At 32.9% G+C, this 70,077-nt stretch overlaps 1 protein-coding gene across 1 annotated transcript; it reads right to left on the bottom strand.

The window, feature by feature from the left end:
* Positions 1-15,518: 15,518 nt before the first annotated feature.
* On the bottom strand, positions 15,519-47,328 carry LOC143083253 (uncharacterized). Its single transcript, XM_076259511.1, has 5 exons — positions 47,210-47,328; positions 46,855-46,966; positions 31,519-32,186; positions 26,921-26,974; positions 15,519-22,609 (listed from the first exon to the last, which is right to left on the bottom strand). The coding sequence occupies exons 3-5, from the start codon at positions 32,170-32,172 to the stop codon at positions 15,659-15,661; spliced, it is 7,659 nt and encodes a 2,552-aa protein (XP_076115626.1). The 5' UTR covers positions 32,173-32,186; positions 46,855-46,966; positions 47,210-47,328; the 3' UTR covers positions 15,519-15,658.
* Between the last annotated feature and the right edge of the window lie 22,749 nt (positions 47,329-70,077).

Here is a 70,077-nt window from a genome sequence, read left to right as displayed (position 1 = left end):
TGGACATGTGACTGACGGAAAGTTCGTAACATGAGGCATTCATATACAAAGAATGAAGCATCCAGGTCTTCTACCTTCTAAAATATAAAGCTTTTAAGAAGTTAGCTAACGCCGCCGCCGTAGCCGCCGCCGTTGCCGCCGCCGGATCACTATCCCTATGTCGAGCTTTCTGCGACAAAAGTCGCAGGCTCGACAAAAATTACAGACGGGAAAATGGACGGACGAAGGGACGCACAGACCCCAAAGAATGCCCATAAATGGAGCATATAAAGGAAAAACAAGCGTCTAAAGAAAATATAGGCGATTGTCTTACAAATAAAATTTAAAAACAAGAATTTGTCGGGCCATAATGCACAGATGCCTCACACTCACTATTAATTGTTATGTTCAGTGGACCATAAAATTGGGGTCAAAACTTCACTAAAATTAGAAAGAACACATGTAAATAGCTTCAGCTTCAAGTTGATTAAACTTCTACTTTAACCAAATCTTTAACCCAAACTTTAACCTGAAGCAGGACAGACGGATGGATGAACAGGCAGACGGACGAACGGACAAACAAATGACCACAATAACCGACTCACAGACCGAAAAACATAATGCACAAATTATAAATTTAAACGAAAGTTTTATAGTAAAACAGAACTTCAAATGTAAAAATTTTGACTTTCATTTACCGTATAACGGAGACTACTATAACAACGTATAAGAAAAGGATCATACATCCTAAAAATTTGGTTTAAATTAGCCATTTCAGTATGATTACACAAACATTTCACAAAATTCATCTTTATATTATTATCCAACTTTTCCTAAATATACCTTTGTTATATGTAAAACTTTCAACTTACCTGAAAATACATCAAAGCAATTATGCGATCTCAGTTTTTATATGTACAACAATCCGTGTTTAATGAGGCATAGTTGATATATATTTAGATATAGATTATACCAGTTAGTCTGTCAGTCCCTTTATGTCTGGACCACTGATCACAATGATTATCTACCCTTAAATAGTTTATCGATCTCTACTAGTACTAGTGTAGTTGTCCAGTTTCCATCTAAGTCATTAACTGACCAGATTTATCTATCGAGGACCCATCAATTTAGGATGTTAAACATTCGTCCTCCCAATAATATTTCTATTTCTCAACGGAGTGTGGGAAATTTTTATAAGTCTGATTTTGTCCTATATATTTAAGGTTATTGTTGGTTAATTTTTCCTAACTAGCTTGTGAGCTTGCTATTCTTATAATTCAATAAACTCAAAACTTTTAACTTTAAATACACGACAAGACTTCACAAACCCTTTAAATATGGAGTAGTTTCGGGGACGGATCCAGCCATTTACAAAAGGGGGTTTCCCAACCCAGGACAAAGGGGGGTCCAACTATATGTCCCCATTCAAATGCATTGATCGGCCAAGAAAAAAGGGGGTCCAACCCTTTCCCCACGACAAACAGTACAATAGCTGTATAGCCGGTCAAGGTCGTTAACACTTTCATCATCATAATTTCCATTGAGACAACTTCCCACAAGAAACAAATGACACACGTCGAACAGTAGTAAGTAATAAGTTAACTATACATGTATAGTTCACGACATGGCATTCAACAATGAGTAAAACCCCTACGGCTTAGTCACCAATAATCAATCAATCAACTCCACTGAATATTGTGACAAATTCTAACACTTATATTAATCTGACAAAATAATAATGAAATGTATGCAATAATTTCTGAATTTACAGTGAGTAACAGAATATTGAATCTATATGGCATACATTCATAACAATGTCCAGTGGTCAATCTATATGGCATATGATTCATAACAATGTCAAGTGGTCAATCTATATGGCATACATTCATAACAATGTCCAGTGGTCAATTTATATGGCATACATTCATAACAATGTCCAGTGGTCAATATATATGGCATACATTCATAACAATGTCCAGTGGTCAAGCAGACTATCAGTATATAATGGCTTTATCCACATTTGTTTACTGTATAACATTTCAACTGTCACCTGTACCCATTTGACGATGAAAGCTTTTGTTTGTTTTCTCTCCTCTCAAAGTTTTCTTTAACATTATCTTTGAGTGTGAAGTCATCAAAATTCAATTTTTTAATTCAAAAGTGACACAATCATCTTGATATTAAAGCACTAACAGAAAGAGCAATGAGATAGGATGGGTTGCCAGTTTAGGGGCAAGGTTGAGGGAGGCTGTCTCAAACTTTTTATTTTCTATAATTGGGTTTATCTTCAATTATCTTGAATATCAATTAAACAGTAACAAAATTGCTTTCGGTCAATAAGGACATTTTTAGTTTACCTAGCAGTCCCTAGATGTGAACTAGCATACATTTTTGTTTAAGGGCCAGCTGAAGCACTCCTCCGCGTGTGTGAGTTTCTCGCTGCATTGAAGATCCATTGGTGGCCTTCAGTTGTTGTCTGCTGTTTGGTCGTGTTGTTGTCTCTTTGACACATTCACCATTTTCATTCTCAATTGTAAGGTCAAGAAATAAAGAGATAATTGCAATTTCAAATGGTGTCTTAATTATGACAGAAAAACTTATAGATGAATTTTTCGTGGTTTTTGGCTGTTAAGAGAAAACTGCATTTAAAAAAATCAAATCCTATTTCTGTAAATGCACAATGACAAGACATTTTCACCTTATATTAACTATAAATCAATATTATCTAATGTTACATACGAAAACATAGAAATTTGAACTAAATCTTACCTTGAAAGACTTACAACGAAAATGATTCCTTTTTTAACCATCTGATGTTATACACCTGTTACATATATGTATATCTTAATTAATATATACTGTGATTTAATATAATATCTAAGACTTCTATAAAGATAATAATATATACCTCCAGGAAATAGTATCACAAACAAAGAGACATCAGGTGTTTGCATTGTTATTTATTACAAAAATGATGTTGCATTTTTGTTTATCAATATATCATGAGTAAGGGGAAATAACTGTAGATAAACTTTATTATCTTCAAATAAAAAAAGTATACAATGTTATTGATTAATTTAGCTAGGATTGTATGTTTATTTGTTCCTGTTGAAAAAGTGCTGTTTTAAAACAAAAATCATTTTTAAGGGGAAATAACTCCAATTTGTTTAACCATTTCTATTTTTTTTTTTTTTGTCTTATCTAAATTTATTAAAACTATCTAACTTACTTTGTTTAAATTATGCAGTTTTCACTTAGGCACAATTTTCTCCTATTTCTGATTATTGCTACTTTTCTTTTTGTGTTTGGTTATATTCTTCTTTATTTAAATTTACTTTTTAAACATATTCTTATATTAGTGGAGTGCTTTAAAATATACTGAAATGTTGTTTGCTGAACATTGAGTGTTGGTTCATGCATATTCAAGAAATGTGTCTCATTAGGCTATCCCTTAAAATAATTCTTTGTTTGATTTTCCCTACCAAGGCCTTTAAAGAGTTGATATGTAGGTAGGGAAGTAGCAAGTTTTAGAAGAGAAAATAACGCAAGAGCATAAGAAAAAAACGATCTGTCGTAAAATTTACAGGAAGGCTGCTTTTTAGTCGGGAATGAAGCCAACATCAAACAATTTCAAATCCTTTAGGGATCATGGCCCCAGCTTGATTTATTATAATAATCTTACAGATGTCAATAACAGCATCGTGATAAAACCTTTACAAGAGCCCTATGGAACAAGAGTGCACACGCTGAAATATCTCGCCTGTTTTACAAACCATTGATATAATGTTGATCGTCCTAAATATACAGCTCTACTACAACTATCATACCGATTTAACATGGTCCAAGAAAACGCGGTCAAAGTCAGATAAACCAAGTAATACATGTACACAGTACTATAGGGTTATTGCATGAATATTGGGGAATATTGTCCCGATGATATATACCGAGGTCAGATGACACCTGCCAGTTGGACATGTACACCTAAGAATCCTTGCATGCACTAACTATACTAGACCTTTTCACGCGGCATATCGTATCTTATATATGGACTTGACCACCTAAACCTTGTTCACTGATCCGTGAAATGAGGTAGAGGTCAAGTGAAAACAATCTGATGGGCATGAGGACCTTGCAATGTACACACATACCAAATATATTAATCCCGTTACTCATTGTAAGAGAGAAATTAACATTACAAAAAACCTTACCTTTTTTTAAGTAGTCACTGAACCATGGAAATAAGGTCAAGGACATTGGACATATGACTGACGGAAACTTAATAACATAAAGCCTCAATATACAAATTATGAATCATCCCAGGTATCGTTTATTGGTGTGAATCATTCGTGCTTCTCGTTTCTCGGTATTTTATTTATAGATTAGACCGTTGGTTTTCTCGTTTGAATGGTTTTACACTAGTCATTTTGGGGTCCCTTCATAGCATGCTGTTTGGTGTGAGGCAAGGCTCCGTGTTGAAGACAGTTCTTTGATCTATAATGGTTTTCTTTTACAAATTGTGACTTGGATGGAGAGTTATCTCATTAGCTGGTATACCACATCTTCTTATATCTAAGTTTACTATTTCAGAGGTTATCTAAGTAACAAAGGTTAGTTGACAAGCAATATTTATATAGAGGTTGCTTATGGTCTGGAATTTGGAGTCTGAAATTGACAGTAGATATGAACTTCATTTTAAAGGTTTAATTAACTGCTATTATAGTCAAAGTTGAATTTTCTCAATAACTATGAGGTCGTTTATATTAAGTTAATAATGCCACATGTAAAACAGGATCTGCACCTGAGATCACTCCTAGTTTTTTGTGGGATTCGTGTTAATTGCTTATTCTTTAGTTTTCTATGTTGCGTCATGTGTTATATTGTTTGTTTGTACGTACATGTCTTTTTCATTTTAGCCAGGCGTCAGTTTATTTTCGATTTATGATTTTGACTGTCCCTCTGGTATCTTTCGTCCCTCTTTAATAAAATAATATTACCGGTACATCTAGATCTTGGAGGACACACCTGATATTAATCTATTGTCATTTGTTTAATTCGTGAGGTCAAGGTCAGATAATCCCTGCCAGACAGACATGTACACATGTAAGCCATAGGTCTGCTTGACCTCATTTTAGTGGTTATAGTTTACTTTCTGTGTATGTTTTTCTAATACTGTATATGCAATAGGTATGTAGTCACCCGAGCCTTGCAGATTAAATGATATATACCGACTTTCTTGGACAATAACTATAACATATTTGGTGTTTCATGGATTGATAGTAAGGTGTTCTGTTGAAGACCGTACTTTGACCTATAATAGTTTACTTTTATAAATTGTGACTTGGATGGAAAGTTGTCTCATTGGCACTCATACCACATCTTCTTATATCTATGTCCACCTGGCAGGTGTTATCTGACTTTGACCTTATTTTCATGGTTCATTGATCAATGTTAAGTTTTCCTGGTTTAGTTTGTTTCGTCGATGTCACATACGTCAACTATATTTAAGAAATGATTGTACTGTGTACATGTATTACTTGGTTTATCTGACTTTGACCAAGAAATGATTTTATTGTATAGCAATATAATATTTCCCACAGAAAGTAACCAAAAGTTAGCGTGCAATAAATTCTATTATTGTATAGCAATATAATATTTCCCACAGAACGTAACCAAAAGTTAGCGTGCAATAAATTCTAATATTGCACTAGTGCAATAAATCTTCAAAATTCATGACGTCATCAACGTTTAAATCTTAGTTTAAACCAAGTTTTACTTTAAAATATTATATTGCTATACAATAAAAGGGTTATTGCATGAATATTGGGGAATATTGTCCCTCGTAGAACATATATTGCACTCGCAAGCTCGTGCAATATAAAATTCTACTCGGGACAATATTCCCCAATATTCATGCAATAACCCTATAATATTGCACTAGTGCAATAAATCTTCAAAATTCATGACGTCACCAACAATCAAATCTTAGTTTAAACCAGTTTTCACTTTTAAATATTATATTGCTATACAATAAAAGGGTTATTGCATGAATATTGGGGAATATTGTCCCTCGTAGAACATATATTGCACTCGCAAGCTCGTGCAATATAAAAGTCATATGTCCAATGTCCTTGACCTTATTTCCATGGTTCAGTGACTACTTAAAAAAAGGTAAGGTTTTTTGTAATGTTAATTTCTCTCTTACAATGAGTAACGGGATTAATATATTTGGTATGTGTGTACATTGCAAGGTCCTCATGCCCATCAGATTGTTTTCACTTGACCTCTACCTCATTTCACGGATCAGTGAACAAGGTTTAGGTGGTCAAGTCCATATATAAGATACGATATGCCGCGTGAAAAGGTCTAGTATAGTTAGTGCATGCAAGGATTCTTAGGTGTACATGTCCAACTGGCAGGTGTCATCTGACCTCGGCCTCATTTTCATTGTTCAGTGGTAATAGTTGAGTTTTGGTCTGTTTCTTATACAGTATGCAAAAGGTCTACTATATTTGGTCACGGTATGGAATGATTGTAAGGTGAACATCTCCAACTTGAAGGTGTCATCTGACCGAGACCGCATTTTCATGGTTCATTGATGGAAGTTAGGTTTTTAAGTTTTGGTCTTTTTTCTGATACTACATGCAATAGGTCAATTATATTTAGTGTATGGAAATATTTTAAGATGTACACGCCAGTCTCACACGTTCAGTTTGACCGTGACCTCATTTTCAAGGTTCATTGCTCAGTGTTTTGGTCTGTTTTCCTCAAATTATAAGCAATAAGTCAACTATATTTGTTGTATGGAAGGATTGTAGCTGTATATATGTCCGTCTGGCAGGTCTCATTTTGGTGGCTCATCGGTCAATGAAAAGTTTTCATGTTTCTAAGATTCTATAAGCAAAAGGTCAACTATATAAAATGCATAGATTGATTGTAAGGTGTACATGTCTGCCTGATATGGTTAATCTGACCATGACCTCATTTTCATGGTTTATTGGTCAATGTTTAGTTTTCTTGGTTAAGTGTGTTTCTTAAAAACTATAGGCAATATGTCAACTACATTTAGTGCGTTGAATGATTGCAAGGTGTGAATGCATTTCTCGTTTGGTCAATTGCCCTTGACCTCATTTTCTTAGATCATGTTATGTTTATGTGATAGTTGTATTAAAGCTTTATAATTAGTACTATCAACATAATATTAACAGTTAGTAAAGAAGGCAAGACATTTCAACGTGTTCACTTTTGTTTTTCTTTATACATATATATGTGATAGTTGTATCAAAGCTTTATAATTTGTACTATCAACATAATATTAACAGTTAGTAAAGAAGGCAAGACATTTCAACGTGTGCACTCTTGTTTTTCTTTATACATATATATGTGATAGTTGTATTGAAGCTTTATAATTAGTACTATCAACATAATATTAACAGTTAGTAAAGAAGGCAAGACATTTCAACGTGTGCACTCTTGTTTTTCTTTATACATATATATGTGATAGTTGTATTGAAGCTTTATAATTAGTACTATCAACATAATATTAACAGTTAGTTAAGAATGCAAGACATTTCAACGTGTGCACTCTTGTTTTTCTTTATACAAAATCTGTAGAACAGAGAACACTTTTATAAACTTTGAGATTGAGTATTTTTTTTCCTTTGTAGAAAAGTGTTTTGTTTTACATTTCATTGGAAGAACAAGAGTTGATTTCTTTTGTTTTCTAGATCTTGTTCTTATTTTTGGCTCGGTATTTGCATCTAGAATAGCTTTTGGTTATACAAGGATAGTAATACCTTAATCAATCAAGTTTTCAGCAGTACAATCTCACACTTAACCAGATGCTCTGCAGGGCGCAGCTTTATACGACCGCAGAGGTTAAACCCTGAACGGTTGGGGCAAGTATGGACACAACATTCAAGCTGGATTCAGCTCTAAATTTGGATTGTGATTAAATAGTTGACACAGCATAGGTTTCTGACACAGAATGAATGTTGTCTAATGAACTTAATTTTTTTTTTACCTTTGAGCAATTCACTATGCTCTCAAAAAAATGTTTGAAGAAATTTTCTTTTTATTCATGAAATCTGAAATGAGAAAAAATGAACACCGCCTCCCCACCCATTTTTTTTCACATCCCCCTTTCCCTTATTCCAAAACGGATCTCAATTCAAATTTCTAATGGAGTTTGCAACAATAACTACTCAATTAAATACATCATAAAATATTAAAATGTAAAAAAAAAGTGCTTGTTATCACTGAATGGTAAAGATTGTTTTAATTTATCAGTTGGTAGTAAAAGTGAATATACATTGTATATTGTGAAAAACAATGATTTAAGTTGATTCAACTACTATTCTGGACAAAGAAAGATAACTCCAATTGAAAATTTCTTGCTATTGTGCAATACTGTTTAATTGAAAATAATCGCTATTGCACAATACTGTGCAATTGAAGATTTCTTGCTATTGCGCAATACTGTGCAATTGAAAATTTCTTGCTATTGCACAATACTGTGCAATTGAAGATTTCTTGCTATTGCTGAATACTGTGCAATTGAAAATTTCTTGCTATTGCACAATACTTAATATAATAGATCCTGATTTGGACCAACTTGAAAACTGGGCCAATAATCAAAATCTCTAAGTACATTTTTAGATTCAGCATATCAAAGAACCCCAAGGATTCAATTTTTGTTAAAATCAAACTAAGTTTAATTTTGGACCGTTTGGACCTTAATGTAGACCAATTTGAAAACCAGACCAAAAATTAAGAATCTACAAACACAGTTAGATTTGGCATAGATCAAAGAACGCCAATTATTCAATTTTTGATGAAATAAAACAAAGTTTAATTTTGGACCCTTTGGGCCCCTTATTCCTAAACTGTTGGGACCAAAACTCCCAAAATCAATCCCAACCTTCCTTTTATGGTCATAAACCTTGTGTTTAAATTTCATAGATTTCTATTTACTTATACTAAAGTTATGGTGCGAAAACCAAGAATAATGCTTATTTGGGCCGTTTTTGGCCTCTAATTCCTAAACTGTTGGGACTAAAACTTCCAAAATTAATCCCAACCTTCCTTTTATGGTCATAAACCTTGTGTCAAAATATCATTGATTTCTATTTACTTATACTAAAGTTATGGTGCGAAAACCAAGAATAATGCTTATTTGGGCCGTTTTTGGCCTCTAATTCCTAAACTGTTGGGACCAAAACTTCCAAAATTAATCCCAACCTTCCTTTTATGGTCATAAACCTTGTGTCAAAATATCATTGATTTCTATTTACTTATACTAAAGTTATGGTGCGAAAACCAAGAATAATGCTTATTTGGGCCGTTTTTGGCCTCTAATTCCTAAACTGTTGGGACCAAAACTTCCAAAATTAATCCCAACCTTCCTTTTATGGTCATAAACCTTGTGTCAAAATATCATTGATTTCTATTTACTTATACTAAAGTTATGGTGCGAAAACCAAGAATAATGCTTATTTGGGCCCTTTTTGGCCTCTAATTCCTAAACTGTTTGGACCAAAACTTCCAAAATCAATCCCAACCTTCCTTTTATGGTCATAAACCTTGTGTCAAAATATCATTCATTTCTATTTACTTAAACTAAAGTTATAGTGCGAAAACCAAAAGTATTCAGACGACGATGACGCTGACGCCAACGTGATACCAATATACGACCGAAAAATTTTCAATTTTAGCGGTCGTATAAAAACTGAGTGGGATAATGTGTGCTCTGGAAGGATATGAATATCCAGCTATACATGTAACATCTATTTGTAAATCAAAGGACTTGTTAATAGTAATGAACAGGTAAAGATTGGCCACTGCATTGGCATTGTGTAGTAAAAATTCTACATTGCATTAGATTCAGCATAGAAACACATTTTGCTACTTTTGATTGATAATTATTTCCATTTTTCAATAATCAGATAGGTTCATAATGCACTATTTTCTGCAACTTGTGCAATCTTTAATAAAATGTCTTTCCTTACAAAAATAGAATTCAAACAAATCCTTTTAAAAGGTGAAGTTCTGTGAATATATTATCAATAAATATATATTACAATAGAAGCCATGGAATCTAAATAATATACACTTTGAGGTCTGGAGCTGGTATTTCAGTAACTGCTAGTAGTCCTTTGTTTATTTATGTATCAATGCCATTTTGCTTATTTTTATCTGTTACCTATTCTGCTGTTACTATACTATATGTTTTGCTGTGTGTTTGTTTATTCTACATTGGCTAAAAGTAGAGAGTATGGTTGACACTTCACAAAACATGTTCAATACTGCCACATTTTTGCACCTATCCCTAGTCAATTTCTCTGAACTAGTACACATTTTTTAGGGACTAAATGCCCCCTCCAGGTGCAGAATTTTCTTGTTGTGTTAAAGATGCATTGGTTGCTTTTGACTGTGTTTTGTTCGGTTTGTTGCCTCTTTTGACACATACTTTGGTTTCATTCTCTATTTTATTTTTGCACTACATTGTGTGTACTAACGAAATAAAAAGAGTTTGAAACAATGCCTATCAGTCAGTGCTCATAGGGATTTATGCAATTACTTTGTGTGTAATCTTTACCCTAAACAAAACCTGACTAATCATTACTGTAATAATTGCCAAAAAATTTGTATTATTCATTTATTATTTCTCTTCAAAGAATGCAAATAGCCAGATTTTTTTCCATGAAAATATGAATTTATAAGATTTGGAAATGCTACATCATTCATTTACAATATTATTATATGTACATCAACAACAGAAGCTGATATTATGTGTTAACAATCTCAAAATGGACAACATAACAAACAATAAATATCTGTATCAGATCACATGATAACAATTACAAAGTCACATGGTAATAATTACATAGTCACATGGTGTTATAAGAATAAGAATAAGAATACTTATAGATGAACAAATCATATTGTGTTTCATACATGATCAACAATTTTATTTACATTGCGGTAGATAATTTGGAGAATTTACAGCACAAGATTTATCTCCCTTGACATGATCAACCTTTTTCCCCTAAATAAATATGAATGATAGGTACTGTGATAATTTTATAAATGTATGTGAAATATTGAAAAAAAAAAAAAATCATAATTGAAAAATGACCCTTAAAATAATATTATTGTAAATTCATCAAGATTTCAAAAAATTTATGATTAAAACAGTTAATGAAAAGGATGTGAATTTTGTTAGCTTCACAAATTTTTGTACAAGATATTTTTTGTGTGTGGACAAATAAATCATAATAAATAGGATGTTTGCAGCATACAACAAAACATTCAACAAAATTAAAATATTTATATCTTTTTTATGAACCACAATTAGAAACTTTACCATTATTCATGTATTAGAAAACTGATAGTTTGACTTTTAATCCTGTTATTTAAGCTTTATCAGCTATATAACAATTCCATTCAATAAATAACTTTTTAACATAATTGATAAAAAATTCAAATGTTTTGTACAAAGTATACAACTAGATCTATAACATCAATTTTACACATAACAAACTGAATTTTTTCACAGTATTTTCAACAGTATCATTGTAATGGCTTTTATTAAAATAATTGTGCACCAACAGAGCCGACTCAGACCTTCAACTATAACCTAAGACAAAAAACATGATAAAAACATTCAGGTTTTTGAAAATGGTTTACAGCTAGATAGATTCAAAGTAGAACACATCATCTTGGTTTTATAACTTTAAATCTATTTGCATAAATCTGTTTATAACAAGGATTTATTTGAATCTGGATTAATTTTAAATCTTGAAAATTGATAAAATGTATGATGAAAACTAACCAAACTAAATAGATTTTTGGTTATTTCCAATTTTATTTCATTATGAACTGACCACTTTGCCATGCATGCCCCTTTTTTAATTGGGTTAGTTATCATCATAAATTTCTTTTCGAGAATTTGTAACTGTTCAAGTTTCAAATAATTCTTAGTTGTATTTAATAACAAATTGTTTTGCACAAATATGTTAAATATGCTAATTCAATTTACGCATTATTTACACCTTATCACATTTAGTTTTGTTGTAGTTATGTCCCTTTGGAAAGGAGATTACTCTTCAGTATTTTTAAAATATATCAAACATTCTAAACAATTGGGAATAGAGGTTTTCGCAAATAGGTTGTGATCCAATGGGGAGTAAGGGATGCCTGAACTATTTAAACTGTTATAAATATACCCATATCACTTTTGACATTTCTTGTCATTTTATAAAATATATGATGGATGTTAAGCAGCACAGACATTTCTATTTATAGCAAGGGTGTTTTTTTTCAAATATTTGTTTAGGGATTTAGTAATTGTTGTTTCTTTCATCCTTAAGGGAGAAAAAAATTGCATCATCTTTTCCAAAAAAAAAGGGGTGAAAAAAAATGGATTTATAAATGTTCATATCTATATATATGTATATATAGATATGAATTCCGGTTTATATGATCCGTTCATCCTACATTGACTCTTAAAATTCAAGAGTCTATCTAAAAATGAGGGTACTTTTTATATGGCCTTCCAAATACCGTTTCGATCCCTAACATCACTGAAGAGACATTTATTGTCGAAATCCGGATCTGGTGTACTAAATAAATATTGACACCGTACGTTTGTGGCATAACATCGTGGCCAGAAGTTAAAAAAAAATTCTGTTTAGTATTAAATTTATATTAAGATCCATTTTGTTACATCTTGTGATCAATTTTATTTGGCAATCGCCAATGGCAGTCAGCAGGGTTAAAGAACATCAGTTGTTCGACCTGTTAGTCACATGCGTTTTGTTTCAATATACTTTTTCACTTTTTTGGTCTTTTGGAAAATGTTGTTTGTGCTGTTTTTAGACCCTTCTACAACGAAATTTGTTTTACATGCACATGTATAAAAATTGCGGTTTTTATCCAACGCAATCATAGGTTTGAACGTAGTTTTCAATTTAGACTCGTTTATATATATAGGAAAATTAGGGTTTCACACATTTTTGTCCTATTCATGAGGATACTGTACTTCCCCTCAAACCCTTAAATATATAATCCAAAGTTTGACAATTTTGTCGCTAAGCAAAATGGTGTTTACCAATCTTTGCTCTACATTTGATTTATAACAAGAATATAAAAATATTTCCAATAACAAATTCATCAGCCTTTACATCTGTCCACCATCACTAGTTATATAATATATATCTAATATACTTTTTCTCTCTTAAGTTTTCTAGCCATTGATGTTTTATCACATTACCGGTAAATTAACAGTTCATTCATACTACAGACAGTCAACTCGTGTCAATAATAAAAATTCTTGAAAAATGAAGATTTTTAATTAGACAAACATTCTCACTATTTTATTAATTTTGTATGGCAAAAGGTCTTTATGCAGATGTTGTGAATGCATGTTAATAATAAAAATTCTTCAAAAAATAAAGATTTTTAATATGACATACATTCTGACTATCTTATAAATTATATATAGTAAAACCAAGGTCTTTAAGTACATTTTACAACTTACAAAAACATTTAGCAATAACAGGTATCTAACTAATCAATGTATTAACATCTGCCACTCAAGACACTTCACATATATATTATAACATAGATTCACCATCTTAAAATATTATAGATTGTATAACGAGCAAATATGTACTAAAAACTCATTTGTGCATATCAGCTGTACCAGTGAATAATTATTTAGATTTCAATATGAAACAAAAAATAAAATCATAAGTCTATCACTGGCATGACTGGATTTGTGAAATGGTGGTTCCCAACCCAGAGTAAAGAGGGGAAGGGGCATCTGTTCCAGCTTACATTCCCTTCAAATACATTGATCGTCCAAAAAAAGGGGGGCTCCAACCCCCCAGAACCCTCCCTCTGGATCTGCCACTGATGTATTCTGCTAATATTGGAGACAGTGGGCATGGACATGATGGAGTTAACTTGATTTAAGAACTCAGACATGTAAGATATCATTTACTCAGATAATAGTAGTGGTTTTTGCCATTTACCTTTTATTCAATATGTAATTGTCCCTAAAATATACACCCTTTCAAACCATGACAACCAGACCAAACTAAAAAGAGTGATAGGGTTTGCTGCCACTGCTTATAAGTATTTTTAATGTTTCTGCACAACAGAGGAAACTAAAATTGGACAGACAAAGATATAGCTTGTAAACGCAAAAATATAATGCCCATATTGAGATGTATGTATATCACACAGAAAATATACCATACCATTTTCAAAATGACGACCTTGGATGTTTACAATGTGTAAAATAGTCATGTGTAGTCAGGGTGAAGTTGAAAACATTTCATCATCTCACCTTGAAGTTGACAACTTATCTGCTCATAAAGGGTGTTAGCTCTTTGATTAAAAAATCCCCATTATTTTATATAAAATGGTCAATAAAATTTCCCTTTTCTATCATTTTAACCATTATGGGCATTTAAAGCCTCCATTACTTATACCCTAGACCTGCCCCTGTTTTCTGTCTTTATGTGATTTAAGGTTTTTGATTGGCCCACTGGTATCTCTAAATGAATTACTGTGAAATATTACACCCATTTTGACTTTAACTGTAGAAGGTTCTTGTAAAACATATTTCTATTTTCACACTATATATGTTAAACCATTTCAAATCATTCACTACATTTACACAAAAAATTAGGGTTGATGTTCTATGCATCAAATATATATACAAACTATGTCCACAAAAAAACTATCATTATGTTAAATAAACAATTCTGAAACACAACATTTCAACTTCTCTAAAAATGTGAGATTTAAATACAAGACATCAATTGATGGGATACTGGCACATATAAACTACTAAAAACTTAACGACAAAATTTTAAAATACTAAAAATTTTGTCCAAGCACTGTTAAAAAAACAATACACAAAAATATAGCATTATGTTAAAATACAACCAAAAAAATACCATGAAAATGTCATCTCTTACCAAAACAAATACAGTACACATAAGAAGAACCTTCCATTTATTATTATAGGTTTACTCTGGGAAATATTATTTGGTGTTACAGAAAAAAATAATGCCTGAAATCTAGATTGCCATTTGTCAATGTTTGTATAGATAAAAAAGTAGAAAATTATAGGTTGAACTTCAATTTTAACTTTAGCAATATCATTCCTGCCTGCAAAATAGAAAAGTTTTTATGTTCAGCATTGAATGTAATTTTAATAAATTGTTGAATAATTTAAAATCATTCTATCCCCAAAAATAAAATTTATGGAAGAAAAAAATCAGGACATAAAGTATGCATACTTCGGTTTCTGATTTTACTACATTAATTTCATAATAACAATGAAAAATCAATTGTTGCCCAATATTTTTTTGTTCAAATACATAAATTTGATAGTCATATTTCTGACAAATATGAAGGCAAAAGGAGAAAGTTTATTTAACAATACTGAGAACATTAAGTATAAAAAAAAAACAATCTTTATAAGTTTTTCTGCCAGTTAAAAAAATAGAACATATTTTGTTATACTTCAACGTCAAATTAGAAAATGTTTGTAGTTAACAAAAAGTGATTGTTTTGGCAATTTAATTAGGTCAACTGGCGTAAAATCACTGAACTTAAAGAGTGGTGTAATAATACATGACCTGTTTTTATCTAGGTAAAAATATCATCAAATATTGTCTAAAATGGAGTCTGATATATCCCCTGTACCAAATTCAAACTGCACAGAGGGGTCAAACATATCACTTGGTTTATGTACAAGCCGTGGAGGAAGATAAAAATTTGGTGGCATTCGTCTTTGTTCCTGAAACACCCTGTTCCCTGAATCAACAACATTTCTTTGTCCTACATATTGCACTCTAGGATTAAGACTAGATTTAAAGTCAAAATGTTCAGGAATGTTTACCCTTGAACTTTGACCTTTGTCACTAGAATGTATTGATATTGTTTCATTTTCTAGCTGATACGGAGGCAGTAACTTCTGAGGTATTTCTTTTTTCTGAGGCGTAGTCGGGTAAACTTCAACTTCTTCCGGAGATGACACATCCTCATAGTCTGTGTTAGGCACAACATTTGACGAGACTTTAGGTTTGTTCGTTAAATTACAGGGAGCACTCATTTGACGATGTACTTGTGAATTACTAAATCTATCCCTATTCATTAAACCTGTAAATTCTAGACCCTGATTCGAATTTGACAAAAGTCCTTGGTTACTAATCTGTCGAACAGAATGTATTGAATTTTGGAAGTCAAACACACTTCCTTTAGAAGAGGCAACATAGCTTGCCGATGAACTTGGTATTGGTGAACAAACAGCAGACTGTTCTGAACAAGGAGGAGCATGTTGAAAACTTAAATGACTTTTTACATGCGGCTGATCAAACGATTGACTTCTATGCATATTTGACAAGCTTGATTGATGATGTGCCTGTTCTGTACATAATCTAGTGCTTAAGGACAGAGCTTCTGATTGTTGTAATACTGGTTGAAATTTATCAATCCTCCCCTTGCTGACTGTTTGTTCCTTTTGATGCAAAGACTGTGTTGACATTTCTTGATGAGGTATTCTTGATGTGTTTTGAAATTTCGATTTTCCATGAGAATGGTCATGATATTTTCTTTGACTATGAGATAAGGCCTCATGCTGTGGAACATGATGTACTCTTGAATAAGGATCTACTTTTGAACTAGATTTAGGACTCTCTCCTGATGAGCTGTCAGAATTTTTCATGTGCGTTTGCCTATGATGTGCAGCCATTTTTTGATGCTTTCGTTGATACTGAAAACCTGGACTTACATTTGATGATGGACTAGATGTTAAATGATCTTGAACTTGATCCTTATTTTGAGTCAAAAAGCGATCCTGAACTTTATCACTTTTACGAGACATCAAATGTTCCTGAATTTTATTCATTTTACTCGGAATAAAATGATCTTGTAATTTTTCCATCCTATTTTGAACACTAGAATCTTGAACATTTTTTCTACTTCCAGCAAACTGATCTTGAATTTTATCCATCGCATTTGAATTCGGTTGAATTTTATCATTCTTTTTAGGCACGAAATGATTCTGAAATTTATTTGATTTATCAATCATGTCTAAAATAGCATCCTGAGGCTCCGTGCAAGAATTAATATAATTGTCTGATTTTGTTGACATACTTGTATTACGAGATTTCTCAGACACAACATATTCTGGTGCCATTGACTGTTGTTGATTTGAATTCAAATAATTAGTTTTTGCCGGTAGACTTTGTCGTCTTTCGTGAGGTTTATTGTTATTTCTTAAAATATTAACATTATGGCGTTGCTTCTGCTTACTAAGGTCCTGTCCATTTTCAACATTTTTAGGTCTATTCTGATTGAAAGATGGAGAAACAATCACATTTTGTCTTTTGTCCCATCTTTCAACATCTGGTGACGGAGCAGTAGGTTGTTGTCTATTTTGAGAAAAGACTTTAGACGAGGGAATAGAATTGGGTTTGTATGTGTTTAAATGTACATCAATCAACTGCACAGGAGAGAAACTAGTATCAAAATGAGAATGGTGGTTATTAAGGATCGAATTATCTTGTGAATTGCCTCTCTGAATAATGGGAGGGTAATCCTGTATGCTCTTTTGCTGGTCAACATTTCCTAATGGACTGAAGTTTTTAGGAGAGCCATATATCTGTGGACTTTTCTGTTGTAATAATGCTATATTAGGTGAAGGCATTGATCTATTAGAAAGCTGTAATAAACCATGATGTCCAAATCCTTGACTTTTTAAAATCAGTTCATTGGTCATTTTTGCAGAAGCCACTTTGGCCAAATCAATGGGTGAAATGTGAGTTGGTCCTTCAAGAGGTGGAGAAATATCACAAATATAGCTTTCATCCTCTTTACTTTGATTGCAGTCAATAGCTAAAGGCTTCAAAAATGCTTCCGACTTCTGAACAGTTTTAGGGTTATTAGGCGATTGAATTAAATTAAGTGGGGCCACATTATGCGTAATCACTGCAGCATTTCCTTTCTTTGAATAATTAAATGGTCCAGGCGATTTCCTGAAAAGAATGTCAGATAAAGGTTGCTCACTTGAAGGTATTATAGAAACCGGTGGTATTGGAGATAATGAATCTGTTGTAAAAAATGTTTCTTCTTTCAGATGTTCTGCATAATCTTCAAAGTCAAAGTTTGTCACTAATGTAGGAGAATCTGTATCACTTATGTCATGTATGTCATCTTTATTTCCATTATTCAAAGTATTCAGTTGAACCTGATTATTTGTTATGATGTTTGGAGGTCGAGGTGACCTCCTTCTACTGGCTAAAGAATCAGACTTGACATTAAAATTGGAACCAATGTTGTGAATTGGTGGTGTCAATAAGAGATTTGTCCTGCTGTTTTCAGATACCAATGTAGGAACTTGCTTGGTAGTCATTTTGCTGTTTTGAGAAATTGGTGTCCAAGATTGGTTGCAAATACTTTTAGTGTCATTAAATCCAGTAAAAGGTTTATAAGTGTTGTTACTATCCATAAAATTTATCATTGACCTTGAACTTGTTTCTCTTTTGACATCATCTAATTTATTGGCCGAACTGCAGAATTGAAAAAACTGTTCAGAAGAATCATCAATGGGAATGCATGTTTCACTTTTATTATTCATTTCATCTACATGTATCCAAGAGTGTTCAACACTTTTATTTGAGAAATCATTATCCTGACTTCGTTTAAAATCTACTGAGTTTTGAGATGAAGAATCCCTTAATGATGTATTCTCCTCTTCCATTTGAAGCTTCGAAGCAGTACAGAAATTTGAAGTTTTATTTGAGAAATCATTCTCCTGACTTCGTTTCAAATCTATGAAGTTTCTAGATGAAAAATCCCTTGCTGATTTATTCTGCGATTTATTTTCAAACTTTGAAGCAGTACAGAAATTTGAAGGTCGAATGACACGATCATTACAAATCCTTTTTGCTATATGGTCGTTGTTCGTAGGTTCATCGTCTATAACAGTTATATCAGAAGAAAACAGGTCAGAATCAGTTGTATTATTCATAATAATAATTTGACCTTCCTTTGACCTTTTTGACTTGGTGGAGACACCACCAGCCATTGTGTCCATAGGTGAAGTAGCACTGGTGAGTAAAGACATCACTGACTTTTCAAATTTTTGTTTAGCTTCTTCAGGAATAGTACCCATTGTCTTTGCAATTAATTCTAACAAATTATTTGAGCTATTCTTGTTCAGTTCTTCGTCAACTTTAGAAGGCTGAGCTCTTCTGACCGACACTGAATCAATTTCCGTTGACATGATTGGTTTATTCGGATAAACATAAACCTCTTCTGGTTTTGACCTGTCTTTAATAGATTTCTGACTATCACTAAAAACAATACTAGGAGTCGAACTAACAAATATATCACATACATGCTTACTCTCACAAAAGTTAGGAATAGCCTTATTCATAAATGATAAATCTGTTTCAGAGCTACTTGTAGTAACTTTTTGTCCAATATCATAATTAAAATCTTTCCTTGAAAAGGTTGATGCTGATATACTACTTTCTATTTTGTTGACATTGACTTTTTGTTGAATGGGTGCCGATTTCACAGGTCGAAGATCGGCAGATTCCAGCCAATCAATGTCAGTACAGAGCTGAGCAATTTTTGAACCTTTAGGTAAAACAATTTCCACTTCAGTAATACTTTGCCTATCTGATATATCTTCAGCTTTTTCATAATTATGCTTTTTTAGGTGTGCATTTCCTATTTCTAATATATCGTCAAATGTAACCTTAGGTGATGGGAGAATAGAATCAAAAAGAGCTTCTTGTGGAGTTATACCTTTCTTTTCAACGGGTACAGATATAAGATCTGCAATAGAATGGAAAAGGTTTCTTTCCTCTTGTTTCTCCTTCACGTTTTCAGTACTTTTTATTCCTGATAAGTTGGAATTACTTTTGTTCCTAATCACTTTGTCATATGTCAGTGATTCTTTACTGTTTTCATTACTCTTCTCCAAAGAGGGTGATTCTTTACTTTTTGCATTACTCTTCTCCAAAAATGACAATTCTTTTTTTTTCCTGATTTCCTTTTCAGGAATTAAATTCTCTTTACACTTGGTATGCTTCTTGTTCTCATTTTCCAAGCATTGAGATTCTTTACACTTTAAGCTTTCTTTTTCTGTACTTTTCAGAGGTTTTGATTTCATTTTCAAAAAACTTCTTTCAGTCTGAATGCCAAGAGTTACCGTATATGTCAACTTCCTGTTTGTACCAAATTTCGTTTCGGCAACACAATGAGATGACCTCGTTTGTGAACTTATCTCAGCATCTTTACTTATTTTTTCCAAAAGTGCTTTTCCCCTCGGTTTTATTAACTTCAAACCAACACTAAATCCATCAAAATATTTACAATTCTCCATCTCTTTTAAAATGTCATCCCCGTCACATGATACACCAACATCCCTTTTAATAATCTCAGGCATCACAATATTATCTCCCCTATTTTCCTTATCATTTTCAATTTCCGTAACTTTCTTATAGCATTTTTCTTCCTGACTAGAATTAACAGCAATACTAGAATTAGCACCATTTGTGATTGTCGGTGATTTGACTATTTCTACTAAAAGGCCTGCAGCACCATCTGATGGTGGTGTTTGACAAGGCTGTCCATTGTAAGGTGAGGTAACTGATACAACATTTGATACAGGTGACATAAAACTTGGAGAATTAGTCAATTCCAACTGATCCTGACATGACAAAGATGTCTTCACAGTGTCACGAGCACGTCTTTTAACATCTGCAGCACTAAGAATATTCACTATATCAGGAGGATCTAGACTTTCCTGACTGATAATTACTTTCGCTGAATCATTTTCCACATCACTATTTTTAGAAATTTCTGAAACTTTTTCAAGAATTGGTGGAGATATTTCTGACCCATTAGAAGTAAACGATGGGAGAGACTGAATGTCTGTATGAGAATCAATTGTTATCTCACATGGTTTAAGTTCTTCACTCACTTCAGCTTTGTCAACTTCAGAGTTTTCAACTTTTTCTTCAGTTGTTTTTCTTAGCGAAATAGAAAACATTCCTAACTTATAGAAATATCTATCCTTTTCTGACAATGTTTCACAGTCTAAGGGTTCAAAAATTTGACTTTTGTCTTTTGGAGTAATACAAAATGTGAAGTAAGGTGATATAAGGCGTTTCCGACTTTTAGCCGATTTTTTTGGTTTCTCCTGTTTTTCAGATTGCCTTTCTGACTGTACAGTACCCCTTGTTGAATTGTCCAAAATACTTAATTTCCCAGCTATCTGTTTCCGTCTCTTAGCCGCATTTATCTGTCTTTGTGTTAGCGGCAAGGTGTGTACTACACTTTTCTTCGGTCGTAATATAATCTGTGTCATTGTTCTTGTGTTTCGCATTCTACATGGAATCTGATTATGTTTGATCAACATATCCCTTGTTTTGAACGTCCTTTCACAAGCTTTACATTTAACAGGCTTTTCATTTTTCAATTTTTGAGCCATATTCTTTTTACTGTCAGATGCTTTTAGTTTTGTGGCTGGTTTTTGTTTACTTTGTGGTTTTGTTTTAGAACTATTCAACACGGCTGTTTTTGACTTTTCGGTTTTCCTGTCAATAGTCTTATTACTTTCTTTAATGTAACTTTTCTTATCCTTTGCCTTATTTGAATTCACTACAGCCCTTTCTTTAGTACCCACTTTTCCATTTTTCTGTTTTTGAGGAACTTTTGTTTTTAATAGCGGTTTCTGTTTTCCATTCACAGCTTTTTTAACACTTCTTGCAGCCCTTGTTGGCTTTTTAGAATCCGTTGCTGTTTTCTCATTTGAAAGGCAGTCAGTCAAAACAACAACTAAATTTTTCTTTCCATCATTTCTAGTTTTTAAAGTTTTTGCATTTTTTGCTTCTTTTGTCTTTGTTTTTATATCATTTTTCTTTTTTGTTTTGTTATTATTTTTCTCTTTTTTATTTTCACTCACAATATCACTTTCCAGTGGACTTTCTTTTTCTATTTCTATGTCTTTCACATCTGTTATCAATTGTTCCTTTTTGTTTATTTTTAATTTTATTCTATTGTCAATTTTTTGTTTCACTTTGTTTTTTAACAATTTATCCTGCATTTCTTTGAGAGTCATTTCCTTTTTTTTAATTTTGGTCGGAAAATCGTCAAAAAAGTCTTTGCTTTTCCTTTTTCTAATTCGTTTGGGAAGAGCTGCCCCTATTCCCCACACTTCAGATTTCGGTTTTTCTCCAGTGACTAATTTCAAAGTTATTTTGGGTATTTTGTTACAATCAGATGTCTGTGGTTGATGACTAGAAACAATGTATGTTTTATTAAGAGATTCTGTCGATATTTCTTTGCCATCATTTTCAAGATCTGGATTGCAAGGGGATGCATCCGGTTTGCAAATGGTTGTTTCTAGATCACATGGTAGCACCTCCTGGCCATGTGGAGATTGACCCTGTTGGCATGGTGATTGCTCTAGATGCAGTGGAGACATTTCTGGTTTTGAGGCACAGGTTTCCAGAGGATGTGGTGAAGGTTCTGGTGTATCGGAAATAAAATCGTAGATTTTCAGGGCTTCATCCAGCTTATCTGCATTGCTCATCACCTGTAAGCAGATAAAATGTCATTGTTTTAATCAAATAACAAATTGATTTGAGGTTTATAACTTCGTAATTAGAGCACATGTTGTTTTAACTGACACAAGACACTATTATAATGACGTGTGTTCTGGCTTCACTTAATCAATAATTTTGCATGAATTTTATAACAAAATGAAATGAGGAATCTCACTTTGGTGAGTTGATGAGTCCTGAACTCATAAAAATATGTCTGTACTAATCATTTTCAGAACCTTAAAGTCCTGAGATACATCAAGATTGTAAAAAGCTGTATCAATTGAGCACACCATATAATGTCAAATGTTTTAAAAAATCTTAAGGAGGCTCGCGGGTACAAAAATTTCAGCAAAAAATCAAACATTTGTTTTTTCAATACAAATTTTATTTAATACACAATTAGTTATTACTTTATGATATGGTACAAAAATCACCCAAACAAATCGATTTGGTTTGGCCCCAGATGACTTTTAAAATGGTTTTATCATTGAAAAAGCTCCAAATTATCTCCCTTTAGTGCAAAAATCCTTTAGTGACCTAAATTTTGTGTTCTATGACATGTGTTCAAAGTTAATAAGATTTGGTCGTTAAAGAGTCAATTTAATTATCATATAGAAGGCAAACTTCAGATGGATGAACAGACAGACATATGCATTACCATAAACCCCTCTGTGCTACTTAAGGGTATATAAACTAGAGGCTCTCAAGAGCCTGTGTTGCTCACCTTGGTGCATATCAAACAATGGACACAGATAAATTCATGACAAAATTGTGTTTTGGTGATCGTGATGTGTTTGTAGATCTTACTTTACTGAACATTCTTGTTGCTACAATTATCTCTATCTATAATAACTTGGCCCAGTAATTACAGTGGAAAATATTTTCTAAAAATTTACAAAAATTCACAAAAATTTATGAAAAATTTTAAAAAATTACTATAAAGCGCAATTACTCCTTAAGGGGTCAACTGACAATTTTGGTCATGTTGACATACTTGTAGATCTCACTTTGCTGAACCTTATTGCTGTTTACAGTCTATCTCTATCCATAATAATATTCAAGATAATAACCAAAAACTGCAAAATTTCCTTAAAATTACTAATTTGGGGGCAGCAACCCAACAACCGGTTCTCTGATTTGTCTGAAAATTTCAGGGCAGATAGATCTTGACCTGATATACAATTTAACCCCATCATATTTGCTCTAAATTCTTTGGTTTCAGAGTTATACACCAAAATCTACATTTTACCCCTATGTTCTATAATTAGCCATGGTGGCCATCTTTGTTGGTTGGCAGGGTCACGCCACACATTTTTTAAACTAGATACCCCATGATGATTGTGGCCAAGTTTGGTTAAATTTGGCCCGGTAGTTTCAGAGAAGAAGATTTTTTAAAAGAATACTAAATTTTTAGAAAAATGGTTAAAAATTGACTAAAAAGGGCAATAACTCCTTAATGGGTCACTTGACAATTTTGGTCATGTTGACTTATTTGTAGATCTTACTTTGCTGAACATTATTGCTGTTTACAGTTTATCTCTATCTATAATAACATTCAAGATAATAACCAAAAACTGCAAAATTTCCTTAAAATTACTAATTTGGGGGCAGCAACCCAACAATGGATTGTCTGATTTGTCTGAAAATTTCAAGGCAGGTAGATCTTGACCTAATAGACAATTTTACCCATTCTCAGATTTGCTCAAAATGCTTTGGTTTCAGAGTTATAAGCCAAAATCTATATTTTACCCCTATGTTCTATTTTTAGCCATGGCGGCCATCTTGGTTGGTTGGCAGGGTCACGCCACACATTTTTTAAACTAAATACCCCAATGATGATTGTGGCCAAGTTTGTTTAAATTTGGCCAGTAGTTTCAGAGGAGAAGATTTTTGTAAAAGTTTACAGACGCCGGACGCCAAGTGATGAGAAAAGCTCACGTGACCTTTCAGGTCAGGTGACCTAAAAATGAAATATACACGAAAATAATTTTTTTCTCAAGCAACAAAAATTGATACCAACGAAAATAGATGAAGCCACTTTAAGATGCATATTAGACAACACATTTTGAGCCTTAATTATCAACCAGTTGATATATGGCTGAGAGAAAATAGCTTTTGTAACTTGTACAAAAGTGCATTGGAAGTGATTTTAGCCTTGAAGCATACATGAATTAAACATAATGTTAATGACTCAATGTTACTCTAAACATATTCTGAAGTCAATTAATATATGTATTCCTATTATATTTTAATATAAATTAATATTATGTCAGAGTTTTTAAATCTTTAAATCATTCACAAATTTGTCCTGAAACATTCTTTAACTGAAGTATTTCATAGTCGCATCAATTCAGTTTTATGTTGGTTAAAAGCTCATTAGAGCGTATGTTGTCTCTTTTTGTATACTTTAACCAACTCTAAATAAAGCTTATCTATTTATTATTTATATATTATAGTTTATAATTTGTATATGACACCAAAACTTTTAATAATAAGTTTATAACATTAGACATTCACCATGTTCACTGACATGCATACATTTTTTTTTTTTTTTATATAAATGATGTATGTACAATCATGACAATGTTCAATTCAAAAATGTTATAATACTACATGCAAATGTCAATTTTTACTTGTTTATATGTTTCAAAATATTTAAAGAATTGACATTGAATTGTTTTTGTAGGAAAGTTTAAGATACCTTCAATCATTACAATCTGGTAAACATACATGTACATGTATATCATAGGACATGCAAAAAATGACACACTTTTTGTAACATAAAAACCTAGACATATGCTGTTTTGATGCTTTATTTATCTTTAAAAAAATAACTCGCAAATCATTTGTTTAACACAAGGTTGTACAAGCTTATATAAGAAAATATTATGTTTGTTTTAACTAGAGGCTCTCAAGAGCCTGTGTCGCTCACCTTGGTCTATGTGCATATTAAACAATGAACACAGATAAATTCATGACATAATTATGTTTTGGTGATGGTGATGTGTTTGTAGATCTTACTTTACTGAACATTCTTGTTGCTACAATAATCTCTATCTATAATGAACAGGCCATTCATTAGGAGGCGGTACCCGGTACTTTTACCCTCCTATGCTATTGACAAGTACCGCCTAAATGTAGAAATTTTTATATAAGATATTCATGGAATAAATTGAAAAGTACCACCTAGAAACATGGAAAGTACCTGTCAACATGATAGATAATGAAACCCCTGAATGAACTTGGTCCAGTAATTACAGTGGAAAATATTTTCTAAAAATTTACAAAAATTTATGAAAAATGCTAAAAACTAACTATAAAGGGCAATAACTCCTTAAGGGGTCAACTGACTATTTCGGTCATGAAACTTATTTGTAGATCTTGTTTTGCTTAACATTATTGCTGTTTACAGTTTATCTCTATCTATAATAATATTCAAGATAATAACCAAAAACAGCAAAATTTCCTTAAAAATTCCAATTCAAGGGCAGCAACCCAACAACAGGTTGTCCGATTCATCTGAAAATTTCAGGACAGATAGATCTTGACCTGATAAACACTCTTAACCAATGTCAGATTTGCTCTAAATGCTTTGGTTTTTGAGTTATAAGCCAAAAACTGCATTTTACCACTATGTTCTATTTTTAGCCATGGCGGCTATCTTGGTTGGTTGGCTGGCTCACGCTACACATTTTTTAAACTAGATACCCCAAAGATGATTGTGGCCAAGTTTGGATTAATTTGGCCCAGTAGTTTCAGAGGAGAAGATTTTTGTAAAAGTTAACGACGACGGACGATGGACGACGGACGCCAAGTGATGGGAAAAGCTCACTTGGCCCTTCGGGCCAGGTGAGTTAAAAATGTACATCTTCAATCAATTCTTGAAAGTGTTTTATATATATGACTGACAATTAATGGTTCTTATGTTGTAATTTGGAATGGAATACAAAAATCAAAACCCATAAAATAAATATATTTCTAAACTCATTATGATATCTTATATAGACATAAAGTTAACCACATTAGGATAACTGTGTATATCAATGAGTGACACTTGTTGGGCAGTAGCTTATAATTAACTTATCTTTCCGGAGCTTTTGTAAGCGGTATGGGTTTTGCTTATTGTTAAAGGCCATACAGTGACCTATAGTTGTTAACTTTTCAGTCATTTTAGTCTTTGTTTGATACATTGTCAAAAATGATTGTAGTTGTCTCATTGGCAATCATTTGGTTATTACTGCATCTTAAGTTTCTTTTTTATATATATATATTGACAATTTGACTGTTACAATGTACATTACCTGACTACTGTTGACATCCTCAGAATTTCCATCTAGTTTCTTCTGAGAACCATTCTGAAAAAAAGAAGATTTTCATTGAACAATACTGTCAAGTATTAATATTTAACATGTTGAAAGGATAAAAATATAAATATTTATTTCCACAATTGATAAGTTCATATAATCAAACCAGAATTAGCACCTTTTCTCAAACTTTTTTTATTTCCAATTTCAATTTTTCTTTTCCCAAGGACAGATTTATATCTTTTTATTCTACATGTTGTTTGTTTGATCTCAGTCATGTCAATTGTTCATTGGTCTGAATTGAATTCATGCTATAAGAATTCAAATTTTCTTGACTTCCTTGAATTTTTCTATTGTAATGTCACAAAACAAAATGAAGAATATTACCTTTATATATAGTCTAAAGTCTTGCTCTCAGATATACTATAGATATATGTGTAATTCTCACAAAATAAACAAGGAAATTAAGATATGAATTAGCTGTCAAAATTTCATTATTTACCTCAACTAACTTCACAACTATTTTAAAATGAATAATTTGGGTTGCTGTCTCCTTGACATACATTTATATTAATCCTTCTATTTATAGAAATCCTAAAATCAATGAAATCTGGCAAACATTTCACACCTTGTCCTTCTAATTTGATCATATCTACCAAATGGAAATAAAAATAAACGTTTTTCTCATTTTCTCATGTGTTGTTATTGATCCATCAATAAATAGCTTAAGAAGTCAGTCATGAATTGTATTTCGTGCACGTCACCGAAAACTTTTAAAACATCAATGAAGATATTTACATTATTATTTTTTTAATACCAATCCATGTGTACAAGTCAATATTTCCTTTATTTTCGATGTCATAAAAAGCAGGGTATGGGAGAATATATATAGATTAAAATACTCCATTACAAGATCAATCATAGTTAAAGTTTATAAAAACTGGGTTATCTGTTATCCTCAAGACGTTAAGTATTCTACTTTCATTTTTCTCATGTACAATGCAGCCCTAAATATTAGACCTCTCACTATCACATTCAGAATTGAATATAAGGTAAATTACTATTTTTACGATCTTTTATTATTGAGCGTTTTCCTGTTGTGGTGGTCTAACCTTTCCACTCCAGACAGCCAAAGCTCAGACATAAACAAGTTTTTTGTTTTTATCAATACATGTATACAAAATAGGGAAATGAAGTATGATTGCCAATAAGACATCTATTCACCAGAGACCAAAGGATGTGGATGTTAACAACAATAAAACATTATATCACCTTCAACAATAAGCAAAATTCATACCCCACAGAAAGCTGTACAGGGGTTTGTTATGAAAAAGGTGAAATACTTTAAACAAGAAACCAACAGCTTCAATGTTCTTTGCTTAAAAAAGTAAACAAAAAACAAATATGACAGACAGCATACCAAAAAATAAACACCTCTGAGATACCAGCTCATAACTTTTGGAAAAGCACATAAATTAAAGATTAATGACAGAGATGCAACTAATCGTCGGACCTGTCGGACCTAAGGGGCTGAATTTATGCAGGTCCGGCAAAACTAGTTGATGTGCAGGACCTGATGGCCGGCAATAATTTAGTCTTCCTGGGTCAGCCAAAACTTAATTCCCTGTCGGTCCCAGCAGAGTATTTTGTTTATAAAATTGTGATTTTACAACCACGTTGCATGATTAGATAGAACAACATTCAAGGCTTCGATTACACAATAGAAATCGGGAGTTCAAACTGTTTTAATGATAAATATTATAGCCTGACACAATTTCCAAATATCCCTCCTTAAAAAATAAAAAGTAAACCTTTTGCAATTTAAATTTCAGTTTTGAAATCGTATGTTTGACATCGTCAATTTATTGAAATATTTATATCAAACGCAGTTGATTAGCTGTAACAGAGAATGCACACCAATGGTAATGGTTTGAAAAATGATGTAACTTTGACCTCCGTAGCAGAGTTCAAAAAATATATGGGTCACTGAATATTTATAATATATTTCAGATCGTCTGTTGTTTTGATGTCAAAAATTGTTTTATTTTTTAAACTTTTCTTTCAAATTAGTTTTAATCCATAAAAAAATTAAAAACATTGCCTGACTGTACCTTAAGTTGAATATCTACATCCAAATTCAATTAATTAAAGCTGTAATCGATGATCACAAATTGAATGCTTTGTTTACAATTGTTGAAAGCCATGTGCTTTTTGGCGGGAATATACGGGAAACTCCTTAACAGGAAACAGTTACATTTCATTGTTATTTATAAACAGTAAGAATTTCATTTTTATTAACTGCTAACATTTATTTATGAAAAACTAAATATTTCTTGAGGTGAAACTGATATACTCTACATCTAGGGGTGTGTAAAATTGAAGGGGGGGGGGGGGGGGGGGGGGGGCTGTTTTTTTTTCATAATATTACAAAAATAGATTATTTTGAGTGAAAATATAGGTCTGGCAGAAATGTGATGGGTCTGGCAAAACTTGGTACCCTGTAGGCCCCAATGTCTGACAGGAAAAAAAAACTGTTTGCATCTCTGTTAATGTGGTGTGTTAATAGATATAGGAAGATGTGGTGTGAGTGCCAATGAGACAACTCTCCATCCAAATAACAATTTAAAACAAGAGGCTGTCACAACGACAGCAAACCGGATTTATTAATATTTATTTGTGTCCTGGCAATATCACAAGAACCATTACTGATGAATGGTGAAAGTGAAAATCGTCAATATCAAATTTGACCTCCATTTTGTCATCAGTATCAACATATTAAAATTTGAAAAGCTTAGATTGAATGGTTCATGAGTAAATGCAACAACGTGAATGGAAACGCCATTTTACAATCTTTCAAGAACCATAACGCCTGAACGGTAAAACTTAAAAGTCAAAATCGTCAATATTGAACTTGACCTCTATTTTGTCATCAGTAACAACATATAAAAATTTCAAAAGCTTTGGTTGAATGGTTCATGAGAAAATGCACGGACACGACTGGAAACACCATTTTTCAATCTTTCAAGAACCATAACTCCTGAACGGTGAAAGTCAAAATCGTCATTATTTAACTTGACCTCTATTTTGTCATCAGTTACAACATATTAAAATTTGGGAAGCTTTGGTAGAACAGTTCATGCGTAAATGCACGGACATAACTGGAAACTCCATTTTTCAATCTTTCAAGAACCATAACTCCGGAACTGTAAAGGTCAAAATCGTCATTATTGAACTTGACCTCCATTTTGTCATCAGTAACAACATATTAAAATTTGGGAAGCTTTGGTAGAACAGTTCATGCGTAAATGCACAGACACGACTGAAAACTCCATTTTTCAATCTTTCAAGAACCATAACTCCTGAACAGTAAAAGTCAAAATCGCCATTATTGAACTTGACCTTCATTTAGTTGTCAGTAACAACATATTAAAATTTTAAAAGCTTTGGCTGAACGGTTCATGAATTAATGCACGGACAACATTTGATTGCCGCCCGCCCGACCGCCCGATTGCCCGGCCGCCTGACTGCCCTGCCGCCCGCCCGCCGTACATCCCCAAATCAATAACCGACATTTTTGTCACAAAAATCCGGTTAAAAAGTAAACCATTATAGGTTAATGTACGGCCTTCAACACGGGCCTTGGCTCACACCGAACAACAAGCTATAAAGGGCCCCAAAATTACTAGTGTAAAACCATTCAAACGGGAAAACCAACGGTCTAATGTTTGTCAAAGTTTATTAGCTAAGTATTATTATCTTGCTGGAAAACTAGTGACCAATACAGGTTTTTGTTTTATATCACAGGATGAAACAACTGTGGCTAAACAATTGATTAATAAAATTTGTGTATAATTAATCTATTGATTGATTAGTGTTTGCTTTACGCTGCATGAATGCAAAAAAGCTATATCGCAGATGGAGCTAATTTTAAATAAATTTGTGTATAAAGAACTAGGCCACAATTAAAAATATTTTGGTTTGCCCAAACCCTACCCAAGGTTGAGACAGTGGGTAGGTAGGTAGGCATTTTCTTTTTTTTTTTAAAGAAATTGAAGTATCGGATGTTTATTAGTCTTCATGCCTATCTGATTAAAAAAAAAACTTCTTCAAATCAGGACAATAAAAGAATTTGAGTAGGCAGCTTTTTTCTGGGTAGGTAGGGTTTCGGCAAACAAACCTATTCTTTTTTATGGCCCTACATATAGGTACATGTACATACTAATGACTTAATAACTATCATTGACTATAGACATTTTGATCAGAGTATGATTTTGTTGTTGATGCCAAACAGATTAGACCTATATAATGTGTAGATATTTTAGGAAACCTTTCAATATATACAAAAGTGTGTAGCTATTTTCGGAAAACTATTTCTCAAGGAATATAAATTCGATATCTTAATATCATCATCTTTTAAAACCATGAATTACAAAATTGAAATATTGAAGATTATGTCATATCTGAAATGATTATTATAACACTATGTCTTATAGTATTGAAATTAAAATTTTCAAAAGTTTTATAGTAGATGATGACAGACAACAAAGGACGACATACGCCAAGTGATGATATTTTGAAAATAAAACCATATCTACCTTTTTTCTTTCCACTTTTGCCCTTTTAACTAGATCCAACATGGTATACTGAGACTTGAGGTCAGATGAGTCCTGATCAATGTCAGAATTCTCTGGCACAGATATCTGCTCTGAGGAACCATTCGAATTACTAAATTGTTTTAGTTGATCTTTCTTTTGTTGTAATATCTGTGCTGCTTTTAAAAGTGTTTCTATCTGGTTTGTGACCTTGTCCTCATTTTGTGACACACTATCGTCCGAATCTTCCTCATTGGCTGAAATCAATGAATCAAAAGTATCCTTCAACTCATTTTTCATTTCTGGTTTGTTACAGGGTCGTTTAACGTGATCTCTCATTTCATTGATCGTCACAAATTCTTTCTTACAGATGTAACATTTTAAGTCCATCCTTTTCTTTTTATTTGGAGTTGAAGTCTCACTCTGAGGGGAAGGTGTAGGGGATTCATACTTTGATAAAAATGGATGAATCTGTTGGTTCGAATGATTGTAGCCGCCATACTTCTTCTGAGTAGATATTGCTTTACATTCTTTGCTATGACGCCATCTCTGCATTGGATCAGGGAAACCAGTCATACAGTGACGGCACCAGAACAACTGTGCCGATGGATTGCTCAGCTGATGACATGGGTGCCCAACAGGTGGTTCCCCTGACATATTAGATGGGTTTCCTTAAAATATGAAAAAATATATATATCACATAATACATCCATCTTATTTTGTAATGTATCAAAGACATAAAAGTGTAATGTACATTCTTGTAGGTAAGTGAATGAAAGAAGCAATATGTCTGAATACGGAGGTTTTATATACCTATGTAACTTAAAACAAACTATATCATGATGAACCTCGATTTTTTTAATTATCATTAAATGAATAATCAAAGGATGAGGTAAATAAACAGCAATTCAGTACGAAATGAAACATGCTGAGCTCCAATATTTAATCATGGAAGTTCTACATGTTCTGTTCTATGTACAAATGTATGGTAGGTATGATTCAACCAAGAGCTCTACATGGCTACCTTAAATTGCTTCCTGTTGCAATGTGTACATGTTGACCCTGACTTGCAAATTATGTCCTGTCATTTATTATTCTGTTCAGACAAGAGGTCATCCTCTTTAATTTTGGTAACTTTTTTGCAGATTTTTATGGGAAGATTTTTGTGCATTGACCTGCAAGTCTTTGTTGTAAATAAGAACCTCACGGTTCACCACTATCAACCATAATAGTTGGTTTGATCTGTTCTGTTGGTTATACTGCCCAATAATTGCGGTAATTAATCTTCCATTTTTTTATGTTTTATTATCAATATTATGCAAGAAAAAAATAACCACTGGCCACCCTCATATATCAGTATATTAGACTTATAATATAACTGATTATTTCTATGCTATGCAATATAATTTACTGCAAAATATCATTAAATGAAGCATACATCAGGCATTTCTCTCCTATAATATTAAAAGGTGACAGGTCAAATGTCAAAGGCACTGGCTACGGTTACATGGAAATGTAACAATAATAACTAAAGGCTCTCAAGAGCCTGTGTCGCTCACCTTGGTCTATGTGCATATTAACAATGGACACAGATAAATTCATGACAAAATTGTGTTTTGGTGATGGTGATGTGTTTGTAGATCTTTCTTTACTGAACATTCTTGTTGCTACAATTATCTCTATCTATAATGAACTTGGCACAGTAATTACAGTGGAAAATATTTCCTAAAAATTTACAAAAAAGTACAAAAATTTATGAAAATTGTTTACAATTGACTATAAAGAGCAATAACTCCTTAAGGGGTCAATTGACAATTTTGGTCATGTTGACTTATTTGTAGATTTTATTTTGCTGAACATTATTGCTGTTTACAGTTTATCTCTATCTATAATAACATTCAAGATAATAACCAAAAGCTGCAAGATTACCTTAAAATTACTAATTTGGGGGCAGCAACCCATCAACAGGTTGTCTGATTTGTCTGAAAATTTCAGGGCAGATAGATCTTGACCTGATAATTAATTTAATTCCATGTCAGATTTGCTCTAAATGCTTTGGTTTTTGAGTTATAAGCCAAAAACTGCATTTTACCCCTATGTTCTATTTTTAGCCATGGCAGCCTTCTTGGTTGGTTGGTGCGTCACGCCACACATATTTAATTTGGCCCAGTAGTTTCAGAGGAGAAGATTTTTGTAAAAGATTACAAAAATTTACGAAAAATTGGTCAAAATTGACTATAAAGGGCAACAACTCCTTAAGGGGTCAACTGACCATTTTAGTCTTATTAACTTATTTGTATATCTTACTTTGCTGAACATTATTGCTGATTATATTTTATCTCTTTCTATAATAATATTCAAGATAATAACCAAAATCTGCAAAATTTCCTTCAAATTACTTATTTCAGGGGCAGCAACCCAACAACCCGTTGTCCGATTCATTTGAAAGTTTCAGGGCAGATAGATTTTCACTTGATGAACAATTTTACTCCATGTCAGATTTGCTCTAAATGCTTTTGTTTCAGAGATATAAGCCAAAATCTACATTTCACCCCTATGTTTTATTTTTAGCCATGGCGGCCATCTTGGTTGGTTGGCTGGGTCACGCCACACATTTTTAAAACTAGATACCCCAAAGATGATTGTGGCCAAGTTCGGATTAATTTGGCTTAGTAGTTTCAGAGGAGAAGATTTTTGTAATAGATTACTAAGATTTACGAAAAATGGTTAAAAATTGACTACAAAGGGCAATAACTCCTAAAGGGGTCAAATGGTTATTTGTAAATCTTACTTTGCTGAATATTATTGCTGTTTACAGTTTATCTCTATCTGTAATAATATTCAAGATAATAACCAAAAACAGCAAAATTTCCTTAAAATTACCAATTCAGGGGCAGCAACCCAACAACTGGTTGTCCGATTCATCTGAAAATTTCAGGGCAGAGAGATCTTTGGGCCAGGTGAGCTAAAAATATTATTGTTACATCTGAGACTAACTGCCGGAATGCAAAGTTGGGTAAGGAACCGATTAATTACGAATGTAACAATAATTATTGAGGCTATGGTTAAATTGTGTTATTGTTACAAAAAAAACAGCAACGTACGCTAGATCTATTAAATTCAAATCTTCTATAGTTGTGTTGTTTAATTCACTAAATAATGCTTGTAATACTGATAAATAATAAATATTATTATTCAACAAATGGTGTTAAAATAGTTTTAAGTATTAATGGTTTTGATGTTCTTAAAGGTACTACTTCAGATAGGTAAAAAAGACGAAAAATATAGTTCATTCAATGGTATGTTGCTGAGAGCTAGGGCTGAGAAAAAGTGTTCACCCTTTTAAGTATTTAACTGCACACCTACTCTTATTACTGTCATTATACTTTGAACAATGGATCAAGAGATTCCTATTACCATGATTACCAATTTTGATTTTGATGAAAAATTTAAAACTTGGGATATGTTTGAAACGAAACTGAAACAATATCAAGACACAAATTTCATACAGCTAATATGATACAAAGGCAGCTCTAAAAAAATTGATACATCAAAAGCAAAGTTTGCTAACTGCTAAGTTGGATACTGAAATCTGAGGTAGACCTAAAATTCGTTACGGACGGCAATGCAATCATATTAAAAGACATGAAACTACATGTGACCACATGCTTCCAACCAAAATATTGGATGAGAATATCAACTTTGCTAGAGTCTTCAACAGCAAGCGTTATTTAAAAGGAAACAAAAGCAAAATTTTCATTGCTGAAAATCTCACCAAACACAGGTATGATCTGCTACATAGATTAAACACTTTGCGTGAAAAAGATATCATACACTCCTTTTGGACACATGACGGGTCCATAATAGTAAAAACAACAGAAAATGCTCGTCCTAAAAAGATTAACTCAAGGCAAGACATATACAGACTTGGTGGGGAAGTCCTTGAAGGTGATGACCAGAATGAGGATTAGACATTCCGTTACCATCATATTCTTGTTTGTTTTGTCTAAATAAAGTTTACAAATTCACAAATTTACTCGGAACTGTATGATCTAGTTTAATACTATGTACAATATGTAATTTGTCAATATACTTTTTCAAGAAAACTAGTAAGGACTATGCGTGTTTACTTAATTTTTAATAGTAACTGTTGTATAATACACGTGTTTAGAAACACGTGGTAGTGTTTACATACACTAAAATAATACATCTTTGGCAATGTCAATAGGTTTAAATTCTACTCTTATATCACATGAGTGATAATCAACGAAGTGTCCTTTAAAAAACATTGTACCACGTGACAATCGTTACGGTTATTATGTCCAAGCTAAATTTATAGTATACCTTACCTTATTTGACAACAATTTATATGCAAATCAGTTTATTACCACTTTCGATATAATTCAGAGAGGCGCATAAAAATTGGTCACTTAATTGGGATTATTTCATCTTAGTATGTTATTAAAGTATCATTAACACAAAATCTTTGTTAAAAATTCAGCTCTCTGATATTTGCAATATCAACATCGAATATTTACGATGTTGAAATATTGCTTTTTGTACATGTACATATTTTTCTTTTTTTCTTTACTTTTTATTTTTCTGAAATTCATGAAGGGTCATTCGAATTATAATTGTCCATGCTATGTATCATGTTTTACAATGCAGTCCTATATTGTTATCCTTTTCTATTGTATTGTATTTGACAATGGGTAATGATATTGTATCGTACAGGATATTACAATAGGACTGTTTTATCACAAGACTAGTTTGGGTTGTTTGAGAAAAACAGTTTACCGGTATTGTTTTTCCTTAAATGATATGCTGGCAGAATTAATAAAGATGATATCAAGATTTAAACTAAGTATACGCAATTTATATAGAACTTGTAGTAATTTGATTGCTTTTTATATATTGCTTTTATGTTTATTATTAATATGTGGTGACATTGAACCGAACCCGGGTCCTGAGCGCACACACGAGTATTCCGAGAAAACATTGTCAATTTTCCATTGCAACATTAGAAGCCTTAGAAATAAACTGAACTATATTGCCGATATTATTGAGGATTATGATGTTGTATTTTTCACAGAAACACATTTAGACTCTAATATTACTGATTACGATATATCTATTATGGGGTTTGAAACACCAGTTCGAAAAGACAGAAATTCACATGGTGGTGGTATTATCATGTATTTTAAAAATTACGTTCACATAATCCGTCGACAAGATTTAGAGCATGATGAAATTGAGAGCATGTGGTTTGAGTTAAAGACCAAACTTCGATCTATTTTGATTAATATAAATTATAGGTCGGAAAGGCAATCAACAGTTTATTTCTGGCAATACTTTGATCAAATGTTGAAAAACGCCCTTGATGAAAATAATTGTATAATTTGCTTAGGTGATCTGAATAAAAATTTTATGTCTGATCTACCGTCAAATATTAGAGATATTATTTTTATTAATGGCCTGATTAACATAATTGACAAAGCCACGCACTTTGACACACGAACAAGTAGCTCGTCACTACTTGACCCTATTTTAGTTACAGACTCTATACCAGTTTTAGATAAAGACACAATACCTATTGATAGAGGTATAAGTGACCATGATGGAACATATGTCACAATTGATTGTGGTTTTAGTAAAAGTCGAACATATATTAGATCTATATGGGATTATAAAAGAGGGGATTATGACTTGATGAAAAAAAAAGTACTTAATACTAATTGGGAAATTTTGATTTCTGATGCAAGTGATGTTCATGTTGCTGCTACAAATTTCACTAACACTTTTATTAATATAGCATCTGCGTGTATACCTACAAGGGAAGTAACTATAAGATGTGATGATAAAGTTTGGTTTGATTCAAATTTGAGACGGGAAACGAGAAAACGGGACAGATTTCGAAAAAAATTTATGCGTTCACATAGTACATCTGCTGAACATAAATATAAGCAACAAAGGAACAAAGTTAATAATTTAAAAAAGCAAGCTAAAAAGCATTTTTATGCGACTATAAACGAGAATTTGGATGAACTTAAAGTTGCAAACTGTAAACAGTATTGGAAGACCATCAATATGCTAATTAAAAGCGACAGACCAACTCATGATATTCCTCCGCTAAGAGACCCGGATCATAACTTTAACCTTGCGTATGAAGGAACAGAAAAGTCTGAGATTTTAAATAAATATTTTTGTTCTATTTCTAATATAAATGATGCTAATAAAGATTTACCGGAATTTGATGATCGCTGTCATGATTTTCTTTCGCAGATAATTGTTAGTGAACAAGATGTACTTGATATTATTTCCACGCTTGATCCAAATAAAGCGGTAGGACCAGATATTGTTAGCAACAGAATGTTACTTGCTGTTAGAAAAGAAATTTCAAAACCATTATGTTTACTTTTTAATAAATCACTTCATGAGAGAGTATTTCCCGATCAATGGAAAATTGCATATGTTATTCCCTTATTCAAAAGTGGTGACAAATCACTACCTTCTAACTACAGGCCTGTCTCCTTATTGTCATGTGTGAGTAAATTATTAGAAAAAATTGTTTTCAAAAATATTTTTAACCATTTACATGAAAATAAACTGTTGTATAAGTATCAATCTGGATTTATTCCAGGATATTCCACTACGCACCAATTAATTGAACTTTACAACAAAATTTTATTGGCGCTAAATGATAAGCTAGTTACTAGCATTACATTTGCTGATATAAGTAAAGCTTTTGATACGGTTTGGATTAAGGCTTTACTATACAAACTTGAAAAATATGGTATAAAGGGAGACTTGCTGTGTTGGTTAAAAAGCTACCTATGTAGCCGATCTCAGAAAGTTGTCTTAAAAGATTCACTTTCAAAATTTGGAAAATTAAACGCCGGTGTGCCTCAGGGTTCGGTATTAGGACCGTTATTGTTTTTGATATATATTAATGATATAGCTGATGGTTTTTCTGGATTTGGGAGGCTTTTTGCAGATGACACTTCAATAGGTCATACTGCTCCTAATGAATCCATCTTAAGAAATTTAATCAGCACAGATCTTGTTTATTTAAATGCATGGTCAAACAGATGGCTAGTGAAGTTTAACCCAAATAAAACAGATATTATGATATTCAGTATGAAAACTATACAAAGTAATTTTTCTTTTGATTTTGATGGCACTACATTAGAGCCAGTTCATACGCATAAACATCTTGGTGTCATATTTAGTAGTGATTGTAAATGGAGTAAGCATGTTGATAAGCTGATAGAAAAAACTTCGAAGCAGCTTAATGTTTTACGAAAACTAAAATTTAGACTTAAGAGGGAATATTTGGAAAAAATTTATATGACTTTTATTCGGCCTATTTTGGAGTATTCGTCAGAAGTATGGGATAACTGTGGACAAACAAATTCTGATCGGTTGGAAAATGTCCAAATCGAGGCTGCTCGAATAGTTACGGGATTAACAAGTTACGCTAGCCGGAACAGTATCTATTTGGAGACGGGATGGGAAAAATTAAGCGTCAGACGGGAGGTTAAAAAATTATCTATGTTTTATAAGATTATAAATAACCAAGCGCCAGATTATTTACACGATTTGGTTCCGGATTTTGTATCAGATATTTGTAATTATAATTTGCGTAACAGTCAAAATATTACTATTCCCGTAAATCGTTTATCAGCTTATCAACAGTCTTATTTTCCGTCATCTATTGCACTGTGGAACTCTTTAGACTTAAGTATAAGACATATTCCTACATTTTCCTTTTTTAAATTAAACTTGCACAAACTATACTATAGAAATAATAAATCTCCGAGATTTGGTTCTTTAGGAGATCGTTTGTATTCTGTTTTACACACAAGGCTGCGTAACAGATGTAGCGCACTGCGTGCTGACTTGTTCAAAGCAAATTTGATACAAAATGCATATTGTGCATGTGGTTTTATTAATGAAAATGTTGAACACTATCTATTATATTGTATTAATTTTTCAGCTCAGAGAAATCTGATGTTAAACGAAATTAATGTCTTAAATGTAAATATTACTATAGATTTATTATTATTTGGTGATCATGCTTTAAGTACTGAAGAAAATGATAATATTTGTTTATCTGTTCAAAGGTATATAAAAAATACCAAACGTTTTTCTCTGCATTGACAACCTTAATTCTGTTTACAACACATGTGATTAAAGATATTTCTATATACATGTAACGACAATAATCGAATGATCTTGGTGAATATTTACTGTTATGTTTTGTTATCAATAACGATTCAATGGATTTTAACGAAAGAATATAAGAATAAGTTTCAAATCTATACTTACCATTGTGCAGCATACATCCTTTTCGTAAACTTGGATTATATGTTAAGATCCCACGCTTTATTATGAGAAAAACACACACACTTATTTAAGTTATGTCCACAAGAACAAAATTTGCGCATAGGTAATTCCACTAACTATTCGGTGTGTTTGTGTCGTATTTATACAGTAAAAAGATGCACTCGATTAAAATCCATTGATTCGCTTCAAAGTTTCCTTTTGTTTTCATGTCTTTATTCTTAAACTATTTGTTAGTATGAAATATTTGATGTGTTCATTAATTAATGTGTATATTTTGTATTTGTTTTGGAGAAGACGTTACTAAGTTGTAAAACTTGTGTCTGATCCTTTTGTCATTTTGAACAATAAAATATGTTTAAACTAAACTAGAGTAAAAAAGAATTTATCACCAGAAGCATGGCAAACATTAAAGGTTGCCTTATCTTCTAAAAGAAATATCACAGAATGGAATTGCACGGTATACGATACAGTCGTTGACAATGCGACATCACTGGTGTACGTGTAATGGCTGCTTTGAGTGGATTCATAAACTAGAGGCTCTAAAGAGCCTGTGTCGCTCACCTTGGTCTATGTGAATATTTAACAATGGACACAGATGGATTCATGACAAAATTGTGTTTTGGTGATGGTGATGTGTTTGTAGATCTTACTTTACTAAACATTCTTGCTGCTTACAATTATCTCTATCTATAACAGTACTTTCTGTGGAAAATGTTATTGAAAATCTTCAAATTTTAAGAAAATTGTTAAAAATTGACTATGAAGGGCAATAACTCCTTAGGGGGTCAATTGACTATTTTGGTCATAGTGACTTATTTTTAGTTCTTACTTTGCTGTACATTATTGCTGTTAACAGTTTATCTCTATCTATAATAATATTCAAGATAACAAAAAAAACAGCAAAATTTCCTCAAAATTACCAATTCAGGGGCAGCAACCTAACAACCAATTATCTGATTCATCTGAAAATTCCAGGGCAGATAGATCGTGACCTGATCAACAATTTTACTTCCTGTCAGATTTGCTCTTAATGCTTTGGTTTTTGAGGTATAAGCCAAAAACTGCATTTTACCCCATGTTCTATTTTTAGCCATGGCGGCCATCTTGGTTTGTTGGCCGAGTTACCGGACACATTTTTTTACTAGATACCCCAATTATGGCTAAGTTTGGTTAAATTTGGCACAGTAGTTTCAGAGGAGAAGATTTTTCTAAAAGATTACTAAGATTTACGAAAAATGGTTAAAAATTGACTATAAAGGGCAATAACTCCTAAAGTGGTCAACTGACCATTTTGGTCATGTTTGACCTTTTTGTAGATCTTACTTTGCTGAACATTATTGCTGTTTACAGTTTATCTCTATCTATAATAATATTCAAGATAATAACCAAAAACAGCAAAATTTCCTTAAAATTACCATTTCAGGGGCAGTAACCCAACAACGGAATGTCCGATTCATCTGAAAATTTCAGGGCAGATAGATCTTGACCTGATAAACAATTTTACCCCATGTCAGATTTGCTCTAAATGCTTTGGTTTTTGAGTTATAAGCCAAAAACTGCATTTTACCCCTATGTTCTATTTTTAGCCATGGCGGCCATCTTGGTTGGTTGGCCGGGTCACGCCACACATTTTTTAAACTAAATACCCCAATGATGATTGTGGCCAAGTTTGGATTAATTTGTCCCAGTAGTTTCAGAGGAGAAGATTTTTGTAAAAGATAACTAAGATTTACGAAAAATGGTTAAAAATGGACTAAAAAGGGCAATAACTCCTAAAGGGGTCAACTGACCATTTCGGTCACGTTGACTTATTTGTAAATCTTACTTTGCTGAACATTATTGCTGTTTACAGTTTATCTCTATCTATAATAATATTCAAGATAATAACCAAAAACAGCAAAATTTCCTTAAAATTATCAATTCAGGGGCAGCAACCCAACAACGGGTTGTCCGATTCATCTAAAAATTTCAGGGCAGATAGATCTTGACCTGATAAACAATTTTACCCCCATGTCAGATTTGCTCTAAATGCTTTGGTTTTTGAGTTACAAGCCAAAAACTGCATTTTACCCCTATGTTCTATTTTTAGCCATGGCAGCCATCTTGGTTGGTTGGCCGGGTCACGCCACACATTTTTTAAACTAGATACCCCAATGATGATTGTGGCCAAGTTTGGTTTAATTTGGCCCAGTAGTTTCAGAGGAGAAGATTTTTGTAAAAGTTAACGACGACGGACGCAAAGTGATGGGAAAAGCTCACTTGGCCCTTCGGGCCAGGTGAGCTAAAAATCTGTCGGACTTAAACTTGCTCCAAAACCACTTAATGGATATGTAGAAACTGTCAGTGTAAATAAAAAATTTAAAGAAATTGTATGTAGTAATTGTATGTAATGTAAATATAAAATAAATGTCTTCAACTTTTATTATTTAGTACATATTACAAGTCCCCATCGCTGTTTTTCATGTAACTATAACGCTATGTAACCGTAGCCTGAATAGTTATTGTTACATTCATAATTAATCAGGTCCTTACCCAACCATGCATTCTGGCATTTAGTCTCCAATGTAACAATAATATTTTTATTATTGTTACATTTCCATGTAACCGTAGCCAGTGCCAATGTCAAAACTACCAAAATCATAATATTGCCTTGTTTGTTCAAAAAATACAATTAAGATAAAGGCTTTATCATGTTTATGTACATGGGAGAATAGATATGTAATGTTAAAAAGTTTTATAAACACTTAATCTATAATGCATGTAGGTTTGCTGTTAACACATGGTTAATACTCGACCCATCCCCCCCCCCACCTCAGAAATGTTTCAAACCTGATGTTTTTTTCTCAGAAATTTATATAAAATATAATTGAAAATATTTTTTATTAATTTAAGCAAAATGTTTTATTGGTATTTTTTTTGGGTTTACTTCCATTACACATGTTAAAAGAAGATTTTAAGTTTATAGGAAATCAATTTGACAAAATATCATGAAATGATTATGAATTTCTGATACATATAGAAACTGATATATTTAATATCAGACCTGCTGAGAAAAGATCACCTGTCAAATGTTTATCATTGAATAATCAATAATAATTATACTTTAACAAGAAACACTATAATTAGGTTTCCCTCCCCTATTACAAGACATGCACTTTTCAAATAATTAAAAAATCAATGATCTTTTATTTCGACTCTTCAAGACCTTCAATATATGTTTAAATTTTACAAACTTTCCTATGATAATCATAGGTTTCATCATTTTTTCGAAAAAATCATGTATTCAGCAAAATTTGAGAATAGAAGCAATTATTATTGTTATATAAGGAAACAATAGAATTCAATTGATTTTAAAATAAAATGGTGTAAACTGCATTGTGCAAAAATTTCAAAATTAGAAGTCTAGTTGTGAGAATTGGTTTAAAAACCTCTAAAATTCATGTTTTTTTCAGAGATTACTATCATGTGTAAAACTTCAATCAATTGAGTAAAATTAATATTAAATTTTACTATTGAAAATGTATCTAAAATGTCTTTTAATATTTAGCACATGGGTTAAATTAAAAGATAGTAATTACAAAATTTAACATATGTTGTATTGTCATTTGATACAAGAAACCAACAAATCCACATGGCACTGTATTGTTGAAAACTTGCAATTTTTATTATAAGATATATTCATTTGGTTTTGAAATAAGTAAAATACAAATAAAAAAAAAGAAAATTCTGCATGTCAGCTAAGGTTTTCAAAAATCTCTCACTTGGGTAAGAGCTATTTTAGCAAAATAATTATTCTTACAGCACTTTCAATGTAACATTATGAAAGATCCAGGGATCTCCATGGATGAAAATTGAACGATGGAGGAACTGTCACCATCATAAACCATATCTACGCCGTACAGTGTAGCATGATCGAATGTATTTCATCCCTCCACATAAGAATAGGTGAACATGCTAATTCATTGCTTATTTAAATTATATTTATTTGAATTTTCCTTATAAATACTATATATAGGAATATATATATTTTCAATAATTGAACTATGAATATATTTCAATAATGCTGCGTTACAATCTTCAAAAATATCAAAACTTCTCTTGAAAACTTAAGGAAGTTCACTACTCAGTTTCAAAATAACAAGCATTTCATAACACTACTATATAATTATGATAGGGGATTATTAAGGGAACCAAAAGGGCAAAAATAAAATATAGGTCAATGTGCTTGGTTTTGGGATGTTAGCTGTTGAAATTATTTTTTTTTAGGGGGGGGGGGGGAATGGCCTCTCTTGATTTTTCATAGCTTTATCATCAAATGATCATTGACAAGTTTTAAGTTCTGAAAAACTATCAAAAAATAACAAACATTTTATCAGACTTTTACAGATGGCTTATAATTATACAAGCAAAAAATTTATAAAAAGAAAAAATTGGGGTCAATATGTTAAGACATTCAAATGGATAAAAACAAAAGATTCTGAAAATCTGACAAAAAAATCAAAAACATGACGAGCAAACATCCTTAAACTTCATTTGGTATTCAAGCTAGAGAGTGAGACAATTATTGATGTTTTTATAATACCAGATTTGAAAGTCAATGTAGTCATCTTAAATATAGCATTAAATTTTAACTAGGGTAGTGATTTGATTGATATACAGATTATTCTCTGTGCAAACTTTGTTTAAAATAGTCTGACAAAGTTCCATTCTAGTTTCTGTCTTGATCCTTATTACATCAAACAATGAAATTTCGTACTCCATAAATTTTCAAGATACATGTATGTATCATTAATATCAAGGCAAACCTAGAACATCCAACAAAGTTCTACACAACAGGGAGAGTAATTCATATTCTAAAGTTATGTGTGGACTATACCTAGTTGTAAGGATCTGGAGTTGGTTTCACAAAAAAAAACTTACAACGTACGACTAAGATTGATCATAAGTTTTGAACAATGCAGTAAACTTCCAATCAACCTTAGTCTAAAGTTTTTTTTGTGTAAAAGACTCCTGGAGTTTAAACTGATTGCTTAACTAGCAGCCAGTTTTGTTACAGGATAATCTAAGAACAAAAATGGTCAGATTGCTTAGATTTTGGTCCCCTGAAGACTTTCATCAGGGAATACATGTATATAAATACCACCCATTTGAATATATTGTTTATTCTCAGGCCTGTAGCCAGAAAACCTCTGAAGGGGCTATTGTGGGCCAAGGTGTTCAACAATAGGAGGCAAACTTCTATCTTGGTTCCTACTTAAAGATTATTTTTTTGTTTTGTTTTCAGGGTGCTTCTTACCAAAAAACTTCACAGTGGCAGATCCAGAGGGGGGATTAACCCCCCTTTTAAAAATGGCTGGATCCCCCCCTGCCACTTCATAGTTAACATATAAAAAAACTTCAATGTTTAGATTGATTGATTGTTGGTTGCTTAATGTCCAGTGGCAAATATTTCATACATGTTCAGACTCATCAACATTTAGAGGATATAATAAAATTTAATGTTAAGGAAAACAAGAAGTGAAAGCCAATGCAGAAATGAAAATAGCTTTATCATGTATTTACATTGCATCATAATCAAATTTATCTAATCGTGTATGTTCACTTGTGTTCATACATGTATACATGTATAGATATAGGAAGATGTGGTGTGAGATGAGACAACTCTCCATCCAAATAACAATTGTCTTTTGATTGAGTTTAAAGCCATTAATTTCAATTGATATTTTATAGTGTGTCTTTCTATGTTGTGATGTTACACTATTGTTTCAGATAAGGTTGAAGGTTGGTACCTATTAAACGTTTAAACCCGCTGCATTTGCTTGCACATGTTCGAAGTCAGGAATCTGATGTTTAGTAGTTCACTGCAGTTGTCTTTTGTTGATGTGGTTCATAAGTGTTTCTCGTATCTCAATTTGTTTTTAGATTAGACTGTTGGTTTTTCTCCTTTGAATGGTTTTACACTAGTCATTTTTACGGCTGTTTGGTTAGAGCTAGGGCTCCGAGTTGAAGACTAATGGTTTACATTAGCAAATTGAGACTTGGATGGAGAGTTGTCTCATTGGCACTCATACCACATCTTCTTATATATATCTAATTGTAGTTATTATTTCAAATTAAACTAATTCTAATATGACGACCTATTATCGTCAACCAGTATAATCACAATATATCTTCCTTTAGCGCAAACACAGTAATACACAAAACGGCTGTTCGCGGAATTTTTGTTTTATGAAATTTGACCATTCAGAAATAAACTGAAATAGACTGATTTGTTTATTTTGCTATAGAATAGAGATAACTATTTGTATATGAACCTTGGCCTTCGTAAAACTGGGGTTTTGATGTTAAAAATTGAGATTATCTGGTAGTATAAATAAGTTGGTCGTAACACAGAACAGCTGGTTTTGTGTAAGTATGCGTATGCGCTAAAAGTTGTTATACTGTGATTATACTGGTTGACGATAATAGGTCGTCATATTAGAATAACTTATACAATAATATTAATAAGGACAATCACCACCTCAATAACTTAAGGGACACTTGACAGAGTCTTTTATTATGATGGAGGAAGTCAAAGTACACTCAACAGGTTGCCCGGCATGAACAGACAAACCAGATAGATATCAGCAGATTGATCTCTAGGTAAAAGTCAGCAGCAACTTTGAACAACAGATCTCCCCAAAGTACACATTCTAGTTTAAGCTACAGTCTTGGTATCAGAGATGTGTGGGAGAGAGTGAAAATAACCCTTCTGATGTAATTATATTTTTGGTGACCCATCCAAGTCAGGGACTGTAGCGATCAGTCTTAACCACTAGACCACAAACTCATATATTGGGACTGGTGTGGCAATTTTAAAAATGGTCACTTTCATTTCAATGAACACTCCCAGTCCCAGGATTATTTTGTTTACTACTCTGAATGGCAAAGCCTTAGACATGGTTTCGTAATTTTGGTCAAAAATTGATAGGAACAAATTGTCTAGATTATTACCTTTTAACTTTAGCAGAGAATAGAATCAATATAGAGCTCAAGTTGGCAGCCATCACAACTTTCTTGGTGCACGTTGGTGGCCAGTCTACCTGTGTAGGTTGCCATGAAATGTCTGAAACGTAAACAAATGAGAAACTTTGCTTAACACATTACTTCAGTATAGTGAAATGTGATCTTAGTATGACAAAGGATTACTGGAATTGTCAACTAAATGACGAATATATTGAGGAAATGAAGTAGAAAAAAATTGTCACAAAAGTAAATTAGAGTGACCTCCCCTTAGAAAATTTCCATAAATGCGGAAAATCTCGTAAACAAGCCACTACGTTAAACGAAAACAAGTAAAAGTACATACTATGTATATGTATGATCGTCATATATTACAACCCAGGTATATAAAACCATTATCGCAGAAAATATATTCTTCTTTCATTGTCGGCAGCTGTGTTTTTCAACAATACACTTCATATAGACACCAGGTGGCGGGACTGTCTCATTAATATTCATCATCTGTCTTCCCGAAAGTAGGCTTCACATTGTTCGGGATATAATAAACGATTGCTTGTGTTTTTATTGTACAATGCAAAATGCATAAAATTATCGTTTATATAACCAGATGCAATGCTACACCGTAATGCAAGGTATATATTGTGGATGCATAAAGGGACTGAACTGCACGTGGTTTTTTTTTTACTTTTCCAGATGAGAGTTATCTTCCTTTGAATGCATTTAACGCATATATGTGTTCCAAAAAAAAAAAAATTCTCTATTAGATATTTTAAAAGACTAGGAAATGGAAAAGTTTAACTTAAAATTCTCTAAACACATTCTTGGTGTTTCTAAAAAAAAGTCTGTGCTTTACAAGCAAAGGATGACACTTGACTTGTTTACACTGCAAATATTTATGTACTGGTATACTAGACATGGGCAATCCCCATCTGATCTTTTGAGTAGAGCATATAGTGCGTATAAATCAAACAGAAACCAGTCAAATAACTCATGGTATAGAATATACTGTTCGATTACAGTTAAAAAGTGGATCATTAACAAATCTATCTGAAAATTTTTGTAAAATAAATTTAATCAAATTCTATTTGATGTCATGAATGTCTGGAGCGAAAGAGGTTTCTTAATGCACTGCTAGACAAAAGAAATAATTACTCAAACGGTACTCAAAAACTCAGCCAGTATTTCAAATTCAAATTTCAGAAAATTAAGAAAGTTACCCGTTAGTTCATGATGAACTTGAAAAAAGTAGACTGAGTAACAACAGTTTGAGATAGAAACTGAGAGACATGAACGAAAACTAAACAGCCAGGAAACTTGAACTTCTGTCCAGATGTAAATATGTCTAAATAGAAAAAAAGTTCAAACCTATGATTGCGTTGGATAAAAACCGCAATTTTATGCGTGTGCATGTAAAACAAATTTCGTGGTAGAGGGGTCTAACAGAACAAACAACATTTTCCGAAAGACCCCAAAAAAGTGAAAAGAGTATATTTTAACAAAACGCATTTGACTAACAGGTCGAACAACTGATGTTCATAAACCCTGCTGACTGCCATTGACGATTGCCAAATAAATTGATCACAAGATGTAACATCTTTATATTAATTTATTACCTAACAGAAAACAATAAACTTGCGGTGAAGATGGCATACCACAAACATGAGATGCAAACATTTGTACACCAGATCCGGATTTCGACAATTAATGTTTCATCAGTGATGTTAGGGATGGAAACGGTATTTGGAAGACCACATAATTTACCTCAATTTAGGATAGACTATATATATATATTTTATTTTTATTTCCCAAAATTACAGGCCCTATAAAGGGCATAAAATCAGATACAATTGATTTACATAATTGGTAACAACAACAATAATTGAGGCATATACATATATATTTGGAATATAAGCATTGGTCAGAATCAAGCTAAAAACCACATATATATTGTGAATAAAAGAATAATAAAATTACATTATATATGTATTTATTCTCAAATTATTTACTTGACTTAGTGTCAGTGTTCATACCTGATCTCTTTAATTCAAAACAGTCACAAATATAACAGCCTAGTTTTTCCATAAGAGTAACATTTTCTTGGGTTAACATGGAGCCATACAAATTAAGAAGATTCATTTAAATTTATATAATTATAACAATTGTTTGAAATGTCTTGAAAAAAATCGTCCATTTGAACATAAAAGTGAATATGAGTTAGTAATTGTATTGTAACTGTATGTAAAAAATTGTTTGTATCTATGTATCTATGCAAATCAATATTCTTTTGCCTTATTCATGTATGCTCTGTATGCCCCTTGTGGGCCCTTAATTGGAAATAAAATATGTTCTGTTCTGTTCTGTTCTGTATCATAAAGAGGACTATAAAATTTTATAGAGTCAAAATAGGATGAACGGTTGCCAAATAAACCAGATCCGGATAGGATGAACGGTTGCCAAATAAACCAGATCCGGATAGGATGAACGGTTGCCAAATAAACCAGATCCGGATTTCGACAATTAATGCCTCATCAGTGATGTTAGGGATGGAAACGGTATTTGGAAGACCACATAATTTACTTCAATTTAGGATAGACTATATAATTTTAAAGAGTCAAAATAGGATGAACGGTTTCTAAATAAACCAGATCCGGATTTCGACAATTAATGTCTCATCAGTGATGTTAGGGATCGAAACGGTATTTGGAAGGCCATATAATTCACCTCAATTTAGGGACTCTATAATTTAAAAGAGACAAAATAGAATGAACGGTTGCCAAATAAATTGACCACACGATGTACCAAATGGATCTTAATATTAATTTATTACCAAACAGTAAAAATGTTGATGTTTAGACGAGTTATATATATATATAACTCGTCTAAACATCAACCCAACAATGTTAGATCTGTAAATTTGCAAATTTTTGGTTCTTCCCTCGCCGGGATTCGAACATATGCTACTGTGATATCGTGACACCAAATCGCCTACACTGCAGCCGTCCCGCTAGACCACATGACCACCTGGGCTCTCAAAAAAGAGCTTTCGCTGGCCGTGTGTTACCTTTCCTCGTCAGTTTTAATCTAGCGGCGTACTACAGTACATGATATATAAGGCATGAAGATGTTATTGTTACAGATCAGCTAAATTATGTATAGTAAAGGATCCTACAAATTAATGTAATATACAGTCACAGAAAATAATTATATTTATAAGTACGTCTGAGTCAGTGACAACTCTACAACAGATGTATCCATCGGATCGCCATCAATGATGGTGATACATGGCTGTGTACATAATGTATATACAACTCGTCTAAACATCAACCCAACAATGTTAGATCTGTAAATTTGTTTCGCAAATTTTTGGTTCTTCTCTCACCGGGATTCGAACCTATGCTACTGTGATATCGTGACACCAAATCGCCTGCGCTGCAGCCGTCCCGCTAGACCACACGACCACCTGGGCTCTCAAAAAAGAGCTTTCGATGGCCGTGTGTTACCTTTCCTCGTCAGTTTTAATCTAGCGGCGTACTACAGTACATGATATATAAGGCATGAAGATGTTATTGTTACAGATTAGCTAAATTATGTATAGTAAAGGATCCTACAAATTAATGTAATATACAGTCACAGAAAATAATTATATTTATAAGTACGTCTGAGTCAGTGACAACTCTACAACAGATGTATCCATCGGATCGCCATCAATGATGGTGATACATGGCTGTGTACATAATGTATATACAACTCGTCTAAACATCACCCCAACAATGTTAGATCTGTAAATTTGCTTTCGCAAATTTTTGGTTCTTCCCTCGCCGGGATTCGAACCTATGCTACTGTGATATCGTGACACCAAATCGCCTGCACTGCAGCCGTCCCGCTAGACCACAAGACCACCTGGGCTCTCAAAAAAGAGCTTTCGCTGGCCGTGTGTTACCTTTCCTCGTCAGTTTTAATCTAGCGGCGTACTACAGTATATGATATATAAGGCATGAAGATGTTATTGTTACAGATCAGCTAAATTATCTATAGTAAAGGATCCTACAAATTAATGTAATATACAGTCACAGAAAAAAATTATATTTATAAGTACGTATAAAGGCCCTTTCAACACCGTTCACTTTTATTTCTATCAATTGCACTTTATTTTAGAGTGCCCCCTATATATGAGCTCAACAAGATTTAAATTCGTACACAATTTATTTCAAAACTTTACAAACTTGAGAAACATAACTTTTGAAAATATATACATCCGGATCATGAGAAATTTAGATTTGAATACAGCTTTTAGACAGTACCTTCTAAATAAATTTTTATAGATCAGACAGGAAAACTGAGAAACAAATAGAGTTATCCCTCTTTGTACTGACTTTAAAGTTTATATATTTCCATATTTGTTCTTAATCATTTTTAATTATTAACAATCAGTATGTATGTATGTTAGACTGAATTTGTTGTTTGTGTTGATTTTGTATGATCTTTGTGATTTATATTGATTTACTTCCTCTATATTGAAACATACATGTATTAATTTGCTCTTTGTAGTCCATCAGCTGGTACGATAAAATTTCAGTTCTGTGTTACACCCCAGGGTACCACAATTTTTTGGAATAATTCTAAAGAGTAATGTCTGAAGAATATTTTAAGAGGTGTAATAGTTTTGAAAAAGTGTCCAAAAGGGGTTAAAAGGGGACATATTTAAGAGCATATCAAAAATTTAGTTTTACACATATGTAACACTCAGAAACGTGTCCTTCCCCCCAAACGTGTCCGATTCCCCCAAACATGTCTAGTTGAAAACTGCGCCAAAGCGTGTCATTTGTATAAACGCCCAAACGTGTCCATTTCTCAACTAACCCCCAAACGTGTCTAATCCCCAAAACGTGTCCATATCAAGCGTTATTTGGTTATTGCTATTTCATTAACGTATACTTATTTTACCATTTCATTAAAAATATACATAAGCACGTTAGTACTTTTTCAAAACGGAAGAATTAAACTGGCTTAAAGTGGGGGCGTCATTTCGGCTATTTCGTTTGTAAATTGTAAGCAAACATGTTGAGTTAAACAGTACAGTTAACGTGTCAAAGGGTCCCTTTCTCTGCGCGTTAAAACTTTAATGTTCTCTCTAATTATGCATGAAATACTGACAACTGGACAATTCGCAATCAACACTCAGAAACGTGTCCTTCCCCCCAAACGTGTCCGATTCCCCCAAACATGTCTAGTTGAAAACTGCGCCAAAGCGTGTCATTTGTATAAACGCCCAAACGTGTCCATTTCTCAACTAACCCCCAAACGTGTCTAATCCCCAAAAACGTGTCCATATCAAGCGTTATTTGGTTATTGCTATTTCATTAACGTGTACTTATTTTACCATTTCATTAAAAATATACATAAGCACGTTAGTACTTTTTCAAAACGGAAGAATTAAACTGGCTTAAAGTGGGGGCGTCATTTCGGCTATTTCGTTTGTAAATTGTAAGCAAACATGTTGAGTTAAACAGTACAGTTAACGGGTCAAAGGGTCCCTTTCTCTGCGCGTTAAAACTTTAATGTTCTCTCTAATTATGCATGAAATACTGACAACTGGACAATTTGCAATCAACAGTCTAAAGTTAATTTATTCAGTAGAACTGAAAAAAACCATTAAAACTTGTATGTTTTCTCTAATGTGCATGAAATACTTGCAACTGGACAATATGCAACCAGCAGTCTAGAGTTTATCTTAACAAATGAACAGTAAAAACATTAAAACATGTATGTTAAAATATAAAAAAAAAAAAAAAAAAAAAAAACAGGTAGCCTTTGTTCTCTCTAAATATACTATAGAACTGCAAAAACAATAAAACTTGTATGTTCTCTCTAAATATGCATGACATACTTGAAACTGGACAATACGCGATCATCAGTTTAAAGTTTAGTTTAAAGTTAATGTGTACAGTACAACTGTAAAAACATTAAAACTTGCAAAACTATTGTGCGCTCTAAATATGGATAAAGTACTTGCAACTGGACAATACGTAATCAACATTCTAAAGTTTATTTATACACTACAAAATAAATTTGCATTTAAAACCGGCGTTGATCACATAACAGTAATATTCATAAAAAAAGAATCTATAAAACTTATGCATGAAATATTTGGCACTGGACGTTATGTTTCTTATCGTTTGTCTTTAGTGATGGTGGAAACCTAAAAACCAGGATAACAAGTTTATAATTTGATGGGCTTTTGAAATACACACAAACTGTTGACAAAAGTAAAAAAAATACTGTTAAAACCCCGCCATGCAATATTCGGATAAATTTAAAAGGCATCATCGGAGTTTATAAGTACAAAATAATTATCAAAGTTAACGATTAATAACTCCAGAACTATGTGTATGTTCGCTCTAAACGAATATGAAATACTTTCAACTGGACAATAAACAACTGCAGTCAAAGTTACTTAATAATAACAGATTAATTTTGCAATTATTATAATCATTAAAAACCTACATCGAACTAACTTAATCTGATAAATGACATCTTCATCACGTGTGTCTCCCATCATAGAATTGCCGTAAACGTTATCAGCGATTTTATTTAAGAGATACGTGTAAAAGCGCTAAAAGACGTGTAACGTTTTGGCGTTAAATATTGGACACGATTTGGCGAATAACAATTATCGGACACGTTTGGGGGTTATGAAATCGGACACGTTTGGGAAATATTGTACATTTCGGACACGTTTAGGGAGAAAAGACACGTTTGGGAGAATCGGACACGTTTGGGGGGAAGGACACGTTTGGGAGTGTTACACATATATACAGAAATATGAAAAAATAACCAAGTATTCGGTACCTTTTTTTTTAAATTGAACAAATCATATCTTATTAAAACGGAGGTTGATTTTATTTAATCGTAGAGGACCAAGAAAAAAAGGGGGGGGGTAATTTCCATAATTTCATGATTTTGAATGAAAAAAAGCATTCGTACTAGTGTTGTTGATAAAAAGGTATATTTGTATGCCCCATTTATGGTCATTATGTTTGCCGGTCTGTGCGTCCGTTCGTTCGTTCGTTCGTTCGTTCGTTCGTTCGTTCGTTCGTTCGTTCGTTCGTTTTTAGTCCAAGTTAAAGTTTTGGTCTAGGTAGTTTTTGATGAAGTTGGTCCAATCAACTTGAAACTTAGTACACATAATCCCTATGATATGATCTGTCTAATTTTAATGCCAAATTAGAGATTTTCCCCATTTTCATGGACCACACCATTCAAACTTAGAAAATGATAGTGCGGATGGGGCATCCGTGTTCTAGGGACACATTATTGTTTACATTGAAAAATAGAGCATCAAGTAACTAAAGGCTGTTGAAAAACATTCAAAGGTAAGAAAGAAAAAAAATAATAGAATCAACGACAAACACAAACCTAAGCAACCAGATATGCACGATTCTGTCACGTATTTATACATCACATCACATTCATGAAATAACTCATATATTACTAAAAAAAAAAAGACCTGTCAGGGTTACTAGATCTATATTAAAGTTTTCTTAACAACAGAATCACCACATAAGGTCACGAAGAAGGTCAATTCACAGAATCATCATCATTTTCGTCACCTGCATTATACCGAATTATCATCATCATCATCTCCATCATCTTCGTTGTCATCGTTAGCATGCAATATCAACGATTTGATAATCCTTATTGCTACAAGCATTAGAACATTTACAGCCATCTGTGCAGGATAAACCTAGCCGAACACATGAACATCTTTTATTGGCACAACCAGCTTACATGAACAGCTTATCAAAATTAATAAAGTATCTAACGCTGGCGGTTGGTTCAACCGATTGATACTGATCAAATCGTTCTAAACAACCCAACTATGGTTGTTTGGCGACGGAACACTTCTGTGCTCAAGAGCAGATTTCAAAATTTTTGCCTGAAAGTTGTCTGGATGCATGTGCTTGGACATTGCATCTTTTGTTGGGGGCAGTAGATGACAATGAATGTTTTTTGCATTACAAAAAATTCTGAATCTTAATTCATCGATGTTATTAATTTCGTAGCCATATATAACACACAAAAACCTCTTACGTATTTGGCAACTATTTGTCTACTTCTTCACAGGTTTCACTAAGACGGGATAGACTTTCTGAAAACTCCACAGGACGTGTCAAAACGCCGAATGCTTTGCTTTTTCCTTTATCAGACAAAACACTTACTTAATCACAACCAGTAAAGGCGTGAAATCCTGGCAGTGCTCTACAAACATTCTCCCCCAATTTTGCACACATTAATTGCACATTTATTAATCTGCATTTGGAATAATAATATTAGAACTGATATAATTCTGAAAATAGCAGGCCAATTATACTTCCACATCAGTGTCAAAAGATTTTATACCAATGGAATCGTTATCTTTGTAAGCTACGTGTTTTGCATGAAGAAACATCTTTGTGTCGGCTTCTTCCTGTATGATAAGAATCTCAATGCATTCTACACTTTTACTATTTCATTTTCAACATATATTTTGTGGCACATACTTCCATATGATACAAGTAAATCAATACCTTCAAGTGTAAATTTATATGATTGTTTACTCCATTCCGACTCAAAGAATTCAACAAGAGCGAATTTGTTTCTTCCAACTGACAAAAATGTCTTCAGTTGCCGAGGACAAGATTGTGTTGATCTAGAAATTGTCGTAATGATCTGCCCTCCCAAGGACCTGTGATCCCGACCTAAATTTTGTATGGATATTGTGGGAAACTAATCAGTGACAAAATCCACGCGGGGAGCTCTTTCTGAAACTAAAAGGATGTTTTCTTAAACAACTATTGCCAAATCAGAAAAAGTACTTGGTATCCTAGTAAAGGATTGAATAACTGCCGTTCCATCAAATATCCACATGCTTTCCTCAGGAATGGCTTGCATTTGTTCAACGTCCTTTTCTTAAAGACCACCTTGGAGATTAATTTGTCTTTACAGGTGTATCATCAACGTTTGCAAGAGACTACGGATGCGGACCTTAATCAAACCGGAGTACCTCTCGCATATCCAACTGTCTTGTCTGGGCTATGACAAGCAGGCTACCAAAAAGATTTTTATATACTTTCAAACTTGAAAATGTAAGCAAAGATTGTCTGTAAATTTGATTGCTTTGACAATATTGGTTGACTTTTGAATAAGCCGTTCAGTAATGACATTTTATGATGCCGACTTTTCCTTTTCATACGAGTTTAGAAGGTCGTACCTTAATCCTGAAGAGGCAACAGTACCCGAGGACAAGCCAGATAACTGCTCAGATGTTTCAAATGGATTTGTCCCCCTTTACAGTGTCTGAACCAATTTTAAAAGTCAGTTTCTTCTAGCTTCGTTTGAATTTTCCAAGTTCTTTTTGTGCGGATGTTTCAGGGTTAACAATTCCTGCCAAATCTCGACACATTGAAGCTCATTCATGTGCATTTAACAACCAACATTTAAAAAAACTTTTATTTAAACTGAAACCAACAATGCAACCTCTTGTTTTTGTATCTCTGTTCAATGTTTGCTCGATTGATTGGTCAACTTAAGATCTAGAAAATCCACGAGAGGTTCTCTGAGTACAAAAACAACCAGATGAAAGATATTCATGCGCATCAGGATGGATATTTGGCATATTTTGCATATGACGCAAATAGACTGACATGTATCGGGAATAGTTTTGACGGTCATATGCAAAAAACTGAATGCAAACAAAGTAAAAAAATCATTTGACAATATGTACAAAAATTTATAAAACAATAGTGAAGCAATATATCCAAATAAGAAGGAAAGAAAAATGATAAAAAACACTATCAAACGAGGAACAATGTACACATTACGAAAAGCAAATAAATAGCAACCAGATGGGATGTCAAATCGACATAATGTTGTGCCAAAGAAAGTAAAAAGTCTGAACAAATTCCCCAACTAACTATTTGACCTTCGTTCAAAGCAATATTTGTCGATTGAATGACTTAACAATCTTAACTCAATAATCACATAGCTAAAAGACAAAATGTAAATAAGCACACCTTTATTGAGTTCGATAGAGTGCACCCTTTCAGAACACAAAAAATTAACTTTAATTTGTCATTTATTTTCATAAATATTTTGTTACACATTTACTCTATAAAATAATTTGTCTCCCAAAAACAACATAATCGACAATTCTATGTTTGTTTTCAGTTGCAAATTGACCAGCTTAAAGTTGTTATGTGTGCACTCAGGTATGAATATATTGTCGACTGAATCGAAGACGGTAATGTGATGATTTGCAGTATTTATTGAATAATTTATATTTTAGACGATATACAAATACTGCAAATAGTTTAAACATTGTATAATTGTTAATTTTAAAGTTTAATTCACAAAAACGGATAATTGTATTACGAATTTCTTTATGAAATGAGAAAATATGCCTTAATTTTAAGGTTTATGTACCCTTCTGTAGCCATTTTTGTACGAACTTTTCAAACTTCAATTGTATCAAAACTACAGATATAATGAATAATAGAGATAGGCCATTTTGTACATATTCAAAGGGGAAACTTGATGCAAAGCATTATTTTTTACTGTTCCATTGCATTTAATAGAAAAAGAGGACTTTGTGGCAAATAAATCAAGATTTTTATAGAAAATCCACAGCCTTTATCCTTGTACTCTCATATTTGGCAATTTGATGACTGATAGATATAGGATTATTGCATGCAGTGCTAGCATTGATTTCCTTAAAACAAGTTTATATATGTAGTTATTGGTTAAGACAAGTATAAATATGGCCAAAATCAAGTACACCTTTTAGGGTACGCTCGACTTTAGTGACTCAGCACGACGTGTTTTGGAATTTACGGGTTACTTAGAACTTTTTGTAAAAAATAAATACTAGCACATCATAGAAGATCAAGTGAGTAATTTATGTTTCAAATTTTATAACAAAAATCTCTGTATTAAAGGCTGTTGATTTTCTATAAAGTCTTGACTTATTTGCCACAAAGTCCTTTTTTCTATCAAATTCAATGAAACAGTAAAAAATAATGCTTTGCATCAAGTTTCCCCTTGGAACATGTACTAAATGGTCTATCTCTATTATTTATTATATCTTTAGTTTTGATACAATTGAGGTTTGAAAAATTCGTACAAAAATGGCTACAGAAGGGTACATAAACCTTAACCCAAAAAATCGGATTGTTTGTAATGTAAATAAGTTTTTAAAACAAAAAATCTTCAGTGTTACATTAAATATGATAGTTTAATATCTGTTTTAGTTGTTTAAACCTATACTTTAATTTTTTTAAATCGCTTTATATTAAAATTTTTAATTAAAAATTACTTAGTCGTGATAGCTAAATGAGGGGACCATGGAAAGGGACGTTTTTAAACCTCTTTTGGACACTTTTTTTAGTCTAACACCTTGTATTTTATCAATAAGATAATGAAGTTGAATTCTACCCCAAAAAAAATCAAAAAAAATAAAAAAATCGCGGTACCCTGGGGTGTAACACAAACTCCTTAACTATAGCGCTTTTGAAAACTAGCAGATGGACTATTGGACACGGATTTAACTAACAATAATATACGTCCTTGACTTTGAACAATACAATCCGTGACGCGTATACATACATGTTTATTTGTACAAAGGATTTAAGGATGCCATAATTAATTGGCAATTTAACAAAAGCAGCAGAGCTGACGATATCGGTTTGCAAGTAATGCTTGACAGTGCCAGCTGAATTTGTAAATTTTGAAAACGGTTCTCAAATTTTTCAATGTTGCTCTTTAACCTCCAAATTCAATAAATAAAAGAAAGACTGGGTCGATCCAATTATTCCCCCCCGGAAAAAATTGGCATGGTCCAACTCCCCCCCCCCCCTCAGTGTTATATAATACCATATGTGGAGCAGGATCTGCTTACCCTTCCGGAGTACCTGAGATCACCTCCAGTTTTGGGTAGGGTTTGTGTTGCTTAGTCGTTTGTTTTCTATGTTGTATCTTGTGAATACTTGTCTGTTTCTTTTGTAATCATGGTGTTGTCAGTTTATTTTCGATTTATGAAGTTGTATGTTTCTTTAGTATCTTTTCCCCTTCTTTTAAGTGTTGTTTTTTGTTGTTGTAATCTAATAGTATTTATTTATTCATAAGCAAACATATGATATATGACCCATTTTGACTTAAAATAAGATTTTTTTTAAATTGCTCATATATTTACTTGGTAATAATGTGTTGAAAAATAACGATTTTTGCTGAAATGATAGGCATTTTTTGAGTGGGAACTCACTTTTGTCCTATGACTGTATATTACTTCGGTACTGGCATGAAAATACGGATTGTTTGTGTTATTAAAATTTGCTGTTACAAAATATTAGAAATTATTTTAAATTAAGGAATGTATCTCCCTCATGCAAAGTTCTGATTCCTTTCACTGATTTGGCTATACTTTTTGGACCTTTTGGATTATAGCTCTTCATCTTTTATATAAGCTTTGGATTTCAAATATTTTGGCAACGAGCATCACTGAAGAGACATGTATTGTCGAAATGCGCATCTGGTGCAAGAAAATTGGTACCGTTAATTTTATTACTACCACTGGGTCGATGCCTCTGCTGGTGGACTATTAGTCCCCGAGGGTATCACCAGCCCAGTAACCAGTACTTCGGTACTGGCATGAAAATACGGATTGTTTGTGTTATTAAAATTTGCTGTTACAAAATATTAGAAATTATTTTAAATTAAGGAATGTATCTCCCTCATGCAAAGCTCTGATTCCTTTCACTGATTTGGCTATACTTTTTGGACCTTTTGGATTATAGCTCTTCATCTTTTATATAAGCTTTGGATTTCAAATATTTTGGCAACGAGCATCACTGAAGAGACATGTATTGTCGAAATGCGCATCTGGTGCAAGAAAATTGGTACCGTTAATTTTATTAATATATCTCATAAACACTGAGTGAACCAATCTAGGGTTTGGAAATTATATTCTCTAATTTTTGTGCTATTTTCACATTTCCTGTCCGGTGTGAGAAAAATATTTATTATATTGGTTGCAATGAATTACATTGATTTCCCAGTTAGATAAAAACCGATAATTTCACATGTGAAATAAACGGGGTTATTTCACTCTCTGACGTCATACAACAATAGGCGTTGTCAAGACGTCGATAACGTCGGATCAAAACAAATTGTCAATGCGTAGGAAAAAGATATAGTTCCTTACATATTCCACATTAATTTCATAAAAAAAAGAAAGCCATTTGCCAATGTAATAAAAAGGATAACTAATCGCCGTATTTGAATATCAAAAATAAGACAACTTGTGACCGAACGCCGCTATGGATTAAACTCGTGCTGCGCACTCGTTTAATCCATGCGTCGTTCGGTCACGCGTTGTCTTATTTTTGATATTCAAATACGGCGATTAGTTAATTCTCCTCACTAGTGAAAAATCTGTTCTCGGCAAATGATTAGTCGAAATTTGATTATGACGTCAAAATGTTTTGCTTTCTTCTGAATTTTCCTATTGTGACGTCATGAAAAAAGGCGACCTTGCCTGGTGACGTCGCATATAAAAAACACAAGTTTCTAAAAATCTTTGAAAAAGAATGATAAAAGTCATCAGAGAAACAGATTCCGACACTATAACTCGTGTATTACGATATTTCTCCACTCTCGACAGTTAAATTTTAATTATTTAAAAAGCTCGGCAAGCCTCGCGCTTTAAATAATAAAATTTAATTGTCTCGAGTGGAGAAATATCGTAAAACACTTGTTGCAGTGTATGAATCTATATTTAGACAATACTTTTGATGAGAGATAAAGCTAGTAATTGTGTTTCCATGTATACATATGTATGTAATTTTTTAATGTCATTAATGTTTTATTTCATTCAACAATGCAATATAGATATAATTGCAGTGGTTTAATAATTACTAACCACATTATACAGATAAGCTTTTCCATTGTTTTCAATTAATAACTGATTAGTTTCTTTTTCAAAGTTAATTAACCGTGGGCAATCACTAGGCTCCCTCATAGTTAATAGTTCCCTATAGTTTTGTCCATCTGGTGAGATAACAACGACATTTTTCAACCCACTCCCTACAACATATACATTACCATAATTGTCAACAGATATTCCATATGGGTACTTTAAAACATTTTCATTTTTGAATGTCCATTGTTTTGTTCTTTGTAGATCACATCATACTACTGTATGATACCTATTTTGATTACCATAACAAGATGATATCGCTATAGTGTTATTTTCATTGTTGTATGCTACACCATGTGCTTCACGTACACTCAAAGAAAAGTCAACAGTTCCGTCTTGTTTTACTACAGATAATTTGTTTGATGAAGGATACGTAACCACAATTCTATCATCAGACAATATGCAACATCCTCGGACGAAAGATGATTCGAGTATTATAGTTTGTTGTAACTGGACTTGTATATTCTCAATGGCCGCAATGGGGGATACTTTAGGTAATATCAACTGAGTTTGTTGTTGTTTTGTTCTTACAATGTTCAGTGAGGTACTTGAGTTGTCAATATATACTTTGCCAAACACAGCAACATGATTTGCCATGTCTTTCAGTGATGTATTAAAGTTGAACTTGATCTTCACACGATTGAGAACATCATTGTCAGTAAGTGAATGAATGAACTCACCGTTTTCAGTTACACCAATTTCAAGTTGTGTTAGTGCTAGAAAAGTCTGTAGATCGGATGCGTATTCTTTTATGTGTGCTACGTTCTTTTAGTGCTCTACAACTTTACTTCCATGCTCATCTAAAGCTTTCATTAACTGATGGATTTTTGTTTTTTTCTCTTCTCCCTGTTTCGTTTAATTCTGATATGAAGTCCTATTGCAGTTTGTCTAGATATTCATTGATATTAGACCGAACCTGTTGAATTTCCCATTCGATCTGTTTTATTTTTTCAGACAAAGTTATCAAATTGCTATGTTTATCTTGACGAATGCGCTTGATGTTTTCGGCTACTTCATTTAATGTTTCCTGAATTTCCAAAAAAAAAGTGTTTGAGGTCTTTGAGTTTTTGACAACTTCATCAAGATTGGAAATATTTTTACATTTTGTGTGATTTTGAACGATGCACTTACTACAACAAGGGCATTCATGCTCATTGCAGTAAATCTGATGATTTTCATCATGTGTATTACATGTCTGCTTGATATTTGTAATGTAATCAGGTAGGTTTGTATACTCTGATATCGGTATAGTACACAAGTATTCACATTCCAAACTAAAAGACAAATTGAAAGAGTTGGTATTACTTTGCTTCATAAAAAAGAATGTCCAACGTAGATACAAGTATCTTGTCTTAGGGAGGGACAAATCATACTTCGTAAAGAATCACTCTGATTCAAACAAAAAATTCTCTGAAACCGATATTATCAAGATGCTTGATTTCTTGATTGACAACATATTTGTAACGTTCGGAGGACGTGTTTTTTAACAGACTGTCGGCATTCCAATGGGAACAAACTGTGCCCCTCTACTTGCCGACTTGTTTCTTTATTATTATGAGGCTGACTTCATGCAGGAACTTCTTAGGAAGAAAGATAAGAAGTTAGCAATATCCTTTAACTCTACTTTCCGCTATATAGATGACGTTCTTTCACTAAACAATTCAAAATTTGGTGACTATGTAGAACGCATCTATTCCATCGAATTTGAGATAAAGGATACTACAGATACAGTTAAGTCGGCTTCATATCTTGACTTACATCTAGAAATTGACAATGAGGGTCGGTTGAAAACAAAACTTTACGACAAAAGAGATGATTTCAGCTTCCCATTGTGAACTTTCCATTTCTAAGTAGCAACATTCCAGCAGCCCCTGCATAAGGAGTATATATCTCCCAATTGATACGATATTCCCGTGCTTGCATTTCCTATCATGATTTTCTTGATAGAGGGTTACTGCTCACAAGGAAGCTATTAAACCAAGAGTTCCAAATGTTGAAGTTGAAATCATCCCTTCGTAAATTTTACGGACGCCATCACGAGTTGGTTGACCGTTACGGAATAACCGTTTCACAAATGATATCGGATATGTTTCTTACGTCGTAACTACAATCCCCTTCCCTTACATGAATATGACCTACCGAATTAGATTATTTACCGGATTTGTAATCACATAAGCAACACGACGGGTGCCACATGTGGAGCAGGATCTGCTTACCCTTCCGAGCACCTGAGATCATCCCTAGTTTTTGGTGGGGTTCGTGTTGTTTATTCTTTAGTTTTCTATGTTGTGTCTTGTGTACTATTGTTTTTCTGTTTGTCTTTTTCATTTTTAGCCATGGCGTTGTCAGTTTGTTTTAGATTTATGAGTTTGACTGTCCCTTTGGTATCTTTCGTCCCTCTTTTACATGTGTGCTTGTCCCTATTAAAATTCCATGATGCTTAATACAGTTTATACAGAGGCCCTTATCACAATCTAAACACCATATGGATGCAGTTTCAAAGACATGTTGATATTCACATACACAACACGAAGGTACAAAGCTTGCCATAATCTACAACAACAATAACATATCGACTGTTAAAGATTGGTAAAATATTAATCATTTTACATTTGTTCAACATTGACAAACCTTTTAACAGAAGATGTTAGATGTAGTTCTACTTTATATATCTGATGAGGTTATCCCTTTTCAACTGATTTTTTAAGTTTTGTTTTCTAATGTTGTACTGCTATACCGAGTTTAACGAGTTTAATGAGTTTAACCCTTTCCCATTCTTTATGTACCTGTCTCAAGTCAATAGCCGGTAATCCAGTGTTTGTGTTTTTTGTGCTGTTTCTTTTATTATTTTGTTTTTGTTTATGTTTGTGCATAGTTTATCTTGTGTTGAGCAATTTACCCCCCCCCCCCCGCCCCCTATCCATGGTGAGAGGGAGGGTTAGCGCCAAAAGTTTTGTTTGTACCTGTCAAAAGTCTTGTGCCTCTAATTCAGTAGTTGTAGTTTGTTGTCGCATACAAAATTGTTTTTGTACAAACTTGTGTAAATAAATAAAGGACGGTTATGTTCCTAATGTCACAATTACTATCTTGTCCTCGTTTCCCCTATTTGACCAATCTAACTAGGCTTATTACTGGGTTCGAACATATATGAACAACACGATGGGGGCTACATATTGAGAAGGATCGGATTCTATTCCGGAGCTTCGGAGATCTTCCCTGGATTTTAATTGGGTTTCTTTTTTCTCAGTTCTATGTTTCTATGTTTTGTTTTGTGTATCGTTGTTTGTCTTTTTGATTTTGTTAGTTTTTGTTCATCAAAGCGTTGCAAGTCAATTTTTGATTAAGTGTTTGAATTGTCCCTTTTTGATATTTCTCTTTACTTTTTTTTAAATACTTTTTATGAAGACGACATTTTGGACTAAACGTTACAACAAAAAATATGATTTCAGCTTTTCAATTGTGAATTTTCTATTTTTATGGAGCAACAATCCAGCGGCACCTGTATATCTCCTATTTCCTATCATAATTTCCTAAATAAATGGTTGCACAATGAAGCTAATACACCAAGTGATCAAATTGAAATCATGACTTCTTTAATTCAACTGGCACCATAATTGTTGTTACTTCACATTCCGTGCCCTTTCCCCGAATGTGACCTACCGAATACGACCTCACATAGGGTTGGTACTCACATGACAAACACAAAGAGTGCCACATTTGCAGTAGGATCTGATTACCCTTTGGGAGCACTTGCGATCAACAAGTTTTCGGAGGAGGTTGTATGGCAAAGTCTTTAGATTTTTTAATGTTGTGTTAAGTGTACGGTTGTTCGTCTTTTTTCCTTCTTTTTAGCTCACCTGGCCCTCAGGGCCAAGTGAGCTTTTCTCATGACTTGGCGTCCGGCGTCCGTCGTCGTCCGTCGTCCGTCGTCGTTAACTTTTACAAAAATCTTCTCCTCTGAAACTAGTGGGTCAAATTTAACCAAACATGGCCACAGTCATCATTGGGTTATCTAGTTTAAAAAATGTGTTCGGTGACCCCGCCAACCAACCAAGATGGTGGCCATGGCTAAAAATAGAACATAGGGATCAAATGCAGTTTTTGGCTTATAACTCTGAAACCGAAGCATTTAGAGCAAATCTGACAGAGATTAAATTGTTTATTAAGTCAAGATCTATCTGCCCTGAAATTTTCAGACGAATCGGACAGCCGGTTGTTGGGTTGCTGCCCCTGAATTGGCATTTTTAAGGAAATTCTGCCGTTATATGGTTATTATCTTGAATATTATTATAGATAAACTGTAAACAGCAATAATGTTCAGCAAAGTAAAATCTACAAATAAGTTAACATGACTGAAATGGTCAGTTGACCCCTTTAGGAGTTATTGCCCTTTATAGTCAATTTTAATCATTTTTCGTAAATCTTAATTATCTTTTACAAAATCTTCTCCTCTAAAACTACTGGGCCAAATTAAACCAAACTTGGCCACAATCATCATTGGGGTATCTAGTTTAAAAAATGTGTCTGGTGACCACCCTTACCAACCAAGATGGCCGCCATGGCTAAAAATAGAACATAGGGGTCAAATGCAGTTTTTGGCTTATAACTCCAAAACCAAAGCATTTAGAGCAAATCCGACATGAATGAAATTGTTTATCAGGTCAAAATCTATCTGCCCTGAAATTTTCAGATGAATGGGACAACCCATTGTTGGGTTACTGCCCCTGAATTTGTAATTTTAAGGAAATTTTGCTGTTTTTGGTTATTATCTTGAATATTATTATAGATAGAGATGAACTGTAAACAGCAATAATGTTCAGCAAAGTAAGATTTACAAATAAGTCAACATGACTGAAATGGTTATTGCCCTTTATAGTCATTTTTTAACAATTTTCATAATTTGTAAATTTTTACTAACATTTTCAACTGAAACTTAACTGGGCCAAGTTCATTATAGATACAGATAATTGTAAGCAGCAAGAATGTTCAGTAAAGAAAGATGTACAAACACATCACCATTACCAAAACACAATTTTGTCATGAATCCATCTGCGTCCTTTGTTTAAAACAGGGACGAAAGATACCAAAGGGAGTCAAACTCATAAATCTAAAACAAACTGACAACGCCATGGCTAAAAATGAAAAAAGACAAACAAACAACAGCACACACGACACAACATAGAAAACTAAAGAATAAACAACACGAACCCCACCAAAAAACTAGGGGTGATCTCAGGTGCTCCGGAAGGGTAAGCAGATCCTTCTCCACATGCGACACCCGTCGTGTTGCTTATGTGATAACAAATCCTGAAAATGGTCTAATTCGGTAGGTCACATTCATGAAAGGGAAGGGGATTGTAGTTACGATGTAAGGCACATATCCGATATCATTTGTGAAACGGTTATTCCATAACGGTCAACCAACTCGTGATGGCGTCCGTAAAATTTACTAAGGGATGATTTCAACTTCACAATTTGGAACTCTTGGTTTAATAGATTCCTTGCGAGCAGCAAACATCTATCAAGAAAATCATGATAGGAAATGCAAGCACGGGAATATCGTATCAACTGGGAGATATATACCCCGTATGCAGGCGCTGCCGGAATGCCGCCACCCAGAAACGGAAAGCCCACAATCGGAAAGCCGAAACCATCCCTTTTGTCGTAAAGTTCTGTTTTCAACCGACCCTCACTGTCAATCTCAAGATGTAAGTCAAGATATGAGAGCGACGTAACTGTATCTGTAGTATCCCCTATCTCTAGCTCGATTGGATAGATGCGTTCCACATAGTCACCAAATTTTGAATTATTAAGTGAAAGAACATCATCTATATAGCGAAAAGTAGAGTTAAAGGATATTGCTAACCTCTTATCTTTCTTCCTAAGAAGTTCCTGGATGAAGTCAGCCTCATAATAACAAAGAAACAAGTCGACAAGCAGAGGGGCACAATCTGTTCCCATTTAATATTCACATAGACCAAGGTGAGCGACACAGGCTCTTTAGAGCCTCTGGTTTAGCCATGTTGCTGTCAGTTTATTTTCGAATGATGGGGTTGAACAAACCTTTAATATCATTCGCCTATCTTTTAATTTGATTGATTGATTGTTGGTTGCTTAACGTCAATGGCAAATATTTCATGCATGTTCAGGATGAAAAAAAGTTAACAATAAACAAAATACTAGTAGGTAGATCTAGTAATAGAGGTCATCTGGGATAATGGTTAGGGAAAATTGGACTGCCATTGGTAAATGAGGGTATATTGGATAGGGATAGAAATTTTGACCTATCTTTTAAACATCTTGCTACATTAAGTAGTTTTTTTTATATGTTTCTGGTATTTTATGAAGTTTGAAGTGTCTCAGAAAAACAAAAACTGCAAAATAGATTTTTCTGGTTATTCATAAGTTTGAAGGCCAAGTAAGTGTCATTTTAACACAGATAATTGATTGAATGTCAACTGTAAAAAATAATATTGTCGATAGAAGAAATGTTTCCATGGAATAGGCCACAGACAGACCTGAAAAGAAATGCTGCTATGGTTTTCCAAACCTAAACTGAGAGATATAAACTTAGAACTTCAAAATATTAAGTTGGAACTGCGAAATATCAACATAGAACTAAAAATTAGAGACATCTCTTTGCACTCCATGTATACTGATGGTGGCATTAGAGACAAAACTTTGCAATGCAATGTATACGGATTATCAAATCAGTGCCATAACCTTTACACTTACACTGATGACTTTATTTTACATGCTTTCTAATGATGACCCATGTTTAATTAGTGTACAATAAAGACTTTAATCTTTAATGTTTGGTCAAGGATAAAGACAAACAAATAGTATGAAATCATATGGCCACAGTATGACTATTTGATAAATAAGGCGAGAAATATGAACGTACGTATACACTCCACCTAACCACTATGCTTGCCAATCCTGTGTTTCACTCTTGATGCATGCTTGGCCTTTTTTCTCCCATGATCCCTTGTATCTACACGTGCAGCTTTTAGAAATGCAAACAGAACACATGAACTTCAGATTTATTTGCTGCATTTAAAGAAAACCCAAAATAATCTTTGAATTATCTGTGGAGTATTTTCTTTTGTTATTTTACTGTTAATCATCCTAAGAACTCCTTCCTACAGCATTAAAGTGGCACGTAAACTGCTTGAAATTTCGACCCCTTGTTTTATTCTTGCGATTCTAGTAAATCAAGAATAAGTTCGTATGAACTTGAGTCGCCTTTTTCTGAACCGTATTACCTTCAATATTAATTGCTAATATTTTGATAATTACATAACTGAACAAACAAACGTGTCACAGAAGCTGAATGTGCAAGCTCCACGCAGGTTATACGACCTTTTCAGTTACTTAAAAAGAATCCCACATAAACCTATCGATCTTAACGTGACAAACCAATATACAATTTTCATGCTAAGAAATTCGCGCTTTATTTTAAATTGACTGGCGTAAAATACAGATGAAAGATATGAAACGGACATTTAAACTTATAACTTCAAATATGAGGACAATACCAAAATAAAGACAAAAAATGTTAAGAAAACAACAGTTTCCAACGCAGCGTTGAAAAATAAGCAACGAGCAACACGAAACCTATAAAAAATAGAGATTTTTAACGCTTTCGTCGTTAAATTTCAGACAAATAAGAAGCAAATAGTGCACAAAACCGCTCACCTGTTAAATATATGCAATTGTTTTCCCTTCATTGCAATTAGTTGTATTGTAATTCGTCAAACAAACTTTAAAGGGCAACAATTCTAATGAGGGGTCATTTGACAATTATTGACAAGTTGACGTATTTGTAGGTCTTATTTTAGCTGAACACGTTTGTTTCTAAATTTTCCTTTATCTATTATAGTTTTTGCAAATAAAAAGTAAAATATGCTTTTCAAGGGCAATAACTCCTGTAAGAAATCAATTGACTATTCGTCCATGTTGACTTTCTCCTAAATCACATTTTATTCAAATTTTTACTTTGGAAAGATTTGCTTTGTCAACTCAATATATAGTTTCCTCATCCTAATTAAGATTATAACTTAAATCTGTAAAATTAAACTGCAAAACAATAGACATTTGAAAGGCATTAATTACAAAATGGGTAGTCCGATTTTCCGAAAAATTCGAAGGAGTGTTACCTTGACCCACCAGATAATTTTACTCATGTCAGATTTGTTCTTCTTAAGTTTTTTTTTCCAGATTTGTAGGCCACAGTTTGGTTCTTGTGAAACTACTTTTCTCAGCAAACAATCATACTACTATATTCTCCTTTGCCTTTACGTACTTTTAAGTATCATTTTATGATACCTTTTCATTTTATCTACATATTACTCGTAATCAATCACCGGTATATGCTATACTTACAAACTTCTTTTATTTCTCAGATAAAAAAATAAATCAAACAATTACAAGAGAATCTAACAATTGTGTTTCCATGTATGTATGTAGTTTTGTGTCTCATTCATTGAATAAATCAACCAACTTCTCAGTGGTATTGTTACAAAGACCATGTCAGTTCCATATATATATAAATCCCTATTTGTCAGCAGACACTCAAGTTTTGTCTTTTAAATCTATTTATCTATTCATGACCAAAAATATTAGACCCATCTGGACCCCAAAAAGAGGATGTATATTTAGATGCATATTTATAACTCACATAAACATGAGTTAGTATATCTTATGTTTTCAAACTGTACGAGTCAAACGTATTACTTTTAATACAAAATAGAAATGACAACATAATATACATTTCTATAAGAGCAAGTGCTAACAATTGTGTGTCTGTGTCTTCACCATTTTTATTTCATTCAAAAATGCATTATAGATAAAATTGCAGTAGTTTAATTTCTAGATACGTTATGCAGATATGTTTTATTTATTATAGTTGCAACTAACAACTGTTTAGTTTCCTTTCGAAAGTTAATTGACAATGGGGAAGCTAAGCCATCTCTTCTTCTCAAGAGTTCTCTTTGTTTTTGTCCATCAGGGGAGATAACCACGACATTCTCTGATCTACATCCTACAACATACACGTTACCATCATTGTCAGCTGATATTCCACATGGATGACTCAAAACATTTTCATTTTTGAATGTCCAGTGTTTTGTTCCTTGTAGATCGCAGCTTACTACTGTATGATACTTATAACTGGAATAATAAAGTTTGTGTCCAAATATTGTTAT

This window comes from Mytilus galloprovincialis, chromosome 7, assembly GCF_965363235.1.
Source record: "Mytilus galloprovincialis chromosome 7, xbMytGall1.hap1.1, whole genome shotgun sequence".
Lineage (NCBI taxonomy): Eukaryota > Metazoa > Mollusca > Bivalvia > Mytilida > Mytilidae > Mytilus > Mytilus galloprovincialis.
Note: the sequence above shows the minus strand (reverse complement) of the source record. Positions and strands in the feature narration are given on the sequence as shown.

Bases quoted from the DNA above. Each gene is read 5' to 3' on its own strand.
- LOC143083253 (XM_076259511.1), bottom strand. From the start codon at position 32,172: ATGTCAGGGGAACCACCTGTTGGGCACCCATGTCATCAGCTGAGCAAT. The intron at 26,975-31,518 runs GTAGATATGGTT...TCTTTTTTTCAG, and splicing joins CAAAAGTGGAAAGAAAAAAG to AATGGTTCTCAGAAGAAACT. The intron at 22,610-26,920 runs GTAATGTACATT...ATCTGCTTACAG, and splicing joins AGGATGTCAACAGTAGTCAG to GTGATGAGCAATGCAGATAA.